The sequence below is a fragment of the Vigna unguiculata genome, chromosome 10 (genome assembly GCF_004118075.2).
Source record: "Vigna unguiculata cultivar IT97K-499-35 chromosome 10, ASM411807v1, whole genome shotgun sequence".
Taxonomy (NCBI): domain Eukaryota; kingdom Viridiplantae; phylum Streptophyta; class Magnoliopsida; order Fabales; family Fabaceae; genus Vigna; species Vigna unguiculata.
The window spans coordinates 7,611,494-7,683,582 of NC_040288.1; the positions used below are offsets into that span (position 1 = coordinate 7,611,494).

A 72,089-nucleotide genomic window follows, 5' to 3' on the forward strand; every position below is an offset into this window, starting at 1 on the left:
TAAAAATTTCCTATGATAAATAGACTTTTTCTCTTTAATTGATTTACCTTCATAATGTGTATCCAAAAACATTGACACTTTCATTTATCATCCAACTAAAACAAAACAATGAGTTAAAAAATCCACAAGTTCTTACACCAAAACTTAAATAGATGTATAGAATTTTAGACGATAGTCATTTTCGAAGTACTTCCTGTTTGAGCATCCGAAATTTAAGTGATGATAGTAGTTTGACAGCAGAGGGCATTGGAAGAGTGGTGCTAAGAGATCATGATGGCAGAGAAATCATGATTGAAGAGGTACTTTATGTACCTTGGTTGAAAACAAACCTCTTAAACTTAAGTCAGTTACTATAGAAAGGGTTTGCTATGACAATGGGGGATAATTATCTCAGTCTTTTAGATGAAAACAAGAAGCTGGTTATTCAAGCTTTTACCGGTTATTCAAGCTTTTACGGGTTGAAATGAGCAGTGACGGACATACGTGTATATCAGTGTATATCTAGGTGTGTAAGTGCAACTTTGATTTTGTTAAAATTATTATTAAATATATATAAAAAAAGTTATTCTATTTTTTTTAATTTTATATATTTGAATCCGTTGGCAACTGTTTAATGATAGATTTATGTGTAATTGAGAGTGTACAAATACACTATTTAACTTATTTTCATTGATTTAGAATCTTAGATCACCGTCATGAATGAGTACATTTAAGTATCAATGTTTTGTCACATCAGAGAACAAAAGAGAATGGTTGTGACATCTTCGATATGAACATCTAAATTTTAGTGATTTGTATCAACTTGGCCATGAAAATATGGTTTTGGAATTGTCTCGGGTAGAAATTCCAAATGAAGTGTGCAATGAGTGTGTTCGGTTCGTGCAAATGAAACGTAGGCTTATTATATTATTGAAAAGAAAAGCACAATGTGCAGCAGTTCAATAAAACAGTGAAATAGAATATCAGCACTCAATCTATTCTATCAACCATTTGCCTTCTTTAACTAATGCTCTACAATTCACCTGTACCAAAAGATATTCCAGCCCGTATTAGAATAGGTAAAAGAAGAATGATCAGGGTTTCAGGAAAGGAAAAGAATAGCAGAGAGACAAAGCAGAGGGGAGCAACACCTGGACTGCCTTCACACGTAATCCTTTAGCTGTATATTCTCTTTCCTTAGCCTAGTGCCTTTCCTGATTTTCCTCTCACCTGGATCAGCAGCCACGTGTCCACTCTTTCTAACAACATTTGGCACTAATTTCCCTTCTTTCTTGACACCTGTTACATTGCCCTTCTCATCGAGACAAACCTTGTCCTTAAGGTTGAACAGAGGATAAGAATCAACAATGTCTTGAAAATCTTCTCACATAGCATCCATGGCATCAGTGTGTTCCCATTGAATCAATACTTGTGAAACTTCCTTGTTAAGTCTTTTTATAATTCTGACGTCCCACACTTTAACAAGATTGAGGAGTGGACCCATCTCTGTTGATGTAAGAGGTAAGGGAACATAAGGCTGCGAAATCACTCCTTGAAATGGTTTAAGTAGTGCCACATGAAAAACCGGGTGAATCCTTGCTGATTCTGGTAGTTGCAACTTATATGCAACCGTGCCAATCTTCGCCAACACTGGAAAAGGTCCAAAATATCGCATTCCTAATTTTTGATGCTTCCTTAAGGTAACAGAATGTTGCCTATAAGGTTGAAGTTTCACCAAAACCAAATCTCCTTCTTTAAACTGCAAATCCCTCCTCTTTCTATCCGCCTGCATTTTCATATAGTGTTGAGGTTTCAATAAATTTGCTTTAAGTTGGGATAATAATTGATCTCTTTGCTTCAAAGAGTCTCGTAACTGACTAGGATTTCGACCATCTTCTATGTATGGACTTATGGATGGTAGAAGCCTGCCAAAAATAGCTTGGAATGGTGTCATTCCTAAACTTTGATGATGAGAAGAGTTATACCAAAACTGAGCCCAGGGAAGCATTGAAACCCACAACTTGGGTTGCTAAAAAACAAAGCAGCGTAAGTACATTTCCAGCGTTTTATTGAGGTTCTCAGTCTGGCCATCTAACTGTGGGTGGTAAGATGAGCTCATAGCTAAGGTTGTGACTTGAGCCTTGAATAATTGCTGCCAGAAGGAACTTATAAAAACTCTGTCTCGATCTGATACTATGGTCTTGGGAAACCCATGTATTTTGACAATGTTGTTAATGAAAACTTCTGCAACTAGTTTGCTGTTAAAATCAGCTTTCATAGGGATGAAATATCCAAATTTTGAGAGTCTATCCACCACCACCAATATTGTGGAAAACCCTTGTGATGCCGGTAATTGGACAATGAAATCCATGGCTATATCTTCCCAAATTTGTTGTGGAATTGGCAGTGGTTGAAGCAACCCCGCAGGGAGGACATGATCTACTTTAGCTTGTTGACAGATGGAACATTCTCTCACAAATTTGGTAATATCGCTTCGCATGCCCTTCCAAAAGAATTGGCTGCAATTCGAGCTACTGTTTTATTAATTCCAACATGTCCTCCAATTTTGGAAGCATGAAATTCTTGTATGATTTGCTTTAGCAGAGCTGCATCTTTAGGCAAAACAATTTTACCTTTGAAAATCAATAACCCATTATGAGCAATGTAGTCTGCGAAAAGTGGTTTCCCTTGCACACAACTTTGATAAATTTTCCTCATTTCAGAATCTGCTTGAGTCATATCAATCACTTGGTTCAGCCAAGCATGAATGGGTCCCAAAACAGCCATAAAAAAAAGTCCTGGATAACGCATCTGCTGGAATGTTTTCTTTCCCGGGCTTGTATTGAATAGTGAAATCATATCCTAAGAACTTAGGAAGCCATTGTTGTTGCTCTGAGGTTTGTAACCTCTGCTCCAATAATTCTTTTAAACTTTTTTGATCCGTTTTAATGATGAACTTATGGCCAAGAAGATAGTGTCTGAACTTAGCCATCGCTTCCGTAATGACATAAAATTCTCGAGCATAAGCAAATTGCTTCTGCATTCTACATAATAACTTCTTGGAAAAATAGGCAATAGGATGCATGTTCTGACTCAACACAACACCTATTCCACTGCTAGAGGCATCAGTTTCCAACACAAATGGTTCTTTAAAATTAGGCATTGTCAAAACTGGTGTAGAAGTCATAGCCTGTTTCAGGGTTTCAAAAGCATGAGTAGCAGATGGGCTCCATACAAAAGAATCCTTCTTTAACAAGTCAGTTAATGGAGCTACAATTGTGGCATAAGACTTAATAAAACGTCTGTAATACCCTGTAAGTCCCAAAAACCCTCTCATTTGTTTTAAATTGGTTGGAATAGGCCACCTTTGAATAGCCTCCAACTTCATTTCATCCATAGCTATGCCCGAGCCCAACAATATGTGTCCCAAGTAATCAATTTGTTGGAGACCAAAGCAACACTTAGAGAATCGTGCGAATAACTGATGTTGTTTCAAGATATTCAAAACCACTTCCAGGTGCTGTAAATGATCCTTCCATGTTACACTATAAACCAGTATGTCGTCAAAGAAGACTAATACAAATTTTCGCAACAACCCAGGAAAAATATCATTCATTAAGCACTGAAAGGTTGTAGGGGCATTGGTTAAGCCAAATGGCATAACCAACCACTCATAGTGACCGTGATGTGTACGAAAAGCTGTTTTATGTCTGTCATCTGGATTCAACAATATCTGATGATAACCGGCTCTGAGGTCCAACTTAGAGAAAAATTTAGCTCCAAATAATTCATCAATTAGCTCATCTACTGTCGGAATAGGAAAAGAATCCTTAATGGTGATGGCATTAAGGGCCCTGTAATCAGTGCAAACTCTCCAAGACCCATCCTTTTTCTTTACCAAAATAATTGGAGAAGAAAAAGGACTTTTGCTAGGTTGGATTATTCCTTCAGCAAGCATGTCATTCACTAATTTTTCGATTTCCTCCTTTTGACTGTGCGGATACCTATAAGGCTTGACTTTAACAGGTTGAGATCCTTCCAACAAGGGAATTGTGTGATCATGAGATCTTTGAGGAGGTAAACTGGTGGGTGTATCAAAGACAACGCTATAGGTGTGCAACAACAAAGCTAGTTCAAGCTCCATCTGTGTAGGTAAGTCTAACATGGACTTAGGTAAAGGAGTTTCATCCATTACTTGCATGCTATAAACCTCAGCAATTGAATTTGTTGTCATCATTCTTCTAATATGATGAAGTTGAGCTTGTTGAGGAACCAAGCTAGAATCCCCCTATAATGTGTGAAATTTTCCAGCCATTAAAAACTTCAATTGCAATGCATCATAATCTGCAATGTGTGGACCAATTGTGTTCAACCAGCTTGCTCCCAAAATAAGGTTTGCGCCTGATATGGGTAAGAGAAACACAGGTAGCTGAAATAGATTTCCTTGGGCTTGAACTCTCAATTGCTTAACCACTCCCTCCGCCTCCATGTAGTTACCATGACCCACCATAACTTTAAACATGGGGGCTGGTTCAATGGGAAACTTCAGAAATTTAGCCACTCTAGGCTGCAGAAAATTGTCTGAGCTGCCACCATCAATTAAAACTGTCACAGCCAATTTATCTATGTATGCTAAAAAACGTGTCGTACCAATTCCAATACCTCCTTTGAGAGCATTCAAGGATAAATGATGATCTATATTTTGTTCAGAATCTGAAACAATCTGCAACTGTACTTGGGACTTAGTAGAATCCTCACTTTCTTCTTCTAATTGTAAGAATAATAATTGTCTATTTGGGCATTTGTGAGTGAATGAAAATTTTTCATCACAAAAATAACACAACCCTTTCTCTCTGCGAAGCTGCATTTCTGCGAGACTAATGCGTTTCACATTTGTGTGCTTCAATGGTGGTGCAACAGGGGTTGGTAACAGACCCGGTAAGGAAGGTTTACTGGATATCTTGGAAATAACAACATTGGGTGTAACTGTATTTGCAGTGACAGTAGAATACCGATGAGTATAATTTGTATTAACAGATCTCGATGCAGGGTAATGTCGGTCCTCATATAATCTAGCCAAAGCCACTGCTCGGAGCAATGTAGGAGGCACCATAGCTACCACGTCATGCTTAATTTCAGTTTTCAATCCCCCAACAAAACAGTTCAACAAAGCTTCATCTGTTAATCCAATAGATCTATTGGCAAGAGCCATAAATTGTAGATAATACTCTGAAATAGAACCTGTTTGCGTCAATTTGAACAGGTCAGCCATAGGACAATCATAAGGAGATGGGCCAAATTGAGACTCCATTGCTCTAGTCAAATCTGACCAACTATTAATCGCTGCAATCCTATGCAACATTTGAAACCATGGAACAACCTCTTTGTCGAAGTGCATAGCAGCGATATCCACCCTAGCAGCGTCGGGAGTATTGTGATACATGAAAAAATTTTCTGCCTTGAAGATCCACTCCAAGATTGGTGTAGTTCCATCAAAGTGGGGGAAACCCAATGAAATCTCCTTAACTGGCGTTACTCCACTGGGAGTTGTGATCCCCGATATTCCCGAGACGAAGCTCGACGGACTTCCATGCGTCTTCGCCATATTTTGTAAGATCTGATTCAACAGTACCTGTATCTAATTCATACGTTCATTATGTTCGGAGAATTTAACATCCATCGTATTAGCGATACGACCTATCTCCTCGGAATGGGTTTTAACCGCTGCTTGAAGCTCTTTTAGGCGAGTGTTGTCTGCCATGGAAGCTAAATGAAAGCACCAATGAAACGTAGGCTGATTATATTATTGAAAAGAAAAGCACAATGTGCAGTAGTTCAATAAAACAATGAAATAGAATATCATCACTCAATCTATTCTATCAGCCATTTGCCTTCTTCAACTAATGCTCTGCAATTCACCTGTACCAAAAGATATTCCAGCCCGTATTAGAATAGATAAAAGAAGAATGATCAGGGTTTCAGGAAAGGAAAAGAATAGCAGAGAGACAAAGCAGAGGGGAGCAACACCTGGACTGCCTTCACACGTAATCCTTTAGCCGTATATTCTCTTTCCTTAGCCTAGTGCCTTTCCTGATTTTCCTCTCACCTGGATCAGCAGCCACGTGTCCACTCTTTCTAACAGCATTTGGCACTAATTTCCCTTCTTTCTTGACACCTGTTACAACAAACTAGGGGAAGGTTTAGTAAATTCCTACCCTAAAAAGGCAACAGAAATTAGGAGTGATACATTCAGATATTTGCGAATCTATAGAGATTGAAACTCCTAGAGGCAGCAGTTATTTTATTTCATTCATTGATGATTTGAAAAAGTGTGGATACACTTGTTCAAAAGAAAGAATGAGGTGTTATATGTCTTTAAGAAGAAGTTTAAATGCATGGTTGAAAAGCAAATGGGAAACCGATTAAAGTAGTAAGAACCGGTGGAGGTGAATATATATCAACAAAATTCAATAAATTCTGTGAGGATGAATGTTTATTTCATGATCGTTATGATAGAAAGTATTTTAATATCAATGATTCAATTTGGCAAAGGGAAAAGTTGTTAGGAAATAAGTTATTTTAGGGGTACGGGTTACTGTTAAGTAGTCATTACAGTAGTTATAAGGAAATACTAATCAGTTATCGTAAAAACATCAATTTATTCATTGACGTACAATATTCTCTTCCTTTCTATATTTATTAAAGTTTCTTTCGGAATTCTGGAGAGCATTTGTAATAGGTTAAAATACCTTTTTTATACCAATTTTTATCAAATTTTGTTAAATAAGTCCTAATTTTGGTTGTGTTCAAATACGTCCCGATTTTCGTCAATTTTGTTCAATTAGATCATTTTTTGCTAACACCGTTTAAATCATTAACAACCATGAACATTGACTGGCACGTGTCATTTCATGATTTTTTTTTTTATTTTATTTTTTTATTTTATTTTTAATTTTTTTAGATGTACACGTGTCAACCCAGTAGTGTGCCACGTGTCAAAGTCAATGTTTTATATTCAATTTGGTCCCTATATTTGTTATTTTTGTTCAATTTAGTCCCAATTTTGTTTAAAATTAACCAATTTTGTCCCTATCGAAGATGTGACCAAATTTAATATTTATATCAAAGTTATAACGATGTTACTTTTAATATATTATATAAAAATATTTAATAAAAAATGTGAATTTTATAATATAAAAATTAAATTTGATTTCAATTTGGAGAGGGACCAAATTGGTTCACGTTAATAAAAATTGGGACTAAATTGAACAATATAAAAATTGAATATAGAACACTGACTTTGACACGTGACATGTTGTTGGGTTGACACGTGGACATTTAAAAAGAATTCAAAAAAAATTCAAAAAAACCATGAAGTGACACGTGGCAGTTACTGTTCATGGTCGTTAGTGATTTAAACGGTGTTAGCAAAAAAAGACCCAATTGAACAAAATTGACGAAAATTGGGACCTATTTAAACACAAAACCAAAATTATGACTTATTTGACAAAACTTGACAAAAATTAGGACTAAAAATGTATTTTAACCTTTGTAATATAAGTAAGTGCTTCTACTTCTGGTTGTAGAATTGGGGAAATTCTGATGCAAAATAATCATCTCATCACTTAAATACACAACAATCCTAACACCTAATTTATCAGATATTTTAAATTTGTTTCTAGAATTTTTTTTATTAAACAAAGTAGGTTAAATCATTCCAGAGGTCTCCATTTTTGTAGCGAAATTTCAAGTAGGTCCCCCATTTTTATTTGACTCAATTGAGTCCTTATTTTGGAAAATTCGTCCGCAATCAGTTCCTTTCCGTTAGTTGTATAGTAACGTTGTTAATTATGTGTCACGTGTCAGCACGTGGTTATTTTTATTTTATTTTTTAATTTTTAATTTTTAAATTAAAATTGTCACGTGTCGATCTGACATTGTGCCACGTGACAATGGCAGTGTCACATGTCAGCATTGGATGTGAAAAATCTCAATGTAGTCCTTGTATTTGTTATTTTGTCTCAATTTGGTCCCAATTTTTTTTTCAAACTGAATCAATTTCATCCTTGTATCAAATTTATTTTTTATATAAATTTTACAATGGTATTTTTACTATAGTTGATATTTTTAACAAAATTAAGTTTATTTAAATGTATATTTTGCACTGATATTTATTTAAATTTTGTTTTAAATATTTATATATCTATAATTTATAGATAAAGGTTAGAGTTGCTTTAAAAATAAAAACTTTATAAATTCAAATATAAAAATTTAAAAAAATTTTATTACAATTCTAACATTTGTCTATAAATTATTGATATATAAATATTTGAAACAATATTTAAATAAAGTTTAATGAAAAATATACATTTAAGTAAACTTAATTTTGTTAAAAATATCAATTATAATAAAAATACCATTGTAAAATTTATATAAAATTTAAATTTGATACAAGGATGAAATTGACTTAGTTTTAAAAAAAATTAGGAACAAATTGAGACAAAATAAGAAATACAGGAACTACATTGAGACTTTTCACATCCAGTTGTGACATGTGGCACATCACATTGTCTCTGTCACGTGGCACAATGTCAGATTGACATGTGGCAATTAAAATTTTTTTAACAAAAAATTAAAAAAATATTTAAAAAATTTTAAAAAAATTTTAAAAATTTTAAAAAAAATAAAAAAAATCAAAAAAACCATGTGCTGACACGTGACATCTAGTTAACACTGTTACTGTACAACTCACGGAAAGAAACTGATTGGAACGAGTTTTCCAAAATAAGGACTCAATTGAGTTAAATAAAAATGGGGGGACCAACTTGAGATTTCGCTAAAAAATGGGGACCTCTGAAATGATTTAACCAACAAAGTAACATTAATTTGAAACAAAAAAGTAAGAAAAAATAAAATATTGAAAATTAATAAATGAAAGATGAAAAAATATCTTTGTATATTAAGATTTAAAAAATTTATAAAAATATATGAAGTCATTTTCATTACTTTAAACTTGCCTTGTTTTTTTTTTCTTTAAACTAGTCTTGGATTCGTACGATAGTTTAATGTTTGATCTAGTAAGGAGAATTGATTTATTATCATCATGTAATCAAAAGTATGTAGTTGTATTTGCTTATATCAGCAATATTTTTTATAATAACAATACTTTTGACCAGAACAATGTTTGTTTATGTGAAATTTTTATTCTATGTAACACGAATAAGTTTTAAATTTGTCACGATGTGTAATTGGTCATGTTTGATATACCATAAGTCATTGTCACACATATTTATGTACGATCATATGATCCGAAAAAAATAAAAACAATATGAATTGATGAAGTTCCTATACACTGAATCCTCCTTATTACAAATCCATAATAAAGAAAAACATTATAAAAACTTATTACAAAATGTTTAGAAATAAAACATAAAGTAATCCCGCATATTCTGCCCCACTCCGTCTCTAGGCGTCAAGGTCCTCACTTGGATTCACATCTCTCTTGCGTGACAAGTCACAAAATCATAGCCAAATACAAACAGAAAGGGTGAGCTGAGAAAGAAAAATAATAAAATCAATTAAATAATAAGAATTAACCCTCACCCAAATTATCTTAGCCAATTTTAGTTTATTGACTTCTTTATAACGTTCGACCCCAATCTCATAACCTATATGAGAAAGATCAATTCACAACTCGTAGTCCAACTCTTACCTGCCCGCTCGTACTCCAACTCTACGAACCTGCCTACTTGTAATTCAACATGCGTGAACACCTACTATGAACCTTCCCGGTCATAGTAGCCTCAAGTGTAAGCATGAAGCATACGAACATCCCCCCCTCGTATCCCCACATAAGAGTACAAAAGATACGGACCTCCCCGCCTGCATCAATCACGCATCTCTCATCTCCGTTACGAACCTCCCCGTTCGTAACTAATCCAACATATCCTTGACCAAGAAAAAAAGATCATCCATGTAAATCCATCTGCAACATATCTCTGCCCCTACACTATTGTCTGGCGCTGCCTAAGCGCTGCCAGGTGAAAATGTGCTCCAGACCGCCTAGCAGTAATAACCTGATGCTAAGCGCCACTCGCCCAAAGACCACTCTGTTTGTGGCTTAGTGCCTGCATCTTATTTTAATTTATAGAGTATTCAACTATCCAATTACGTAAATCTATCTTCATATAAAAAAGGTAACACTCTTGATTACCAATTATATTATTTTACTTTTCTTATATATATATATATATATATATATATATATATATATGTGTATATATATATATATATATATATATATACATATATTTAATATATTAATTGTTCCATTGTGAAGAACAATATAAGAAAAATAACAACTTAAATACCCAATTACATGTAGTCAATGCATAATAAAACATGCCTTTGTAACTTTTCTTGTGCAGCCACATAATGAATTTACTATAACAATAATCCTGAATATCAAAACCACACCTTTCATATTAGTCACCTAAATTGTATATTTATGAAACAAAAATATAACATTAAATACACACACACACAAACACACACACACACATACACACATACACACACAGACACACACACATTATTGTAATATAATCTATATCACACACACATATATTATTGTAATATAATCTATATCCCTTTATAAAAAATTTTGAATACTTAGTTTCAATCTTTTACGTAATATCACCACTTTCCAATTTTTTTTCACTTAATAACCCAAAAATAACCCAACTATAATTATAAAATCAACAACCCAATTCTTGAAACCATCCCAAAAAGACACTAAAGAAATGAGTGGTTGCACTCGAAAACCACATAATGTGATTTGTGCGAAAGAAAAAAGACTACCTAAAAAAAAGAAGAAGAAGAGAGTGGGACCTACGGCTAAATAAACTACTTTGCCTTTTACGTATGCAAATTACCACCAAAAGCTTAAAGTAGATAAAAGAATTGCTACGTGGGTCCCATGGTCATGCCATAACTTAAATAGCCTAAGAAACGGAACAATTAAAAGCCAAAGGCCAATCCTTAACCACTAACACTGCAGAGTAATATGAATGAGAAAAGAAAAAACAAAGTTTTCTCTCTTGGGCCCACATGAAATATTTTATGAATTTTCTAAAGGAAAGAGAACAAGTCCACCCTAAAGCAATATTTCATCAATTTTTAGAGAATTCAATATTTTGAATGAATGTCCAAAGCAAAAGAACCCATGCACCATATCACGACAGATTCACCTAAAACGTAAACCACCCCTCGTTCTCTTGAAATTTTACACGTTTTTACACCAATAACGAGAACGAGGAAGAACAAAACCCAACGCCACCTAAGGTTCTTATTGTCTAAAAGCCGAGAGGATGCTCTGCTATTTGAAAGTTAAGAACCTGCACCATACAGTCCATTGCAGTTTTGGATTTCTAACGCAACAGTGGGACAACCAATTTTAATGACACTCATGATCACAACAGAAAATTTGACAGAGGGATCCGATGATTCGAAACATTGCCCCTTGGCCAAACCTTCTTTCCTTGCACACAAATGAGTCCCAAAAGGACTACACAGAATAACAAAGAAAATCAAGTGCTATCACTCTTTGTTTTCTCACCCACTCTTCTCTCTCCCACAAATTCAGCCTAAAATAAATAATACAAATAATAAAAACGAAGTTAACTTAAATTCAAGGTTTAATGACCATTACTTTTGATTACTGTGCACCCCAACTGCTACCTCTCTGATTTCTCACGAGATTTCTAAGTTTCTAGATTTTTCCATCACTTAGAAAAAATATAAAAACATAAAAGGCCAACTTACTCTAACAAAGATTCAAACCCACAACCTTCCAACCCATCAAACACATGCACACCAACAAACCATCTCATTATTCCTATCAATTCAAACATTCATACAAGCTTAAACCACTACAGCAAAAATGACTTTAGGCAACACTAAATTTGTCCACGACTATAAAAGTGTTGCCTAATCATAGTATAGGCAACAATTTTACACGCATCGCTTAAAGTATTCCAATGGCAACGTTTTACAAAATGTGGATACTTTATGCCACATTTATTTCTATGTTGCCTTTAAAATGTGTGGGCTATACCATAAAACTGTTGTCTATAATAAATTTTAAAAAATAAATTTAATAATTTCGGAAGCCCCATTAATCAGTGTTTAAAAAAAATAAAAAGGCTATAATTTTTCCCTCCACTTTGCTAATTCTTAGTTTCCACTCACTCACTGTCCAAATTAAACCCTATTTCCATAAGGGCTTCCTCTTCTGGACTCCATCACCACTGATTGTGAAACCCTTCACACCGTCCATCGTCAATCACACACCGTCTCACGGCCATCGACTTACCACCGTGCTCGTCGCGCCGTCATCACTTCCGGTGGTCGTCGCGCTGTCATCACTTCCCGTGGTCGTCGCGCGATTCACCCTCGTTGTCGAGCCGTATCAGTTCACCTTCGTCGTCGCCCCGTCGTCAGTTCTCTTCGTCGCCGCGCCGTCATCGGTTCACTTTCATCGTCGCGCAGTCATCGGCGTGTCTATGCTCTCTGGTATGCTCCACTTTCAGATTTATTTTTCATTTCAGTTTCAATGAGTTGCTATTTGTTTGAAAATAGTCAAAGAGCTTTGTGATGGGGCTTCGTAGGGTGTCAGGTCCTTTGACGAGGATGTTTGGATATCTAACGCTGGAAACAGTAGATAGTATTAATATTTGTAGATCATTTTGATAAGCTAAGAACAAAGAGTTTCTATTCACCCTTGTTTTGAATGAAAGCCTGAACTCGGAACTGAAACAGTAGGTTCAAATTTATTACCTTTCTCTACAAGTCCAATTTGTTCTCTATTAATAATAATAACTTTTATTAAATTAACCTAATATGTTGGTAAATCATTTATTATTATAAAGTACCATTTTATTCTATGATCAAGAAATAAAAAAAGTTAATGATCTGAGATATAAAGACAGAAATTCCAGATAGAAATCATATCAGAGTCCGTAAAGTAACCTAGAAAAACATGCACCTCTAGTCCATCTGAACAAAGTGGTATTGGACTTTTATATTAGGGCATCATTGAATTCTTCTCTCACATTTTTCATGCTTTAATCATTAAAGTGAAACATCCAAGTCTGCATTAATCAAACATACTGTCAACTGATTTATAAACACTGTGAGATTGTGGCCTATCAAAATTCAAAGTACCTATAACTACAGCTACTGCAATCGTCTTGTGAAAGTTTATATTGTCATCAAAAGGGATTATTCGACTTAGAAACTATTCTCTTAGCTTCGTAAGTGTTCTTCTGCACATGGTTAGGACAATCAGAGCCATATTGAGCTTGAGAGTCTTAGCAGCTCCCTTTGCAAAGCGGACACAATAACCCATGACTTCATAGGCACCCTTTTGTCTGTATTGTTTGAACTTCCATATATAAAGCACCAAGTTTATGACCAACCATAGTGCCACAACCCATATTACTTTCAATTTATCTAAGGCAAATTCTGTGATTTTAGATACGTATTTGCTCATGGTGGTCCTATACTTGCTCGGTATCATAGCTTTACTCAACACTACAACCTTTTAAACAACGACAGCTAGAATGTGTTTCCATGGAGTAGTAGAGAGTGAAAAACAAAAAATATTACCAAAATGCTGAAAAATATTTAAGTTTCTTTGGTTCACCCTCTCCACACATGGATGTTAGTTACTTGTATTAGTTTCTTTGGTAGGATTTTACACGCGATGTATTAGTTACTTGTGTTAAATTAGGTGTCTTTTTCAGACAGTTTCAAGGTTTTTGCCATGGTTAAAATGAAATCATTTATTATATATATTGACTCAACCTTTATTATTTATATAAATATTTCTATAATGGTCATTGGATATATTCTCACAGGTGACATTGCTCTGATTTTGGTTGTCTTGCATCAATATTAGGCCATCTCCTTTTATCTAAAGCAAGAGGTTAGTTTTATTTTTGGCTGTCATATTAATAACAAGGGTCAAAAAGGAGACCCATTTCTAATAAATTATTACCTTCAATCATGTTTAAACTTTAGATTAATAAATCATCACCAGCCTCTGCCTTCAACACCTTATTTTTCTGCTGTGATGTTGATAATAATATGATGTTTATGGAGTGTTGTTGTTTTTGATTTGAATGTCTGGTCTCTGTTCCATTTCTATTTTTAATTATTTTCTGTCTCCCTAGCATTATTATAGCATGCTTTTGTCTCTGATATACTGTTTATAGACGTTCCTGTCATGTGTTTTCTTTATTTTTAATATCTCTCTTTAATGTTAGGATTCTTTGGTAAAGTAGTTATGTGGCTAACTGGTGATTTCCTTTTTTCTTTTTTGTTTTTTTTGAACTATGGCTTGGGTCTTGTGCTACCCTTTTAAGATGGCATTGATGCAATTAGAACGCTCCTTTTCGTTTCATATGAACTTGTTCAAACAGAGAAGCAACAAAGGATAAAAAGTAAAGAAAAACATCACATGCACTCGTTGAAACCAGCGTGCATCTTTGCACATGAACTACAACAACTTTCCAAACAAGCCTTACCATTTCCATTTTCAAGTCAGTAGCAGAGTAGCTTTCACATACCAAACCAAGGATTTTAAAATAACCAAAAACGATTCAGCTGAAAAGGGTCATACTTCAAAGTGACTCAGATCACTACTGATCTCAGTGTGTTTAGATAAACATTTAGCTAGTTTGAGCAAAGAGATACGTATTGAAATTAGTACCTCTGCAAGGTGTATTTAGCTACCACTTTTGTTTTGACAAGTTGGATTCTGCTGAGTCTGAATGCAACATTACAAGGGAAAGAAAAAGAAAAAACCTTGCTTGGCTACAAATTTTTTTATGCAGAGAAAGGTCAGTGTCTTACTACACGTGACTGTGTGTAGTGTGTACAATGACCTCAGATGAGTACATCAATGTATTTTCACTGCATTTCAGGTGAATTTCAAGTTTCAAGAGAAACTCATAAAAAAACATTAATTACTTCAAACACATTCTATTCTTGTACATATTTGTTACAACTTTTGTCTAGAAAGATAAGAAGAAAAGAAAATTTATGATTATTTATTCATTAGTATGAAGGAGAACTGATGTAGGTGCGGGTGGGTGGTTCCATGTAGTCATGTGAGTGAGTTAATTATATATATATATATATATATATATATATATATATATATATATATATATATATATATATATATATATATATATATATATATATATATATATATATAATGAAGCAAGTAATGCTAATGAGGAGTTAAAATGTAATAATGGAAGAAAAAATTGGTGCCATAGTCATGTCAAAATCAATTATCTTCCATGCCAAAACACTACATGTGTACTGTTATTCTTTTCCATTTATTTTTTTCTTGTCTTTATGAAATCACTGTTCACAGGTGTCATTTAGAAATCAGAACTCAGTTATTCAGTTGCTGCAAAACTTTATAGTGCTGTCAGACCTTATGTTTTGATGTTTTTAGTTATTCTCATTTGGCAAAAACTTTGATAACAACGATTAAATAAACATAATTTTTTTTTATGTTGTGTAATCTATTCTTGTGTACAAGTCTTAACAATTATCGTTGTGTAACTATTAGTTAATTAAACTATACAGGTATTAGTGATAATAATAATAACTAATAAGATGTTTAGTATAAAGTTATATTTTTTACCATTCTATCCTGCTCATAAATAACAGAACAAAAAAATTATGTTTCATTATAAAATAATTTATTAAAAAAATGATAATTTTATTCATTTTATTGCAAAAGTCTAAAAAGACACGTTGTATTAGTAGGAGATATTGATTGCTTTCATTTAATAAGCTTTGACGCATGACCCCAAAACCGATTTGTGTTTCTCTTGTTGAAATAATAGAAAGTTCTTCATTGCTGATAAGAATCACTGGTGTTTCTATAAACACCCTTTTGCTATGTTACACGCGATTTCCTCTTCTAAGTCATGAAGTAGTTATTTCTGTCTCATACATAAAAAAAAAACAGAAAAACTTTTATAATATCATAAACACAGAAATCATTTAACATTTTTATCTGTAAGTTACTGAAATTCTTTCCAGAAGTAGTTAATGTTTTTTTTTTATCATATACAATATAAGTAGTTTTTTTAGTCTAAAGAATAGAGGTTAATTTTCTTCAGACAAATTCAAATCTTGAAATGAAAATAAATAAACCTTAAATGATGCTCATTGAAAGATGGGTCAAAACAAAATGGCTAATTATTCTGATTTTCAATCTTGTGATTTACATCTTTTATTTTTAACTTTTTGTCATGGATTTGATGAATGGCGTTGACAATTAGGCCATTCTTCTCATTGTTTATTTTCTAGTCTTGGACATGTGTTGTCTTGCGTATTAGGTTAATGGTTTTGATATTACAGCTATCATACTTACAGAATTTGGTCCCACAGGCTCTGATTTTGATCCCAAATGGTTTTTTGTCTCATCCTCTTATTCTTATTTTTGTATTAATTACTTTTTTTTATTATATGTAGAAATGATATCTGTAAATTGTTTTTCTTTAATGATTTCTCTTTTTATTTTTTACACACAGCACCATTTTCATCCCACCATCCTCCGTCCTATCCTGTGGTAAGTTTTTTACTATATGTTTCTATTATTATTTTATTTAAATAAAAATGTGCAATAAATGATGAAATTTATGCCGATAAGAGACTTAAGAATTTGATGATGATAACAAGAATTCAATATACATAACAATTGATTCTTACATATGCAACATGAATTTAATTGCAGCTTTATCTCAATTGCAGCTTGTATCCAAGATGTTGCATAATGTTTGGCTTGTCTCTTTTTCACAGTAAAGTTCCTTAAATTGTATCCAAGATAATTCTTCTTTAGCTACAGGTGATGTTCTCATTCCTCCAATATTTTTGCAGTTTTAATGAATGTTTATGGGCTAGAAACGTTTTTGCTTAATTTTGTTTTAAGTCATAAGTGAACCATTGTTTAACTTTATTTTATAGATTATTTGCCACTTAATAAAACTATAATTTTAATTTGTGTAATACTATTTTCAATTATTAATTGCTTAATGAAACTATAATTTCTTATGTATTACATTAAAGGTGATGGATAAGGAGTGGACGAAATTTCCAAGGATTAGTAATGAGTATATAAAGGGTGTTGAATCATTTCTTGATTTTGCTTACACAAGAGGAAGACCTCAAGGACGTGAGATTTTATGCCCATGTGCTAAATGTAAAAATTGTATTTGATTGATGGAAATACAGAAATTGCTTAACATGTCATTCAACTTTGGCAAATTCCAACACAACAACACAAACCATGATTATAGTTTTATACTTGCATTGTCATTTATAATGAGACTTTGAGAATTTTGTTATATTACTTGTTACAATGAGATTCTCATTAGTTGAAGGCTTAATTTTTAATTCATATAGAGTGCTGGGAAAAAGGATGGAGAAGAAGTCAGTAGAGTTGAAATGTTTATAAAAACTCGCCAAGGTCGTCCTTGTAGGAAAGGAAAAGCAGTGGACATAGAAACATTGGATACTATTGTAAGTTTATTTTAATTTATGATATATGTTTGAGTACTTCATTTTTTTAATCATGAACTTTGATGTATATACATATATATATGTGTTTCAGTCTAAGCTTGAAGGATCTATGCAAAACTCATCAACTGAAAATGTGGAAAAAACTTTTGAATCAATGTTTGGAAAAGAAAAGCCTGGTCGGGTTCGTTGTTATGGAAGGACTGTGACCCCATCATTATTTAAAAGAAATCAAGAAATTGCTGCAATTAAAAAAGGATATGATATGAAAATAGATGGGATGGCAAAAAGGATTGAAGGTTTGGAAACAATGATGACACTCATACTTAAGCAACAAAACCCTGATTTGAATGAGGGTGATATAGAACATATGATGTCATTAGCTTTTGGGAAAGAAAATAGTGCCATTGCTCCACGTTCATCTGCTTCCACTCATGTTCCTTGTTTTGACCAGGTATAACAGCATGCTAACAATTTGCATTCAATGTTATAATTTGAGTACTTTGTGGTTAACCATGCTTTCGCATTCACAATATTTTGGTAAAATAAAACAATTAAAATCACGCTAATGGCACACACCAGACTCGAACCTAAGTCCTCTCAACATAACCATGTACTCTCAACCACTTAAGGCAGTTTTGCTCCTTACCTAGAACTTGTCAATAAATTCTCTTAGGGTACTTCCAACCCATAATTGTTCATAATTTATTAATTATTCTTCATTCCAATTTCTCGAGTCTTACAATTGTAGTTTCTCTTTTGTTGAAGTTGTTCATATATTTATGATATAGGAATGATTGGTTAATAAAAATAATAAGGTATAATTATTGATTTGTTCCCCTAATTTTGTAGTTTAGTTCAATTTGGTTCCCTTATTATTGATTGGTTCAATTTAGTACCCCAATTATTTAAAAAGGTTCAATTTGGTTTCAGTTAAGTTGAAGTTAACACCGTGTACGTACAGGACACGTGACAAGCCGTGAATTTTTTTTTAACTTTTAATTTTTTTTTTCTAAAAATTTATAATCTACTACTGGTCAGGTTACTGTCGTGCCACGTGACAGTTTATAGTCCTTTTAACCCAATTATGTTTACTTCTTTTTACGTCTTGAACGTGTTTCATGTTAGTATTAAAGTTGTTTACATCGTTTTAGAGATTCCCGATTCAATATCTATTGAGAAATGTGTTTGATACGTTAAAAAAAGTTAACGTAATTAGGTTAAAAGTACTATATTCATTCATTTTTAAAGTTTAGAGACCAAATGTATCAAAGTTTCGGACATATACAAATTCCAATTTTGGGTCAAAGTTTGGGGACTAAAAACATACTTAACCCTATATTTCAATACCATAATCCCATAATCAAACCTGCAAATAGGAAACAATTAATTCAAATAAGACAATACACCTGTAATTGAGCACCACACTATGACTTCTTTACAAATGGAGGCTTACAAGTTTGGTTGTTCTGAAAGGTTTCAATTTTTACTTAAAAGATTGGTTTTCTCTTTTTGGGGGAGAATTAACAATAACGAAAATAGGTGCTCCAAATTATGCGCCTTCAAATCATGGAAAATAGTAATGTAGTCTGTTAATTTGGGAAGGCAATGATGAAGGTGAAAGTCTAATTACAAAATGAGGAGAATACTTACAATATAATTATTTATCTCTTTTCTCTTACGACACTTGTGGATAAGGGAGTCAAGTACATAAAATTTCTTTGATTCCTGATAGAGAGCATAACACCACCAATGTTGATCATAAAGTACGGGTGCCAACAACTAAAAGAAATTCAAAGCAAAGATTAACCTAAAGCCAACATAATAGGTACCTACAACTATATAAAAAACCGATATCAATGCTAACAAATTCGACTGTTAAGACATCCTTTACACGTGCAAAGTATTGGTTATAATCCTATAAACACCAGACACGTCTATTAACCTTTTGCTTATCTGAATCTCTGATTACCCCAATCTAAAGAACATACATTATTTCCACCAATGTCCTTTAAACTATATAAATTATCCAATAAAAGACTTATCGTGTACATAGGACTCAAAATAACTTTGTTGATATTCCCTATCATGCTTTTTTCTTTGTACAAAAAATATGGACTTCAACCACATTGAACTCAGTACGAGGTATGCATGGATAATTCATGTAACTATAAAAACTTACCACATTATCAATCCATGCACAAGGACATAACCCACTTGTTTCAACACTCGTTAGGATCTATTCCTTTATTTCAACATATATGCATATGAAACGTTACAAATAAAGTATTATAACACTAATGAAACTCATAGCGAAATGAACGTCAACAATAAACTTCATACATCTTTTAACGACAGTCACAACCCTGTACAATTGAACCATATTTACACTCGCTGAAGTATTTTGAGCAGTACCTTTTTGTTCAATGAATGGCATAACGGTTAGGAGATCAGGATTGTGGTAAGATTTCTTAACGCCCTTTTGTTCAAAAGGGCAGCCTTCAGTTTCATGACTCTGGTGATGCTCAGAAGGACATTCATGTGCTTCAACATCAACTTCAAAGTCATCACAGGTGTTATGCTCACAAACACTACCATATGCTTCACCAATAGCATTAACTTCATCAATGCCCTTATGGTGAGAAGGGGACACTTGTGATTCAAACATTATCTGAGATTCATGATGGCCAATCTACTCGGAAGGACATGTTTTATAGGTGTTAAGGTCAAAATGAGAGGGTTTAAGCTCACCATTAAAATGAAATTCATGAAATACGTTGTTCTAACGTACTTAAGAGCTTGGCTTGGAGGATTATTGTAGGCTTTACATTTTATTGGGAATATTCGAGTCCTCTATCCAAGTTGTACTAGAAGAGTTTTCCCCATATTGTTTACCATTGTGGATGACCTCAGTAATCTTGAGAAACATAATTAGGGTGAGCTTGTTTATGAATACTTGGTTGGGAGAATATGCAATGCATCCATGTGCTTAATGCAGAAAGGAAACACGAGACACTTTCATGTTGTTGGTTGTATGTATTTGTTACAGGTGTTTGTCCATTAATCCTTTGAATTAAAATTTGATGTGTTTCAATTACAATTGATTATATTCAATACTTTGAGTATAGGAACACCGCCAAAAGGGTGATGTACACTTTGAGAGCGACCAAACGCAAAATAGTAATTTGTACCATCGATTTAAGACTCAAGTGATATGAATTTCGTTTGTCACTAACGCGAGGAGGAAGCGCCTTATGTAGAAGTTTTTCATGCACCTCTGTAGCCATCTTCCAATTGTATTTCTCAATGTATGAATAATGTGATACATTAGTGCCTCTGTGTTATGATGTTAATTGTGGATTAATTATTAAATTGTAAAAATCATCTTTCGTACACCATTTTCTGATTCCTTTAATTGCACTTGCTTATTGAGTTATGTTGTTTGAACAAAAGTAAGTAATTGATTCCAATTTGTTGAACTAGTTCAAAGTTGTCCATACTTGTGCAACAAATTGAAATTTTCAATATATAATGGTGAATTACACTGTCAAGAACACTCTTTAAACAAATTCCCAAACTAGCCCACTTTCTGGTTCTATGCATCCACAACATCACTTGAAATATTATATGCTCCCGTGTAATAGGTTACACGATCATTGTCAACCACAAGCAGATAGGGTGACCTCAAAGAATTAAACATGAATAAACATCATAACGTAAACCCACACCCCAACTTATTAACTTAACCTAACACCCATTCTTACGACCTTCTCCCTCATGCACTAGAAATCATGGCCTTCCACCATAAGGTTAACATATGTTGCCACGAGCTTACCACCCGTGGTCCAATCCCTACGAGCCTATGACTCGTACACCAACATGCATGGAAATGTCACGTTACGAATCACCATCCATAAGAAACCAGTGGAGCTAACCACTATGAACCATTGTATGTATTCTCACATAAGATGCCCAATATCACTAGCCAACCACTCGTCAATGACAATCAAGTGGAGCTAGCCAATACGAGCCACCACCCATATGCTCCCACAAGATTTCCAACATCATCGGCCTACCACACGTGATCACCACGTGTTTACCATACATTACAAGCCACCCCTAAATGAGCCTTAACATGTCTTATACCCAAAGCCATCATCCAAAGTCGTGTAAACCACACAAAACAATACACATAATAGCCATTGCCCATATGCTATTGCTTGGCGCAGCCTAAAAGACGCAAGGCAAAATGTCATTGTAAACTGCCTAAACCCACTACTTTGGAAGCTATCGCCTGGCGGTTCAATTCTCACCGCTAGGTGCTACGCGCCCCTAGGGACTTCCCTGGTTCCTCCTATCACCGGGCGGCTTCTCCTGTGCCGCTAGGCGCTATACCAGTAGCGTGACAGCTGCTGGTTTAGCACCCGCAAAGAAGGTTTTAACACCTCAAACACTCTAGGCACACATCCAAAATACACAAAAACTGGATAAAGTGAACATTCAAAGCTTGAGATCTATAGCGAAGATAGTAGGAACAATGATATGTGTGAGTGGAGCAGTGCCCATAACTTATTGAAGGGTCCAAAGCTTCTAAATGCAGAAAATGTAACATCCCTAGGGAATATTACTTAAAAATAAATAATAAAAGAAATAATTATATTAAAAGTCATCTCGATTAAAATCCCAACGCGAGAAAAATTTAAATTCATTAAAAGAGTGCGCCAAAACTCATAACTAAATCCATAAAATGTTACAAGTTCACAAAATTTGTATTTAAAGCATAAACTACACGTGAGTAAATCCTAGCTCTAATCCCACAGCTAGCCCTCACTCTATTGCCTGGACATCCTCAGCATCACTTGTGCCAACATCTGCTCCCGTGTAACGAATCACACGATCATCGTCATACACAAACACACAAACAAGAAAGGGTGAGCTGAGAAAATAAAATAAGAGATATACAATATGCAAAATAAAGCATACACCCATCTTATTCATTCTACATAATTCTTGGCCAAGACCTTAAACCCCAAGGCTTTGTAGCCTTCAAATCACACAACAGGTTAGCCTTGGACTCGGGAATACGATGCTCACACGAACCTGCCCGCTCGTGATCCTGCCTCTACGAACCTCCCCGCTCGTAGTCCTGCTTTACGAACCTTCCCGCTCGTAGTCCTACTCTACGGACCTGCCCGCCCGTAGTCCAACACATGTGATCCACCAGCCCCCGTACCTCCCCGCACGTGGCATCTCTCAACGTGAGCACGGAACATACGAACCTATCTCGCTCGTATCCCCACGTGAGAGTAACTGGATATGAACCTCCCCACTCATATCATCACATGTTATCCACCATCCATGAACCTACCCGCTCATGGCACAACATCTCCCGATCCAAGCAAAGCATCATTGTTAATTAAAACAACACACCAAGAAAACAAAGAACAACAGTATTTTCCGCCTGGCTCGGCCCACACGTCGCCAGGCGAAACTGTTCCAGACCGCCTGGCGGTACCAGCTCACCGCCAGGCGCCAGAGACCTCCCAGCGTCACTGTTTTACCGCTACTGCCTGGCAGAGCACGTCTTGCCGCCAGGCGCCCCCCAATTCAGCGCCCTCCCACGTTAAGCTTATCGCCTGGCGGTGACCAGTAGACCGCCAGGCGCCTTACCAGAACAGTACCTTACTGATTTGTGGCACCTTAGTTAGTCTAATTTACTGTATAACTCAATTTCATGAACAAATAGGGACTCCAATATTGACTGCTCTTTGTGGTTAATCCTTCCACTTTTACATGTAATCAAGTACCTATACTTTTAAAATGATTAATCCATCTAATCAACTTTATTCAAGTAACAAGAACATTATCATAACATAACGATTCCATCCACCCTATGAAAATAGCTAGCATTTCAATTCCTTAACACACTAAACTGACCAATGCTTCATTTTCCTGTTGGACACCAATAACTTGCAATTTCACTCTTCCCTTCGACTTACTATATGTATATGTGTATAATCCACCTCCTTTCCATCTAAATATCCTCCACTCAAGCTACTTTGCTTCCCTAACCCCTCGTTCCTAAATTCTCTTGTTTTCAATGTACCAACTACTCCATCACCAAATATTCCTCCCCCTCTCGCACTGTCCAAGCCACAGCATCCAACCCGGACTGCTACACGCCATCGCCTGGCGACCAGCATGGAGCTGCCAGGCGGCATACCAGACGCAAACCTCTTCACACATTCTTCTACATACTCCGCAATCTCAACTCTCTCCTCTTCTTCCACGATCACCACCACATATTCATTTACAACATTTTTAACACCCGTTCTTACCAATATTATTTTATTCGCATTCCATGTTTCCAATTACTTCTTAATTAGCCCCAAACAACGCAAGGTTTACATTCACTCCTAGGTTTCCACCCCAAACTACCCATACACAAAATTCCAATAGGATCACAAGCATTCCAACATATCAATTCAGAACAATAAACTATTACATATATATATATATATATATATATATATATATATATATATATATATATATATATATATATATATATGTATACAATCACTGCGCCTCAACAATTGGTTACATTCACCCAAAACAGCATCAAAACTCACCAAACAGAACTCGAACAGCGTCGCGCCGCCTGGCAGAAACTCATCGCCGCCAGGCGATTCAACCCAAAATAAGAATAGTCGCTCATCCCTGATGAGCCGCCTGGTGGTAGGGCCTGAACCGCCAGGCGGTTTCTGGGAAAAACCCAGAAACGCAATCAAACAGTGTAGAATCAAGTGGAAGGCAATCACGACACATACAACGTACATGTATTAAAATCATCAAAAACAACTCCCCTTACCTCTGATCCTCGCTCCAAACACGTATTGAATGTGACTTTTACTTCAAACTCACCCTTGTTCTTGCCTCACGCTTCCACAATGGTTTCCCACTCCAACTCTCCTCTGCAATTCGTGCTATTAGCCCAAAAGGCCGTGATTCCGTATGCACTCCTTTGTCTCAGACCCTTAATCCCTTAATTATCCTCTCTCACTCTGATTCCGTCCACTATTAATTTTTACTTAACCTTTAAAATGAAAATTACAATAAAAGGTGTGTGTTAATGTCTACTCAATATCCCTCAAAGTGTATTTTTCCAGCACACACGGCTGCCTTCCTGGCTACTAGGTTTTCCAAACCTTTTCACATTCATGCCAAAGGAAAATTTGGCAAAATAGAATTATTTAGTTCTCAACAAGGTTTGAACCCACACTCATACACATACCAACCCAAGGCCAAACCATCCAACCAATCCAGATTTCATGATAACTCCTACAATTCTAGGAATTTATCATCACCCCACGCATTCAACATATAAACACACAAAAACGCATAATTTAAATAACACCCAAGTGGCACACATAAGACTCGAATCCAAGTCCTCACATACAATAAAGCACTCTCAACCACTTGAGCTAGCACTTTTCCAAGTCATAGTTCCTCACATTAATTGCTTTAAATATTTCTATTACCCGTCATAATTAAATAATTAATTAAATAACTATTTAATTTTCTCGGGTCTTACAGAAAACATGCCATCAAAATCCATCATCATATTTATGTCCTCATTTAATGTTTATTTTTGGGTATTTAAGTGAATTTTAGTGCTTAAAGAGCGATTTACTTCACAGTTCTAATTATTAAACTATTTGAGCTTGTATGATAAAAATGTCTTAAAAAGTGATTTTTAGTTGCATAAATTATTTTTGGATATTCTGACATTTATTGATGCAGTTGAAGTTAAGATTAAGCGCTCATTTAAGGTGGAAAAATAAATTGATTGAAGTTACAAAACACCTTCAAATAAGGCTAAAATCAACAAGTTCTGGAAAAATCACTTTTTGATGAAGGATTGACCACTCAAAGAACCATGGAGACTCCCCTAAGGAGAATTACTAGAAGCATGACTAAATGGGAGGATCCTTCTTCTATGTCTCTTTCTTTATTTTCCATCTTAATTTCATGATTTCCCTAAGTTGACCTAGTTGACTTAATTTTGGTTGACTTGTTGACCTTTGACTATCGTTGACTCGTTGACCAAAATTAATTAAACTTAAGCCAATATGGTAATCCTTGTTTAAGTTGTTTTGTAGGTTAATTTTGTAGAGACAAGCATGATAGGTGGTGCATGATGATTGGAGGGCAAGGATGATGTGGAAGAGAGAGTAAAGCAAAAGCAAAAAACATAAAGCAAAAGTAGACATTGTACCTTTTGTCTCTTTTGTTCTTTATGCTTCTTTGCTTGCTTTGGAGGCCACTTTTGTCTCTTTCTCCACCCATGGCCGAGAATCCACATGGGGAGACACACCACCAAGCCATTTTGTGCCAAGCTTGAAGATGCTTCTAGAATTAGGGTTTCTATTACTTTTCTAGTTAGCCCTTTACAACTTTTGTATTTTGCTTAGAGACCCCTAAGACTATCTATTTAAGGAGAGCTCTACCATGTGTAAAAGAGTTGAATATTTTGAATCAAAACACTATTTATTGGAAGCCTAAAGCAATTAGTGCTAAAAAATAATAATTTTGAGCTCTTTATTTCTTGGAGTTCTAAAGCAAATGTTTTACCTACTTGGGCCTTAAGCTGGACCCGATTTTATAAGATTGATTTAGGCTTAAAGTCCAATTCATAATACATAAAAATGTGTTGTATATATAAACTTTTGCATTATCTTAAACCTTTATATTTTTGTGATAAAAGTTTGCTTTCATTGAGAGTCGAACTCAAGACCTCCCGCTTACTAAACAGGTGCTCTAACCAACTGAGCTATGAAAGCACATGTTCATTATTATTAAACAAACTAAAACATTTGAATGAGAGATTGGAAGCTAGATGCTACACTAACTCAATCTTACAAAATAAATTTATTAGGTGATGTTTATATCTATTTATATACTATAAATTGACCTTAATTCTAATTGATGTGAGATTTTCAACACACATCTCTCATATCGAGGTATATAGTTCATTTACTAGATGTTTGTGAGTGATAGAGACCCAATAGATAATGGGTGAAACAATAGATTCAACAAATTTCATTAGAAAAAAAATTTGATATCATATTAAGAAGTGAAATATAAGCTTCACTCAACTATGTAAAACCTACTCGTACGGTGAAAATTACACCCGCTTATCTCTAGTGTATATGGAATTTCCAGCAACATAGTGTAATTTATAACGAACACATGAGAATTAAAATTAAGAGTAAAAATTTCAATAAATGAAAGTGTCATATATCTTTGCATTTTTAAAAACAAGGAACTTAATTAAATTGTAAAAGGATTGTATTTTTGAAAAGAAGAACTTGCTTGAAGTTTTATCAATTAAAGGAACCTAATCGGACAAATAAATAATAAAAAAATAGATTAATTAAACCTAAGTTAAAATAAAACAAGAATAGGTTAGTGGTGTTTTTACTTCCTAAAATATGGATTGCACTCCTTTTTAAAATGAATTTGTTTTACTTCTCAAGTTTAGTTATGAATGGTTATAACTTCTTGCTTTTTATTTGTTAAAATATATTACTTTTCCTTTATATATTCTAACTAATTCATATATGTATATTCTAAGTAATTGATGCACTATTTCTTTTTCTCTTTCTCTTTAAGCTTGACTAGCTCAATAGCAAGGATCATTGGGTTGTATATTGTACTTTTGGAAAAAGGTGAAGAAGTTGTGAATATTAAAAGAGATCCAGAATCAATGGTTAATCCCACAAAGAAAGTCAAAATATCCATAAGTCCAATACAAGCCCAACTTATACTATCATCCTCATATATTAATCCTATAATTTCTCCACTTAAAACATGTAAATCATTTAACTTTGACAAGAAAGGACCAATGCTAATAATAATTGTCAAACATCAACATCACACTACTGTAGTACGTATTTTTATATTCCAACATGGCCCACTTTGTAACTCACCCAAAATATATATATATATATATATATATATATATATATATATATATATATATATATATATATATATATATATATATATATATATATATATATACACACACACATGATGGAGCTTGGTCAAGAAATGTGAGCTCCAAGTGCAGCGGAAATGATGGATGAAGCATGGAAGAGTGGGAGGCAAGTTTGTAGGCTCTTACTTGTAATGAATAGGTGAAAGAGTAAGTGATTTAGAATTGGCTCTAACTTAGGAAGGGGGCTAGAGGCAAAGAGAGTAAGCTCTCTAAAAGATGACTCCCAAGTGACAATAGTGAGGAGTGTTCTCAACTCATTAGCTTTTATTGCACAAAAATTCAAGAGTGTTACAAATGAGTGAATTTTTTGCTTTTATATGAAGTCATTTACATATGAGAAAGGAGAGTCATTGGATGGAGTGGGCCTTGATCTTGGTCGTTGGTGAAAGCTTGGAGAAGAAGGCAATGTCACGCCCCTTGGATCTTGGCTTGAAGAGCAAGAAGTGTTCTTGGCCTTTGGATGTGATGACCAACCTTAGTTAAACCATGAAGCAAAGGAGCATCAAGGAGCATCCTTGCCTTGCCTTGTCTTTGGTAGTCTCGGCCATGCATGAAGAGAAATGGGTCGAGCCCAATTTGAAACCCCATCCTATATTCCTTTCGTGTCTTATGTATTATTGGAAAGCAAGGCTTAAGCATTGGCCCAAAATAAATTATATTCTACTGCAATTACATGTAATCCTTCATATCTTGGTGATTTCCTTAGCCCATGTGAATAATGTGTGGAAGCTTTGGTCTTGATAGTCGTTTAGAGGAATACCCATTAGAATCTTTCTCATCATAGATCTTGTTGTTAGGCCTCTCAATAGGCTTCCACTGGATGTTGAGCTTGAAAGATCATGTATACTTGGTGGGATCCCATCAAAATATATATATATATATATATATATATATATATATATATATATATATATATATATATATATATACACATGATATATATATTTGTATATCTATATCTATTTTATATATATATATATATATATATATTTATAGGAAATATGTGAACTATTTGGAAATAATGATAATTTGTGCTGGAAATACTAATTTAGTTTTTTTGTATACTGTTAAATTGTAATACCAACTTTATGTGCTAACGAGTGGGTTCATAAGTGTTAATTTGTATCGGTTGGTTTTCACTTATGTTAATCTTGGTAGGAGGCTTTAAATATTGTGAAGTTCCTTCAAACCTAGTATTTGGGACTTCATTCTTCTCCTTGTAGAAATATAGTGAACTCATTTCAATCCATGGCTATGTTTCTCTTAATCCTATCTATTACTGCAAAGCAATGACTTAAGTTACTTTTAATGCAAGTGAAATGTTTTGAATATTAGTTGAGTCGTAATTCAGTTTCTTTATAACTAGCACTTTAAAGACTCAGCTTCATGTCATCAATATTATTTATAATATAGGAATTATTTGAACTTATTGGAAGTAGTCATAATTTGTGCAGGAAATATTATTTTTTTCTTACATAATGTTAATTTGTTTTGTCTACTTTATATGCTAACTTGTGGGTTCATAAGTGTTAAGCTATATCAATTGGTTTTCACTTATATTCATCTTGATAGGAGCCCTTAAATATGTGAAATTCCTTCAGACCTAGTATTGGGGACTTCATGCTTCTCCTTGTAGGAATATAGTGAACTCATTTCAACTCATGTCCATGTTTCTCTTCATACCATTTGTAACTGCAAAAGAATGACTTAAGTATTGCTAACTCAAGTTAAATGTTTTGGACAAAAGCTTTGCCATGCTTTAGTTTCTTTATAAGTAGCACTTTGAAGACTCATGTCATGAATGTTATTTATAATTTATGAACTATGTGAACTTATTGGAATTAGTCATAATTTGTGCGGGAAATACTAATTTTGTCTTATATAATGTTAATTTGTAGTGTCTACTTTATATGCTAACTCATGGGTTTGTAAGTGTTAAGTTGTACCAATTGGTTTTCACTGATGTTCATCTTGGTAGGAACCCTTAAATATTGTGAAGTTCCTTTGGACCTAGTATTGGGGACTTCATACTTCTCCTTGTAGTAATTTAGTGAACTCATTTCAACCCATGGCTATGTTTCTTTTCATCCCATCTGTTACTGCAAAGCGATGACTTAAGTACTACTAACCCAAGTAAAATGTTTTGAACAAAAGCTTTACCCAGCTTCAGTTTCTTTATAAGTAGCACTTTGAAGACTCCACTTCATGTCATGAACATTATTTATAATTTAGGAATTATGTGAACTTATCAAAACTAGTCATAATTTATGCAAGAAATACTAATTTTGTCTTTTGTCTTATATACTGTTAATTTGCAATGTCTACTTTATTCGCTAACCTGTGGCTTCATAAGTACTAATCTATATCAATATGTTTTCATTGATATACATATTGGTATGAGGCCTTAAATATTGTGAAGTTCTTTCAAACCTAGCAATATTGGGGACTTCTTGCTCATCCTTAAAGGAATATAGTAAATTCATTTCAACTCATGTCTATGTTTTAACTAAAATAATAAAGGATAAAATTTCACCTTTTTTAAAAATCATTGGAAACTTTTGGCACTTAATTTGAAATTATTTCAAGTATCAATAATTAAAAAAAAATTGTTTTACCAAGATGGACCTAGGTTTTATTTTGTAATCTTATGTTGGATTGTTGAAGATATTAACATTGCTACGTAATATTAGCAAACCTATACATAAATATATACTAACCTGGTTGAAATTGTTGATTTGGATAATGTTAACATAAATATAAGAACTTTGTAATCAAAATTGGTATACAAATTAAGTACATGAATGATGGGAGCTGCTCACACAGCTACTGAGAAGGATGGGAGCTGCTCACAGAGCTGAGAAAGGTGGGAAGGGTGGGAGCTGCTCACAGAGCTGAGAAAGGTGGGAAGGGTGGGAGCTGCTCACACAGCTGCTGAGAAGGGTGGGAGCTAGAAGGGTGGGAGCTGCTCACACAGCTGCTGAGAAGGGTGGGAGCTGCTCACACAGCTACTGAGAAGGGTGGGAGCTGCTCACACAGCTACTGAGAAGGGTGGGAGCTGCTCACACAGCTACTGAGAAGGGTGGGAGCTGCTCACACAGCTACTAAGAAGGGTGGGAGCTGCTCACACAGCTACTGAGAAGGGTGGGAGCTGCTCACACAACTACTGAGAAGGGTGGGAGCTGCTCACACAGCTACTGAGAAAGGTGGGAGCTGCTCACACAGCTACTGAGAAAGGTGGGAGCTGCTCACACAGCTGAGAAAGGTGAGAGCTGCTCACATAGCTGAGAAAGGTGGGAGCTGCTCACATAGCTGAGAAAGGTGGGAGCTGCTCACATAGCTGAGCTGAGAAAGGTGGGAGCTGCTCACATAGCTGAGCTGAGAAAGGTGGGAGCTGCTCACATAGCTGAGCTGAGAAAGGTGGGAGCTGCTCACCTAGCTGAGCTGAGAAAGGTGGGAGCTGCTCACCTAGCTGAGCTGAGAAAGGTGGGAGCTGCTCACATAGCTGAGTTGAGAAAGGTGGGAGTTGCTCACATAGCTGAGCTGAGAAAAGGTGGGAGCTGCTCACATAACTGAGAAAGGCGGTAGCTGCAGAAGTGGTAACCTTAACATTAGCATAGAATTCTTTCACCAAGGTTACGCTAAACGTGTTAGGGTAGCTACCGTACAAAGAGGCAATTCAATGTTAGCATTGGAATGAGAGATTCAATCAAAAAGAATTAATTGCATATAAAGACTAAGCTAGAAATACAAGCACTAAGGTCCGACAACCCAAAAAGCAACCCAGATGACCTTGAGAAAAAGAAGCAAAAATAGGAGTCACCGCCTGGCCCCTTCAAAAGTGTCACGAAACAAAATAGAAACAAAATAGAGTAGCCATGGATGTTGGTAATTAAGCACAGAAAAACAGGGAAACAACCATAATGGCAGCCTAAGCACAACAAACATGAACTTGTAAACAGAACACCAACAACAATAACGAGAATCAAAGCAAAGGAAACTTAATCTAATAAATCAATAATGGAGTAACCGAACAACATCAAAGACGCGAGAATGAAAATATCACAAGAAAGCAGTTTTACTGAGTGGAATGCAAGAGTGGGTGCTGCAAGAAGTGATATCGGAGGGTTCGTGATAGGTACTGGTTCGTGGTGTGTGCAGAGCAACATCTGGCGAGAGTGTGGCAGCAGTGTGAGTGTGTGTGAGGAGAGCACGAACCGATAATTAAATTTAAAATAACCAATAATGTAGAAAATATGGTCAAATCTAACTATTTAATGAAAAAATCACAAATTTCACCTACATCCTTCTCAACTAAGGATATTACACTACTCACAAATGGTTTCCCTCTACTTACTTCCTTATGCTTTCAATTTATTGACTTCCTTCTTAAGCTTTTCTAGTTATTGATGACTGTCGTTTACGTTTGCTAGCTATTTCACCAAACACCAATGCACTATCCTACGCTATGGACCTTGGATCCAAAACCTAAATCAAATTGAAATCAAGATTTCTAAACTCATTCAATTAATGTGGTAGAACAGCGACTCACATAACACCAAACAAATTAGCTACATCCAAAATCAAAATAAGTAATCGCATTTACGTAATCGGACCACAAACGTAGGAGAACCATATGAGAAATCAAATAAAAGTTAACCCTAAACGACGACAAGGTCAAGCTGTACGGATATTTCAGAAGTCGCAACAAATTTAGAATAATAAGTACATATACAAGTGAACTTTTCCTTTTCAAGGAAAACATGATTCTCAAGTACACAAACTAAACAAAAAAAGCATTTAAACATTTTGTTATATAACAAATACTAAAATAAGATCGGTACCTGTCGGTTCTAATCAAGGAAATCACAGTAAAGACAAGAAGGAAGCATATTAAAGCCATTCTTTCAGAGGCTTCCATAAGATCGAATCTTAAAAAAAAAAAACTCACCGAAAGAAATTAGGTTAAAAAAAAAAAAGATATTGAAATTATAGATGAAGACCGAAGAGATAACTGATAGTCTCAAGCGGCTACGTTACAAAGTGAGAAAGTTTGGGTTCTAACTTTTCGGTAAGTGTGAGAAGTGAAGGCATGTGATGAATTTAAAGAGAGGAAAGATAGTGTGTGTAGAACATTCTTTTGCGTAAAATTAATTTAAAGTGTATATGTAAATAATATTATAGACAACAGATAACTAAATATTAAGTTTTTTTTTTTAATTTTAAACATATTTAGTTAAAATTATTATTAAAACAAATTGTATCATTAAATTTTAAATTTTCATAAATTTTGTATAATTTTAAGAGAAATTTAATAAATTTACTTTTATTTTATTAAGTATTAAAAAATATTATTTAAACTTTTATCATGAATTAAAATAACATATACATTTATTAATTCTGTAGCATCATAATATTCAAAATTTAAATAATAAAACAATGTAAAATCTTAACTATTTTTTTTTGTTTTCGACTTGATTATTGATTTTTATTTTATTATTTAACTTAAAAAATTAAACACTAATATTTTTAGGAAAGTAATTAAAATTTTATAGATTTGTTTTTATTCTTTTTTTCTAAATTGATAATAATATTATGTTTAAGGTAAAAGGCACTATTAAATATTTTATATAATAAATTTTTAATTAAAAATTAATTCAATAATAAATTTAACTTAATAAATGTTTTTTTATTTTTTTTTTATAATCGCTAAACTGATTCTCATTCATAATAAAATAACAAAATAGGCTTAAATATCTTTTGGTCCTAATTTTTGTGAGTTTTGTTTAGTTTAGTCCTTATTTTTTCGAAGTGTTCAAAATGGTACTAATTTTTATAATTTGTGGTCAATTTGGTCTTTTTTGCAGACGTTGTTTAAATCTTTAACGGAAGGTTAACAGTAACTGTCACGTGTCAATCTGTGATTTTTTATTTTTTTATTTTTTTTAAATTTAAAAAAAAATTTAAAAATATTGTCCATGTGTCAACTCAGCATTGTGACATGTGACAGTATCGCGTGGCTTATATTCAATTTGGTCCCAATTTTCGTTAATTTTGTTCAATTTATTCCCAGTTTTTGTTAATTTTGTTCAAATTAGTTCCAATTTTGCTCCTCTCCAAATTGACAAAATTTAATTTCTGTATAAATGTTGTACTGAATCATTTAAAAAATAATGAAGAATTTTTCTTCTAATTTTTAAAACAATGAAGAATTTGTCCTCTAATTTTAAACTAACTTTAACCCTATCTTTTACATGTACCAAAAATCAAACATATATAATAATTTTCCTCCAAAAATATAGTTAGGTTAGGTATAAAAATAATGAAATAAATATTTAAAATAAATGTGAATTTTAATAAAAATAAATTTTTCAATATAACATTTATATAAAAAATAAATTTGGTCATTTTGGATAGAGACAAAATTATGATTGAGTTAAACAAAAATAATGAAAATTGTGACTAAATTGAACAAAATTAATAAAAACTGGGACCAAATTGAATATAAGTCACAAGATTCTGTCATGTGTCATAATGTTGACTTGACACGTAGACAACATTTTTAAAATTAAAAAATAAAATAAAATAAAAAAATCACGGAGTGACACATGACAGTTACTATTCACCTTCCGTTAACGATTTAAACGGTGTCTGAAAAAGGACCAAATTGATCATAAATTACAAAAATTAGGACCATTTTGAACATTTCGAAAAAATAGGACCAAACAACACAAAGCTCACGAAAATTGGGACCAAAAGGTATTTAAGCAAAAAAATATCTTGATTTACGTGTAATTAAAATGTGTATCTAAGTCATGATTTTTGTTTAATGTCTGTTTGTTTTTCTTTTAATTTATTATTTTCTTCATCATACTAGATTCTTTGTGTTTGTTTTTTTGTTTTATTTGTACAAGAATTATAAAAGATCACATTCAAACCAAATCAACACTTTGAGTTCCACATTTTTGTTGAGTTCTCAGTGAAACGATTCTTACATGAAACTTGTAACGGTTTTTTAGCTTCCACTGCAACCATGTTCTCCGTTGATTTTGATGGAAGGTTTTGTTGCTGCTCTCTCAAGTGCTATGCTCTTTCATCACCACCGTGGCTAGATACGTAACTCTGAAAAGGAAATGGTTAAAAGGAAGATTACTGCAAAAATATTGTGTATTCACGCACTCAGTTTTTCTACATCAAAAGGTACAATATATATGCATATAAAGGATGACCTAAAAGGATAAAGATGATGAAAAAACATTACAAAGTTGTCCTATATAAATCTCACTACATGTTAGTATGATTTTCTGTTATGCAACACATGTGTTCTCTATTTTTTCATTTTCATTTTTCATTTCTGTTATGGCCCAATTGTGTGAGATTTTGGACCTTTCCTTCATTAGCCTCCCATAAGCTAGAGGTAGGAAAAGTTCAACCATCTCTAGTTTCGACATATTAGACCTAGAACTAGAGCTTTAGTGAAGATGTCAGTTAGTTGATGGAAGGAGGAAACTGGTAGCAATTTCATTAAGCCCGCTTGAGATTTTTCACGAACTAGATGACAATCAATATCCAAATGCTTGGTGCATTCATGAAGCACCAGATTAGCAACAATGTGAAGGGCTCTTTGATTGTCACAAAATAGCACGACAGGCTTGGAACAAGTGACTTTAAGATCACGAAGTAAATAAGACAACCATTGAAGTTCACAGGTGGTGGATACAAGAGCACGGTACTCGACCTCAAAAGAAGAGAGAGACACGATATTTTGTTTCTTTGCCTTCCATGAGATTGAAGAATTTCAAAGAAAGAAACACTAACCAGTAATCGAGACAAGAATCAATACAAGTTGCCCAATCAACATCACTAAAGCCACATATTTGGAGAGGAGAATCTCTGCAAAAAATAAGTCCATTACCCGGGCAACTTTGGAGATAACATAGAACCAGCGTGGAGGCTTTTTAATGTGGTTTAGTGGGATGAGGAATAAATTGACTAAGTTGTTGTGTGACATAAACAATATGTCGACGAGTACTTGTGAGATATAATAATCGTCCAATCAATCGTGGATAAGATAAAAGGGTTTGTCAACAATGGTCTAGAGTCATGATGGAGACGATGAGAACTATCCATTGACGTGGAAGAAGATTTGCAACCAATCATACCAGTATCAGTGAGTAAATCAATACAATATTTGTGTTAACATAAAGAAACATCCTACCCGACAGGAACATAGTACATTGTCATGAGTTATAACATTGTACCCGACAAAAAAATGATTTATTTTTATAAAATAAGTACAACCAAACGAACACTAGATAATTGTGCCACAACAAGATTAAATGGCTAAAACTATTGTATCATAATTTATCCAATCATAAGTCTTATCCTAGTTCATCCATCCTAGTTCTTGAACATAATACAAGCAACTAAAAGATTTACAAAAATTGTCAATGCATGGATTTTGTGATATATTAAATGAAAGAAAGAATAAAAATTAAGCTACTAAATCCTAGGAACCACACAAACAAATTGCGAAATTCCACTAGAAAAGGAAATTACCAGGACCCTAAACATCAACTTCATACAATAACCAAGCCCAACTTAAGATTAAAACACTTGGTTTAGCTCTGCTAAAAACTAAACTATTCAATTTTATTTCATTTTCTAGACTTGAATTACCATCAATTACCAAATCCACAAACTCCATAGTCATTTTGTTCAAGAATGGACTTTAACATCTAAAGCCCGATACACCCCACAATCTTCCAAGATACACTCACACTCTGCCTCTATAGGATGAATACCACAATCTCATGCTCTTTAACGCAATTCTAATACAAAACTCATAAAGGGATTTGACCCGTGAAGAAAATAAATATAACTAATAAAATATTAATCAGAAAGTAAGATTTATAACACCATAATAAACCCTAATATCGAAACAAGTCTTGGACCACCTGTTTCAAAAGTATAATATACTATGGTGGAAAGCCTCACAAAGAATGCCTTATTCAAATATGAATAACAATATAATTGCAATTAAGTGCAGATTCTGCTTTGAATAGTTTTAGATTTTGACCAAGACACTATCAACAAAAATGATTAGCTTCACTCACAATATTTTAGTGACGAAGACAACATAAATAACTCATTCCTAATTCATATTTGAAATTTCTCATTTTACTACTATACTAAAACAAAACAATTACAATTACACCAGAGAGAAAAAAATAGATATGACCATGATTTTGAAAGGGAAAGGGACAACCCTTAAATTGAAGCAATTGTTAACCTTCGAAGTAGTCGTGAACCTTCAAAGCAGTCGTCGTGAACCCGCAACACATACACCATGCGTACTAAATCCTCTAAGCAACTACTATCAAACGGACCGGAAATATGGAAAACGCACCTGAAAATAAACATAGCCTTGTGAGTTAAACGAATGGGAGATTTAGGGTGTGAGAAATTGGAAAAATGAGAAGTGCAAATGAAACAATTTACCAAATATCGAAGAGCAAAATCGGTTTGAGACGAAGAGATGCGAACGCGAAATGTTTTTCCCATTCAGAGATGAAGATTTGAAGTTTTTAGGGTTTTAGGTTTTATGAGCATGTGAAAAATAATAAGGCATAGGATGGTGTAAATGTGCATGAACGTGAAACATTCCGGAGGTTTATTAAAAAACCATTTGGAACTTCTCTGGAGTTTAGAAAACCCCATGTATGTCTTGGTCTTAACAGGGTTATTATAACCCTCCTTAAAAAATCCCAGTTAAAATACATTTTTTTTGTAGTGCTAGTGCTTAGAATAATATAAACACAATAGATCAGATTAATACTAAATTTAATGAATGTTCTGCTTGAGGAAGGAAAAATACTAAAATTGACTGTTGAAGTTTCACGCAGCTTAAGTAAGCTCAATAAAAAACCTTCAATAGTCAGACAATATGGTTTTGTTCATGCTAATTTCTTCCACATCACTAAAAACCTCCCAGGTGGAATAAAATGTTTTCTTCAAGATTGGAAAAATTTCAATCACTCCTATATAATGTTGGATTAGTAAGGATGACTGAAACTGTAAAACATTTAAGAATAGTATTAGTAACTAAATAATAAGAACACAGGGAAAATTAACTGAATAAATAAATTCTGAATAGCTGATGCGCCGAAAATAAGGTTGAATATACATGGAAGGTTGGAAGGTATATAATTATAAATTATAAATATGTAGTAAAAGATGAGGAAACAAAAATCTTCTTAACCGTACTAAAAAATGTATATCAACATCACAACCTTAATGATGTAGCAAATATGCTTCCCAACCTAACCTACATTTACAAATCGAGACACGCACATGTATGCAGGTAACTTTTTCCATTAAAAAAATTAGAATAAGAAGACAGAAAAAAAAAAAGAAAAATCATATAGTAACAAAAAAATATAACTTTTTTCACAACCTTACATTTAAATATATATTTTTTTATTTTCTTAGAAGCGATGTTGGTTGTGACTCTGACAGTTTCCTTATTAATCATTTCATTGTAGAAGAGTTTATGAGAGTAAGTGAGTTCAAATCTTGATTAGAACAAAATTATAATGTTTTATTTTAGTTTTAATGACATTTTGGGTAGGTGAAGAGCTGGTAGGATCAATGAATCTAGACGCTAAGGTGTTTTATTGGGTTTAATTAGACATTAAGAGTTGAACTAATTAATTAAATTTATTTATTTTTTAATTTTTTCTTATAATTAACATAATTAAAAGAATAGGGGAAGGAGAACTAGTTAAAGAGATTGGTGAAAAGAAGAAGAGAGGGTGAAAGATGCACATTTTTAGAAACTTTTTGAACATAAAAAAACTTTATAGGAAGAAGATTAGAGCAAGAAGGGGTCATCTACAATTTTATTAGCATTGGAATTCCGAGTAAGGGTACTAACCTTATCTTTACAATTATTTTTGGTACAATTTGCCTGATTGCTTAGTTTTATTTGTGGAGTTTCAGGAACAAAATTGTGTGAATGGTGTGACCATAGTTTTGAACATATTCATTGGTTTAAGAGAAGCCAAGCGTTCAATTTTTTTTAACCCATGAAGAGTTTTGTAGAATATGTATCCTCTTGTGGGTTGAATACGAAATGGTTGATTTTTTTTGTCTCATATATTCCATGCGATTGTTACATATGGTATTTTACGAACCAAAATTTGGAGAAATTAATTAAAAAGAAAAAAAAGGTACATATTAATAATTTGGCATTGCTACATATGCGGTGAAAAATTCTTTTGTTCTTTATTTAAAGAGTTATAGGCTGATTTATAAAGTGGTGTGGTTGTTTTGGTAAAAGTACTGTGATGTGTTTTAAAAAAATCATATTAAGAATGGATTTATACTAGAATTGTTTTAAGGATTTAAAGTGGAAGAAGTATTATTACCGTAATATTATATGTGTGGTGGAAATGTATATATGTGTGGAGATGAATCTAGATTGTTGGAAACAAGCTTAGTTAGATGATACGGGAATTTACAGATTTTGTTGACTTGTTTATTTTTTTTTTAGGTTTAGGTATTATTATATACATTACGTATAGCCACGTTAAAAAGTTACTAACTTTGTATTTAATAAGTTTTGGTTCTGAAAATTTATTAAATTTATTATTAATTTTGCTACTAAAATTTATTGAATCCAACATTATAAATTAAATTGTATAGGGATGATTATATATATTATATTCTATTGAGATTAAATTATATTCGGGAAATTGGAATTTGTTTTGAAATTATAAAATATACACGTGGTGAGTTGTGCGGTTATATATATATATATATATATATATATATATATATATATATATATATATATATATATATATATATATATATATATATATATATATATATATATATATTCTCATGTATATTTAATCTCAGTATAATATATATTTATGTGCCTTTTGCATGTCATTGTCTAAGCTTGTCACATTTTTTTTTTCTTTCAGCTAACACCATCAAATATGGGTTCAATCTTAATTAAGTATCACAAGAATTAGCAGTCAAACACAACACATAAAGTTCACAACCAAAATGCGATATATTCACTTCCTGTGGACCAAAATCTTTTGGAAACATTTGCTCTTATACCAAATGTAACATCTCTATTTTTTCTTTTGGATATCATGAAAAGTTATACAATGAGCACTTTTAGCGAAATCGATCACCGATAAAATGAACTTAATTAACAACTTGAATTTAATTTATTAAATATCATAATTCAAAACATCGCTTGTCAAATACTTTTCAAATGTCAACATTGAAAATAAATTACATCGTCTTTAATACGTAATTTAACAACTTAATAAAAAAAGGAACATAAATCCCAAGTTAACCCCTTTCTCTTGTCAGTCTATTCCATGCCAAAATCATTTGCAATATCACATGCTCCCTATAACACGCGTCATACGATCATCGCACACGCAATAACCACACAACACAAACAATATGGCTAAGCTAATCATAAACAATGATATATAAACATAATTAAACAAACAACATTACAAGTAATACTCATCATCACATGCAAGTAAAATACTTAAGCCTAGAAATCACAATCACACTCCCGACATGCAAAAATATAATGATTATAATTTCAAAGAAAATATCCAAACTATAACTCCACTGACATGCAAATATACACACAAATAATTGATCTCAATTGAAAACGTAAGACCGCCACCTATGACACTAGTTCACAAAATCCTTAAACCTCAATGTACCCCATTAAACATGCACCACTTAACACATTAAACATGTAACATTAATAGTTAAGTAACCCAAACAAAATAAGAGATGAGATAGAAAAAATAACTACCCGTGATGGTAGAGAAAGACCAAAAGAAATGCACTGCAAGGCTGCACCCAAAAGTATAAATAAAGAAAACTAATACATATGTGTTTACGTGAATTTGGCCCTAAGTCATAAAGAATGAAACCATTGTTGAACGTGGACCCATGGTTTCCTTCCATTACCTTACATCTAGCTTAACAAAATAAAAGTTAACTTAATGATAAAGAAGAAAGAACCAAAAAGTTTAACAAGAACAAAAAAATGAATTTGCATATGGGCCCACCTCCAAACATGATAGAGACTACATGCATTCACTACCCCATGCATTCACGCAGACCCTGGAACACCCTAATCTCTCGGTCTCACCATCCCATCACTTGTATAATGTACCAACAACACATGAAAGAAAAAGCAAAGAAACCACTAAATAAAAAACGTGAAAATGAAAGGACCAAGAACACACACCACTCTTGCAACCAATAAATTTTCACTATAACAAAAAATAAACCCTTCCAAGCCTGCTAAGGATTTCTAAAAGGACGACCACCATAAAGTCAATGTATGGAACATGAAAAGATAAAGATGGGGACACACTATGCGGACATTAAATAACCTCTGCACCATTTTTCTTAATATGCTAGTTATTTAAAAGAAAACAAACTTCTTTTCTTTACATAAACGGAATAGTAATCAACCATGTTAGGCCAGCGAAAACAAGGAAAACCCTCTCATGCATTCACCTAAACTACTACAACATGAATGAAACAACAAACAAGTTCCTGTGCTGGCTAAAGGTAACTCACGAACCCGCAAAACACTTCACAACACTGCATGTCTTCCACCAATGTATCTCACTACAACATGTACAAAAACCCATTGCATCATGATAAAACTCTTACCCTTGACAACCCAAGCTGCAACCAAACAACCCTTGTGCGCACAAAAATACATCACGCTGCCATTACTTCCACCTGAACCACTACGGAAACCCACCAATTTGTGTAACCCATGGCCAAAACATGATAGGAGAGAAGAAAATGCAAGCAAAAAGAGTGGCACCATGCACACATAGAAATCACCCAACTCATAAAGCTTCATGAAATATTGGAACAAGAACAGTACCACATAATACATGGCAACAATGGCAAGGTAAACAACCAAAAAAAGAACAAAAATAGCAAACAAGTTTAAGAATAACACACAAAAATTTTCGCAGGTTCTCTAAAAGCGTGTAACATCCCTAAGGAATATTACTAATATTTAATAAATAAAATTCGAAATAAAATAAATACCGCATTTAATATAAACTATTTCCCAAAAGCACGGGAAATTTAAAATTTTAATATATAAGTCATAAAACCAGGAGTCCATAATTTATAAAACTAAAACAATAATCACATGGCTCCCAAAGGTTTACATATTTATCTCAAAAACCGAAATAATAACACATAAACAAAATTCCCGGCTATCCCTCGCTTCGAGTCTAGGCATCTCCTGGCCCACCTGTCAAATCATCTGCTCCCGGATAACGAGTTATCCGATCATCGCCACACACACATAGAAAGGGTGAGCTATGCACAATAAATATATAAATAGATACATGAAATAAATATGCCACCCATCCCAAAATAACATAATTAAGTATCTCATTATCAAATTACCCAACCATGACCTCATACTCCTTCATGAGTCATATGCATGAACTAGGTCTTGGGACTCCACTATGCTCCCACGAAACTAACTCATTCGTGGTCCAACCCTATGAGCCTATCCCGCTCATAATCCTGCCCTACAGACTCCTCGTCTGTAGTAAATCATCCAAGCCTCATAACTTGGACCCTGGCACGCACGCAATCACCATACTATGGACTCCTCGCCCAATAGTAGCCGACGGGAACATAACAGTTCCTTGCCCATCGTGTGTCCGACACATGTAATCATCATACTAAGGACTCTTCGCCCATTAGTAGCCGACGGGAACTCAACCAGTTCCATGCCCATCATGTGTCCAACCATCAAGCACATCCCAGACCCCTATTGGACTTAGTCCTTCAAGCCCAAACATAAAAGTAAGTGAACTTAGTCCTTCAAGTCCACTAATCAACGGACAACCAATTTCACAACAACCAAAATTGCCTGACGCCGCATAGACACCGCTAGGCGAAAACTAGCAGTACACTGCCCAGCGGCCAACACCCTACCGCCAGGCGCTAGAGGCCAAACAGAGGCCACTCAGCTTCGTCACCGCCTGGCGGACACAACCCTACCGCCAGGCTCCTCTTACAAACAGTGGCCACTACCACTGATTTAGAACTCTACCGCCTGGCGGCTCGCCCCGCGCCGCAAGGCGCCATACCAGTAGCGCACTGCTATTGGTTTTTGGCACTGTTTACAGATCTTAAGGCCTCCAACTTCCAATACCAATTTCACACATTAATCCTAGTAATTAATACATATCATCATGCCAAAACACACCAAGTACAATCAATTCATGTCCAACACAAAATTTATCATATTCCCATACTTCCCCAAAACCCGTCATGATCATGCAACACTCGGTCATAGTGATATCATCAATGGTAGCATTTTTCATACACTTATAACATCATACATTTGAGCTAACATATATAAGTTCATATATTCATCATGTCTTAGCAAGCACTACCAAAAACATACTCATCAATCACACATCTATATATTTATATATATACATTCACCAATCAAGGTCATACCAGCACTTGAGAACACTTAATCACCCATTAGTAATCATACTATTAGAGAATTCAAATAACCAATCATGCGTCACGTATATCTCTAGCTACTGTCCTCCAAATCAAATCTCCACCGTTCACAATGAAGAAATACATGTTATGGATCTCCTTTCAAAATTTCACCCAAATTGGACTGTTAACGAACCCGAAAATGCAGTTTTACGAAAACTGCGCAAACTAGAAAAAGTGGTGGCGCCTAGCGCCCAGAAGTGGAAGGTGGCGCCTGGCGGGACTGTACTACCGCCGGGCGGTCCCTGTTGCGGGAAAAGTACGAAAAACAGCATTTTTCGTGAACCAGATCACCCCTCACATCTCTCATATGGCACCTGGCGGCCAGCCCCGTGCCGCTAGGCGGTGCATACTGTTCTGAGTAGTTTTTCCCCGATTTTCAGCACCAGCACAACTCTTCTCTCTAACAATTCCTCCAATACAATTTCGCCCACACTTCCCATTATTTAACAATCCAATTATACTACTCTTTCCATTTGATAATAACAAATTACCCAAATTCAATTGCCGCTATTTGATTCCCTAAGCAACAATCCTAGAGCCTCCTTACACTGTTTCATCCAATTTCATGGTCAATTACACTACAAATCAGTGAAGTCCAACACTAGATCGTCTCCTAAGACCCAACCCTTGCTTTCCCACCAATAAACTCTTGTAAAAACTCAGAGAAAAACACAAATCGAGCCACAAACTCGCGTTGCCTAGCGACCAAGGAGGTGCCGCTAGGCAGTTCCGTTGCAAGAACCCAAATATGAGCCAAAAGTGTATGTGCCGCCTGGCGGCTATGAACAGCCCGCCAGGCGGTTTCTGGAAAATTTCCAGAAATGCAGATTTCAATGCAAACAGAAAATGGCCTATCATATACATGCTATAAATCATACAATTACGCATAACACATAAATAGAACGTGGTTCAGCTCCCCTAACCTAGATTTCTTAGCTTATTTTTGGACTTGTTGTGAGTTCCCTCTTGATCACCAACGATGTTCCTTTGACTCTATCTCAATGCAACTTCTTGCTTCCCTCACTTCTCACCTTACACTCTCCATTTCGTATACCTAAGGCTATGTAACAATAACAGTCCCATTAAACTTGAGTTTAATTGCCATTCATTGGCAATTCTATAATGGTTTTCCAGCCCCCTTGGCTGCTAGAATTTCCTTGCCCTTTCACCTTCATGCCAAAGGAAATTTTTGCAAAAAGAAAGTTTAATTTGGGTTCACCAAGGTTCGAACTTATACCATGCCAAATGTCAAATTAATGCATAACCATTCAACCAATTCATATTTCATGATAATTTATATAATTCTATAATTATATTATCACTCATCATGATCTCGCACATATTTAAAATAATAATAAACCAAACAACACATAATTAGCATACATAAGACTCGAACTCATGTCCTCTCACACAAACCAAGTACTCTTAACCACTTAAGCTAGTACTTTTCCACATCATAGCAATCCGCATTAAATGCCTTAAAGACTCCTACTACCCGCATGTATTAAATAATTATTTAATTAATTATTTAAATTTCTCGGGTCTTACAAAGCGTCTCCTTGCCTCTATCTTCACTCTCAACGTTTTCTCTTAATTCCTTGTATCCTCGCCGTTTTCTCACCTTCTTTTAATTCCTTTTATGCAATCCCTTAACCCATTAACCTAGAAGGTTTTATATCCTCTCATAAAATCCTAACTTTTAACCTAAAACATATCCCGTCTAAAAATAAATTCTCTTTTTTCTTTTTTTTTCCTTTTGGTTACCAAGATTTGGAAAATAAAATAAATCAACATCTTTGTTAATTGGGAAAGAGTGATTGACAAAGAATTAAAACATATTTACATATTACACCAATCCAAATAATCATGAAAGGGATAGAGAAAATTAAAAGATTTATGTGGGTCCCACCAAAAAGAGGAGAGAGAAAAATAAAAGATAACTACATTTCCCAAGTTTAGCTAAGGATGAAACCTATGCACCTTTACATTCAACACCTATACTCCAACCAGTGATTCATATGTATTTTTATTAAATAATGCACACCATTTAGTTAAAAATACTTATATTCCATATTTTATATTTCAATAAAATAATTAAGTTAAATAAAATAATGTTCTTAATCAAGGCATTAATTTCTTTATGGTTTTCTCTTTATTCTAAATTTCTCGAGTCTTACACTCCCCTTTTTTGTTTGTGTTTGGCGATGATCGTGTAATTCATTACACGGGAGCAAATAATGTTTCAAGAGGATCTGGTGTCACTTAGAGTCGGAGAGGGGCTAACTTGGGAAGTTTTTATGGACTATATTTTACTATTTTTGTAACATTAATTTTGATTAGTTTTGAGCATGTAAACATAGAGTTGGATTTATGGTTTTGAATTTTGTTGCTTTTAATAAAGTTTAAATTTTCACACGGTTTTGAGAAATAGGTTTTATTCAATGCGACTTTATTATTTATATTATTTCTATTTTATTTAAATTAGTAATATTCGGCTAGGATGTTACAAGTTCAGCATTGATATACTACGAATAATTGTTTCCATCATGCATGATGATAGAACGTGATATCAGTAGTTGCATAAGGGATACTATAATGGGTGATTATAGTGAAGACAATGATTGTAGTGGTTATAGGCAAGATGATTGCAAGGTTTGCTATGATAATTTATAAGGATTATTTATTCTAAACAAACTGAATTTATAAGTTTTGTTGATAATTATTTGTAGAGTTTTAGACATTGTTGTCGGACCAAGTACATTACTTTGTTAAATAAGAAGTTAAGTGTGGAACAAAGGTCTCTTCTTCAAGGAACACCATTTGAATGGTTCACCATGTTGAAAGGAAGTCTAAAAATATCTAGGACACTTCTTAGTTCGTTAATTAGTTTGTGGGTTGAAAGGAAAGAGGTTTAATAAGAAATGAAGTGGTACGTTTAACTTTATTGGGTGTTTGTTTGGGACTGGGTTTAAGGATTAATGGTGAGACTATTCAGTTAGACGAGGTTCGTGTAGACAGCGAGTGTAAGAAAATATTTAATAACCAAATTGTTGATGTTAACATGGTATATGATTTCCTACTAAGACATAGTCAAGAGCTTAGCTTGGAGGATTATTGTAGGCTTTATATTTTATTGGGAATATCCGAGTTCCTCTATCCAAGTCGTACTATAAGAGTTTTCCCCATATTGTTTACCATTGTGGATGATCTATGTAGTCTTGGGAAACATAATTAGGGTGAGCTTGTTTATGAATACTTGGTTGGGAGCATATGCAATGCATCCATGTGCTTAATGCAGAAAGGAAACACAATACAATTTCATATTGTTGGTTGTGTGTATTTGTTACAGGTGTTTGTCCATCAATCCTTTGAATTAAAATTTGATGTGTTTCAATTACAATTGATTGTATTCAATACTTTGAGTAGGAACACCGTTAAAAGGTTGATGTACACTTTGAGAGCGACCAAACACAAAATAACAATTTGTACCACCAATTAAGAGTCAAGTGATATGAATTTCGTTTGTCACTAACGCGAGGAGGAAACGCCTTATTTAGAAGTTTTTCATGCACCTCGAGCCATCTTCCAATTGTATTTCTCTATGTATGAATAGTGTGATACATTACTGCCTCTGTGTTATGATGTTAATTGTGGGTTAATTATTAAATTGTAAAACTCATCTTTCGTACACCATTTTCTGATTCCTTTAATTGCACTTTCTTATTGAGTTATGTCTTTGAACAAAAGTTAATTGATTCCAATTTGTTGAACTGATTCGAAGTTGTCCATACTTGTGCAACAAAGTGAATTTTTCAATATATAGTGGTGAATTACACTATCAAGAACACTCTTTAAACAAATTCCCAAAATAGCCCACTCTATGGCTCTATGCATCCAAAACATCACTTGAAATATCATCTGCTCCCGTGTAATATGTTACACGATCATCGCCAACATAAGCAAATATGGTGACCTCAAAGAATTAAACATGAATAAACATCATAACGTAAACCCACCCCCCAACTGATTAACTTAACCTAACACCCTTTCTTACGACCTTCTCCTTCATGCATTAGAAATCATGGCCTTCCACCATAAGGTTAACATATGTTGCCACGAGCCTACCACCCATGGTCCAACCCCTACGAGCCTGCAACTCATAGACCAACATGCATGGAAATGTTATGTTACGAACCACCATCCATAACAAACCAATGGAGCTAACCACTACGAACCACTGTTTGTATTCTCACATAGGATTCCCAATATCACTAGCCTACCACTCGTCAATGACAATCAAGTGGAGCTAGCCAATACGAGCCACCACCCATATGCTCCCACAAGATTTCCAACATCATCGGCCTACCACCCGTGATCACCACGTGTTTACAATACATTACGAGTCACCCTTAAATGGGCCTTAGCATGTCTCATACCCAAAGTCATCATCCAAAGTCGTGTAAACCACGCAAAACAATCCAAATAATAGGCATTTCCCCTACGCTATTGCTTAGCGTAACCTAAGTGCTGCTAGGCAAAATGTCGTTGTAGACCGCTTAAACCTACTACTTTGGAAGCTATCGCCTGACGGTTCAATTCTCACCGCTAGGTGCTACATGCCCCAAGGACTTCCCTAGTTCCTCCCATCGCTTGGCGGCTTCTCCTGTGCCGTTAGGCGCTATACTAGTAGCGTGACAACTGCTGGTTTAGCACACGCAAAGAAGGTTTTAACACCTCAAACACTCTAGGCACACATCAAAAATACACAAAAAACTAGATAAAGTGAACATTCGAAGCTTGAGATCTATAACGAAAATAGTAGGAACAATGATATGTGTGAGTGGAGCAGTGTCCATAACTTTGTTGAAGGGTCCAAAGCTTCTAAATGTAGAAAACTTGCCATCAAAATCCATCATCATATTTATGTCCTCATTTAAGATTAAACGCTCATTTAAGGTGGAAAAATATATTTATTGAAGTTACAAAACACCTTCAAATAAGGCTAAAATCAACAAGTTCTAGAAAAATCACTTTTTGATGAAGGATTGACCACTCAAAGAACCATGAAGACTCCCCCAAGGAGAATTACTAGAAGCATGACTAAAAGGGAGGATCCTTCTTCTATGTATCTTTCTTTATTTTCCATCTTAATTTCATGATTTCCCTAATTTGACTTAATTTTGGTTGACTTGTTGACCTTTGACTATGGTTGACTCATTAATCAAAATTAATTAAACTTAAGTCAACATGCTAATCCTTGTTTAAGTTGTTTTGTAGGTTAATTTTGTAGAGAGAAGCATGATAGGTGGCACATGATGATTGGAGGGCAAGGATGTTGTGGAAGAGAGAGTAAAGCAAAAGTAGACATTGTACCTTTTGTCTCTTTTGTTCTTTATGCTCCTTTGCTTGATTTGGAGGCCACTTTTGTCTCTTTCTCCACCCATGACCGAGAATCCACATGGGGAGACACACCACCAAGCCATTTTGTGCCAAGCTTGAAGATGCTTCTAGAATTAGGGTTTCTATTACTTTTCTAGTTAGCCCTTTACAACTTTTATATTTTTCTTAGAGACCCCTAAGACTATCTATTTAAGGGGAGCTCTACCAAGTGTAAAAGGGTTGAATATTTTGAATTAAAACACTATTGTTTTCAACCACATTTCCGTGAGCTAGCCCTCCTCCCAAGGAGTGGAAAAACTCTTGCCTTATCTTGCTGATGCAAGTGGCGACACCATACAATCATCTCTAGAGCTTGGTTTGGCTTTGCACCCTCTATGAGTGGCGTGCTCCATTTCCATAACCACTACTCTCTTCTCTTCCATTTTACTTTGTTCTTCTTCTTTCATTTCATTTTCGTTTGGTGTTTCTATTATTATTGTCGTTTTTAAGCACTCCAATCCATCTCTTTCTCCTATTGAACTCTTGGAAAGGAACCTTCACATCTAGATCGCTTGCTATCTTAATGTCCAGTGGGGATTTCCTTGAGTTTTCTTCACCATATTCAATAATCTTAAAAGGAAACAAGATATCTTTCATCACTTTTGCACCCTATACATTACTTATACACTCCTCTCTTTCCAAATGGGTTGCACAAAACCTACTTCTACACATGTGCCTTTGTTTATTTTCACCCCATTTTCCACTCATAAACTAGATGCACTCAGATGTTGTCTTGTGGCAATTCTCAACTTTTAAATTTGTCTAATTAAAACATTCCACGTGACATCTATCCTATCACACTAAGCTGAACCAATGGAAGGCTGCCACGTTATCGTCTTCAACCCTAGCCTCTTCTCCCATCAGAAACCCTGGGCAGCCATGGAAACCACCATGTACCTCGTTGTCATCCTTCCATCTTCTCGCTAGCCACCACCGCCCTCAGAATTACGCTACCACCATCTGTGCACTCCAAATCATATATGGAAAACGTGAGCCATCCTTCACACACCACCATTGCAGAGACAACGTTCTAGCCACACAAAACACCACTGCCAGCACGTAGCACCACCTCGCGATGCCCTGCACAACCCACCTTCGCACACATGCACAACGGGAAACAACGTGTCGTCTCCTCGCGAATCCACCATTACAACAGCCATGGAAACTACATCTCCACGAACCAGCGCACTTGCGTTCACACCACCTACAGAAAACACATCAGTAGGTCACGAGCAACCATGACGCCGGAGAAGAGAGGACCATCGCGTCGTACGCTGTTAGCCACAATCGATGATGGAGGCAGCAAACCCTAATTCTAGATATATATATATATATATATATATATATATATATATATATATAGAGAGAGAGAGAGAGAGAGAGAGAGAGAGAGAGAGAGAGAGAAGGTGTGTGTGCCACGTTGCAACCTCTCAATGGACACTGAAATGGTCAAATGTAGTCCAATAATCATCTTTGGGCAAATTTTGGGCAAAATTGGTCTAATAGTCCAACTGCAAGGGCTGAATGGGAAATTGGACAGAAATTAAGTTGCTAAATAATTAAGTAAAGATTTTTAATTAATTATCTTTGATATATCTCAAATTATCAATAGAGAAAATCTTCCAAATATTTTAGAAACTGATAAAATCTATTAATTATTTGAGAGATATTATATCAAAAGATAAAAGATTTTAGCAACCGAAAATATAAGATTTAAAGTCCAATCAAAGCCTATATAAAGAGACCGAAGGGAGTAGAAGAAGACAAGGTTGGCACTTCGGAATTTAGGAACCCTTTAGAGGGGCCTAATTTCATTCTCCATCTCTACTCTCTCTTCTTCTATTTTCTATTTTACTTTTGAATTCCATGGAGGGTTAAGCTTCAAGGGTTAGTTCCACTATACTTTATTAATTGGATTCTGAGGTTTGAATAAATTTGTTTGTTCTTTTGATTCTTGTTGTCGTTTATTTTCATCTATGACTTTTGGTTCTTAATATAGGAAAAGTAATGATTTTTACATTGAAGTAAGTTAGCACGGTGTTAAGTCTACATAACATAACAATCATGAGTCCTAGGGTTTTTAAATTTTAATTGAGAAGTTACTTTGATTAGTTTTAGAAACTTTCAAATGATTGAATGAGTTGTTGATAATAATTGAGAAGTTACTTTGATTAGAGGTGAAAACTTAGATTAGAATTAATGAAGAAGTTACTCTGGTTAATTAGATTTTTACTAGACATAAGAGGTAAAAGAATGGACACGATTAAGATTAGTAATATTTAATTGAGAAGTTACTTTGGTTAAATTTACTATGATTAATATACAAAGTTCTTGCTTTTGATTGAGAAGTTACTTTGGTTAAAAGTAAGGACACCAACAAATTAATTGAGAAGTTACATTGATTAATTTGAAGTCTTAAATAAGAAATCAATAACAATAATCTTTAGGAAACCAATGATGAATCCTATTTTGAAAAAGCAATGGAATCGACCTACTTTTCTTTACTATTATTTTTATCTTATTTTATCTTTTTATCTTTATCTTTTGTATTTTTTATTTTATTTTATTTGACTAACTCTTTTGTATAGTTTTTATAAGAACTGATTTGTTAAAAATCAATTCCATGTTCGTTGGGAGATGACTTTGGGTTACTTTACCCTTTCTATTGTGTTGACTACTATCTTAGCAATACTAACATTGCTATAGTTTAGTAGTATTAATTTGATCGCGTCAACGACAACGTATCACCATCATCATGGCCTCGTCAGCAATTGATACTTGGTTCCTGGGTTGTCTCGTTCTCATTGGATGTTGCTGCTCTTGGTCAACCTGGCTCATTTTGATGGTACTTTTTTTACTATAACATTTCAAGTTTGATACAAGTTCAAGATCCCCATAATTAGAGATAAAATAAATTTAAAGTACAAAAATATTACAAATCCCATCTTACATGTTGGTTTAGATTTAAATTTCACTCTTAAGATGATATTAGAATCATCCAAAAAATATTTTAGCGAGATTTGTTATATTTTAATCCTGTTATGTCACGTGCTATCAGAACGCTATTAAACCACCTATAAATATGTAATCTTAAACAAGGTTTAGGATTTAGAGTTAGGAGGCCTAAAACAAACTTAAGAATGATATATTTTTTTAGGCCTAAAGCATATTTAATACTAAAATTGTTTTGAGGTTTTTTTATTGGAAGCCAAAAGCAATTAGTACTAAAAAAATAATTTTGAGCTCTTTATTTCTTGAAGTTATAAAGCAAAGGTTTTACCTACTTGGGCCTTGAGCTGGACCTGATCTACATTCAAGATGTATGTGTCATGATGTATCAGAGATCATTTTTTTGACTAGAGATAAGACAAATTTATCATATATAAATTGTACAAATCCTACCTTAAAACCGATTTTATAAGATTGATTTAGGCTTAAAGTCCAATTCATAATACATAAAAATGCGTTATATATATAAACTTTTGGATTATCTTAAACCTTCATATTTTTAATCAATCAATGTTAGAGAAGATTTGAGTGGTATATTGTAATTTTTTCATGCAACATAACTTTGTATGATCTTATCTTTAGGTTCCTGCCTCCAAAAGCGACCTAGATCCCTTGTCCTTTTCAGCTTGGATGTGTTTTATAGCAACACTACAATCAGCGTTTGCATGTAGGGAGTTATGGGATCTGTAGTATCATTCTTTCTCCAAGCATGGTGCATCTTAATCATAAGTCTTATTTTCAGTGCAATGTTCAATCCCCTTATGGCAGTGATTGTCACCATATTGGCTCCTTTACTACCACATGAGGAAGTGAAAAAAGTTTGCTTTCATTGAGAGTTGAACTCAAGACCTCCCGCTTACTAAACGGGTGCTCTAACCAACTGAGCTATGAAAGCACATGTTCATTATTATTAAACAAACTAAAACATTTCAATGAGAGATTGGAAGCTAGATGCTACACTAACTCAATCTTACAAAATAAATTTATAAGGTGATGTTTACATCTATTTATATATTATAAATTGACCTTAATTCTAATTGATGTGAGATTTTCAACACACATCTCTCATATCGAGGTATATAGTTCATTTACTAGATGTTTGTGAGTGATAGAGATCCGATAGATAGTGGGTGAAACAATAGATACAACAAATTTCATTAGAACAAAATTTGATATCATATTAAAAAGTAAAATATAAGCTTAACTCAACTATGTAAAACCTACTCGTATGGTGAAAATTACACCCGTTTATCTCTAGTGTATATGGAATTTCCAGCAACATAGTGTAATTTATAACCAACATATCGAGAATTAAATTTAAGAGTAAAAATTCAATAAATGAAAGTGTCACATATCTTTGCATTTTAAAAAACAAGGGACTTAATTAAACTGTAAAAGGATTGTATTTTTGAAAAGAAGAACTTGCTTGAAGTTTTATCAATTAAAGGAACCTAATCGGACAAATAAATAATAATAAAAAAATAGATTAATTAAACCTAAGTTAAAATAAAACAAGAATAGGTTAGTGGTGTTTTTACTTCCTAAAACATGGATTTCAATCATTTTTAAAATGAATTTGTTTTACTTCTCAAGTTTTGTTATGAAAAGTTATAACTTCTCACTTTTTATTTGTTAAAATATATTACTTTTCCTTTATATATTCTAACTATTCATATATGTATATTCTAAGTAATTGATGCACTATTTCTTTTTCTCTTTAAGCTTGACTAGCTCAATAGCAAGGATCATTGGGTTATATATTGTGCTTTTGGAAAAAGGTGAAGAAGTTGTGAATATTAAAAGAGATCTAGAATCAATGGTTAATTCCATAAAGAAAGTCAAAATATCCAGAAGTCCAATACAAGCCCAACTTATACTATCATTCACATATATCAATCCTATAATTTCTCCACTTAAAACATGTCAATCATTTAAATTTGATAAAAAAGGACCAATGCTAATAATAATTGTCAAACATCAACATCCCACTATTGTAGTACTTCCAACATGGCTCACTTTCTAACTCACCCAAAAAAAAAAAAAAAAAAAAAAAATATATATATATATATATATATATATATATATATATATATATATAAATAGATATAGGTATATATATATATATAGATATATCAGTTGTGCAGGAAATACTAATTTAGTCTTATATACTGTTAACTGGTAATACCAACTTTATGTGCTAACGAGTGGGTTCATAAGTGTTAATCTGTATCGGTTGATTTTCACTTATGTTAATCTTGGTAGGAGCCTTTAAATATTGTGAAGTTCTTTCAGACCTAGTATTGGGGGCTTCATGCTTCTCCTTGTAGGAATATAGTGAACTCATTTCAATCCATGGCTATGTTTCTCTTAATCCCATCCATTACTACAAAGCAATGACTTAAGTTACTGCTAATGCAAGCTGTACCGTACCTAGCCAAACTCAGCCAAGTAAACAATGTGCATATCGAAACCGCCTAGTACCCAGGCTAGGCCGAGTTAGCACCTCACATCACCAACATAAGCCATCTAGTCAAGTAGCCGGTCGAGACCGACTACTCCAATAAACTTAAGCCAACATCGATGCCCCCGCATTCAATAGGTCTCAAGGGCCTGGGTTGGGGCCCAGGCCCATTCATGGCCCAAACTAGAGCCCAAGTCAAGACCCAGCCCATGAAATGGTCAAACGTCATTAATGTCCTATAAATACACGTGGACCTCATCATTTAAAGGTACGCATTCATTAATCACTGATTTGACTCTCTGAGAGCTTTGACTTACTTGAGCTTCGGAGATTCTTCTGCAGGTAACCCCTCTTGGGTTCAAGTCGACATGTATCAACCGGGAAGAGGCCAACTGAAGAGATAGCGGACTACATGGTAAGGTGACGCTTGTGCCTAACCTCTTGTTTGTTCTCTGCAGGAACAATTGGCGCCCACCGTGGGGCACGAGACGAACACCTTTAGTACCCGTTTTTCTCTGAAGATGGTTTCCACCCGCAGCAGAGCTGGAGCTAACAAGCAAGCGGACGCTGGTCCCTCTAGACCTCCCAGCATCGCCCCTGACTTGGCCGCCATCCTAGACGGCCAAGCAAAGATGCAACAAGAACTCGCAGACCTGAAGAAGCGCAGTGCTGAGGAAATGGAAGCGCTAAAACAAGAGAACTCTCGCCTCAGGAGAAGGATCGAGGCAGACGCCAACCTGAAAGGAAAAGCTAAAGAAACCTCTGAAGCTGTGAAGTCTCCGGCCTTCCAGGCTACAGAAGAAGAAAGTGAATACAATCCCACCCCCCACACCTTCACCACCACCCAACAGACACCCCTTACCTCCACCCATCCCCATCACTTTCCATCCGGTCAACCAGGGCTCACCGCACCCTCAACCCCCGCCCCCACCATTCCAACCACCCACGCCCCCTACAACATACCCACCGCTCTCCATACCACATATATTCCACCCTACAACCCACAATATCTTCCCCCACCCCACATCCCTCCTCACAACATCACCTCCACCTTTCCTGCTATGATCAACCACCCACCCCCACCCCACATCCCTCCCCCTCACTAGCCCAGACGCCGCCACCCATTCACGGATTTTATCGCTAACACCCCTCTCCCAGCCCAGTGGGAACCGTTCAACCTGGATCGCTATACCGGCAAAACCGACCCTGACGAACACTTGAAAGTCTACATCACCCACGTTGCCCTGTACACCTCCCAAGACGCAGTCTTTTGCAAAGCTTTCCCCACTACCCTCAAAGGCCCTGCCCTAGAATGGTTTACCACCCTCCCGCCCTATTCAATTGATAGCTTCGACATCCTTTCACACATGTTTTCCACACATTTCGCTGGAAGCCGCCCACATCAAACCACCACCATATCCCTACTGGGTATCAGACAGGAACCCAATGAACCACTCAGAACATTCATCGATCGCTTCAGTAAAGCCGCACTTCGTACACCACACCTCAACCAGGAAATGATACTTCAATGTATGACCCTCACCCTACAACCCGGCCCCTTCGCCAACAACGTCTACCTCCACCCACCCACCTCCATGCACGAACTCAAGCTGCGCGCAGCTGACTACGTCCGCATGGAAGAAATGCAAACTCTTCACACCAAATTCTGTAACGACTACGCCGCCAACACCTCCAACCCCACCCCCAACCCCACCCCACAGCCTCACCCGCGTCCTGACACCCGCCCACGCGAACCCCGCCAACCTCGCTTCACCAGATACGCTCCCCTCACAGTAGCCCGCTCCCGCATCCTAGATGAGGCCCTCCAAGCTGACCTCCTCCCCCCACCACGAAAGACAACCACACCTCCTAACGCCGACATGACCAAGTATTGTCGGTACCATCGCAACCACGGTCATACTACGGAAGAATGCAAAGCGCTCCAGGATAAAATCGAAGAACTAGTCCGTGCTGGCCACTTTCGCCGCTTCATCCGTAGGGATGACCATTCCTCCTCCTCCCGATCCTGCCACCCTCCACGGCATGACCACAAACGCCAACCAAGCAACACCCATCACAATAACCACTCCACCCAACCCAACAACCAACAACCAGAGCCCGCCCACACCAACATTACCCCTACCGACCCCCCTTACGAGGCACCATTAACACCATTTCTGGTGGCTTTACAAGTGGAGGCGCCACCTCGTCCGCCAGAAAGAAACACCTCCACCATATACAATCCATCAACCATATCACTCATTCCCACCACAGACGTCGTATGCCCCCCATCGTATTCACAGATGACGACTTCCACGGCCTCGACCACCAGCAGGACGACCCCATGGTCATCACCATCGAGATCGAAAACTATGCCGTTAAAAAAGTACTTGTAGATCAAGGCAACTCAGTTGACATCCTCTACTGGGCCACCTACCAAAAATTACAACTTCCTGACACCGCAATGATACCATATGATGAGCCCATATACGGCTTTTCCGGCGAACAAGTATCCACCCGAGGCTACATAGACCTCCATACCGTCTTTCGGGAAGGAACCCAAACCAAAACCATCCCAATCCGCTTCCTTATAGTCGATGCGCCAACATCCTACAACATACTCCTGGGCCGTCCTTCCCTCAATACCCTTGGTGCAGTCGTCTCTACCCCTCACTTGGCTATGAAATTCCTAGCCCCATCCGGCGACATCCTGACCATCCACTGTGACCAACGCCTAACACGCGAGTGCTACATGGCAAGCTTAAGACCACAGCTCCCAATCCAACAAACAAACCACATCGAACGACCATCTAATTCCCGCATAGCCCTATCCGGCGAGGACCTTGACCCCAGAATAGGCCGGGATGCCCGCCTCGAACCAGTCGAGGACACTACTCCCCTGGAACTCCCCAATGGCCATTCCATCAACTTAGGCACCGGTTTAAACTCTGATGAGCGTGCCACAATCACACCCATCCTCATCAATAACACAGATCTTTTCGCCTGGTCAGTCGTCGACCTCCCTGGAGTAGACCCCCAGGTGGCATCCCACAAGCTCTCGATATATAAAGAAGCCCGCTACGTATCCCAGAAAAAGCGCAAACTTGGGGAAGAACGCAGACAAGCAGCCAAAGTAGAGGCCGACAAGTTACTGAACGCAGGGTTTATAGAAGAAGCACAATACACCACTTGGCTTTCTAACGTTGTCTTGGTAAAGAAAGCCAATGGCAAATGGCGGATGTGCGTGGACTACACAGACCTGAATAAGGCATGCCCTCGCGACACCTACCCCTTACCGAACATCGATCGACTCGTAGACGGCGCGGCAGGAAACAAGGTTCTTAGCTTTTTAGATGCATATTCAGGTTATAACCAAATCCCCATGGCCACAGCAGATATGCACAAGACCGCCTTCATCACAGACGACGCCAACTACTTCTATAGAGTCATGCCCTTTGGCCTCAAAAACGCTGGGGCAACTTACCAGCGACTAATGGACAAAGTCTTCAGCCATCCGACAGGACACTGTGTCGAAGTCTACGTCGATGACATGGTCATCAAGTCCCCAAGCCATCATTAACACGCTAAAGACTTGGAGGCAGTATTCTCCGCCCTGCGCCAGTACAATCTCCGCCTAAATCCCGATAAATGTGTATTCGGCGTCGACCGGGGTAAATTCCTTGGTTTCATGTTAACCCAACGCGGCATAGAGGTTAACTCCGAAAAATGCAGGGCCATCATCGAAATGCGCAGCCCCACTACCGTCAAAGAAGTCCAACGGCTAATCGGCTGCCTCACGGCCATTTCTCACTTCCTGCCAAAACTAGCGGAACAAACTCAACCCATAATCCAGCTCCTAAAGAAATCCATCCGGTTCACGTGGACTGATGATTGTGAATAGATCTTCTAGAAGCTCAAAACATCCCTAACCTCACCCCCCATCCTCCACAAACCAGACATCAGCCAACCCCTGCTGGTATACATCACGGCCACCGATCACACCGTCAGCGCAGCCCTTGTCCAAGAAGCAGAAGGCACGCAACATCCTGTGTATTTCGTGAGCAGAACACTACAAGATCCTGAAACCAGGTACCAAATGGTCGAAAAACTAGCCCTATCCTTGGTGCACGCCGCACGCCGTCTACGCCCGTATTTCCAAAACCACACCATAACCGTCAAGACCGATTACCCAATCCAGAAAATACTACAAAAGCCGGATCTAGCTGGACGCATGTCATCATGGGCCGTGGAGCTGTCAGAATTCAACATTCGCTATGAACCCCACGGCCCCATCAAAGCCCAGTGTCTCTTAGACTTCGTCAATGACCTACAACAAACACCTGTTGAGGACCAGTGGACGCTTCATGTAGATGGCTCCTCGAACCCAAGGGGTGCCGGCGCTGGCATCGTGTTGGAAGGCCCCAACGACATCCTCATCGAAAAATCTCTTCACTTTGCTTTCAAAATGTCGAATAACCAAGCCGAATACGAAGCTATCCTCGCCGGCCTATCCCTAGCCCGTGAAGTCGGCGTCAAGAAGTTAACATGCAAAACCGACTCCAAGCTCACTGTAGGTCATCTAAACGACGAATTCCAAATTAAAGACCCCATCCTTCAACAATACTACCATCTAGTCCGCGCAATTATTCAATCCGCCTTTGAACAGGTCCACGTCGAACACATCCCCAGAACCGACAACGTCAGGGCCGACATCCTTTCCAAACTAGCCAGCACCAAACTCAAAAACCGTAATCGATCCCTACTACAGCAAACACTATCTACACCTTCCATCACACACACTTGCCAAACAGTAATCCATACCCCATCAAACAGCATCACCCCCACCCAAACCCCAAACTGGACCACCCCTTACATTCAGTACCTCAAAACCGGCAACCCCCCCTCGACGCGGACAAAACTTGGCTGGCCAAGGCCGCCAAGTACACTATGGTAGGCGATGACCTCTACAAACGTGGATACGGCCAACCCCTACTTAAGTGTGTCACTCCGGAGCAAGCCCAGTATATCATCAAAGAACTACACGAAGGAATTTATGGTTATCATTCAGGGGCACGCACCATGGCCACAAGAGTTCTCAAAGCCGGATACTTCTGGCCCACGATAGAAGCAGACTGCCAGGATCATGTCAAGAAATGCAAGCCATGCCAGAAGAACGACAACCTGATCCATCAGGAACAAGAACAACTACACCACATACTGTCCCCCTGGCCATTCACTAAGTGGGGAATGGATATCCTCGGACCCTTCACACCCGGCAAGGGGCATGTCAAATTCCTAATCGTAGCCGTTGACTACTTTACCAAATGGATCGAAGCCAAGCCATTGACCACCATCACGGCCCAGCAAGTCCAGCAGTTTGTGTGGAAGGACGTTATATGCAGATATGGTGTACCACATACCATCATAACAGACAATGGCCGACAATTTATCGACAAGGAGTTAGCCAAATTCTACATTGGCTTAGGCATCAAACACATCACAAGCTCCGTAGAACATCCACAGACCAATGGGCAAGCGGAAGCGGCAAACAAAGTTATTCTCGTAGAGCTACGTAAAAGGTTGGATACCGCCAGAGGCCGATGGCCTGAAGAGTTAATCGAAGTGCTATAGGCTTACAGATGCACCCCTCAATCATCAACAAACGAATCCCCATTCAGCTTAGTCTATGGTGCAGACGCCATGATACCGGTAGAAATTGGCGAACCATCCCTGCGCCGAGAACTATACGACCCAACTCACAACCACCAAAACATGGCCTTACATCTCGACCTCCTTCCAGAACTCAGAGAAAAAGCCCAAATACGCAATCTAGCCGCCAAACAGCGAGCTGCCAGGAAATATAATGCAAACCTACACCCACGATCATTTGTCGTCGGAGACCTAGTATGGAGAATGGCCAGTAGTGCTAGAAAGAAGGATGGCAAGTTCTCCGCCAATTGGGACGGCCCATACCGCATACGAGAAGACGCAGGAGGAGGGGCTTATCGCCTAGAACAATTATCTGGGGAAGAGATTCCCAACACATGGAATGTATCCCACCTCAAGTTCTATTTCAGCTGAATATGTAATCAATACTTGTAACCATGGGTGTACTCTTTTTCCTCACTTGGTCTTTTTTCCCTAAGGAGGGTTTTGGCCAAGGAGGTTTTAACGAGGCACCCCTATTTGAATAAATAAAAAGAATGGTTCCCTACTTTATGACTTTATGACTCTAATCTTGATTCATTCGTTTAAGTTCCCCACCCTTACGCCAAGTAAGCGGCCTGGGTCGAACACCCTCTAATCTTGGTTCATTCGTTTAAGTTCCCCACCCTTACCCCAAGTAAGCGGCCTGGGTCGAACACCCTCTAATCTTGGTTCGTTCGTTTAAGTTCCCCACCCTTACGCCAAGTAAGCGGCCTGGGTCGAACACCCTCTAATCTTGGTTCATTCGTTTAAGTTCCCCACCCTTACGCCAAGTAAGTGGCCTGGGTCGAACACCCTTAATCTTGGTTCATTTGTTTAAGTTCCCCACCCTTACGCCAAGTAAGCGGCCTGGGTCGAACACCCTCTAATCTTGGTTCATTCGTTTAAGTTCCCCACCCTTACGCCAAGTAAGCGGCCTGGGTCGAACACCCTCTAATCTTGGTTCATTCGTTTAAGTTCCCCACCCTTACCCCAAGTAAGCGACCTGGGTCGAACACCCTCTAATCTTGGTTCATTCGTTTAAGTTCCCCACCCTTACCCCAAGTAAGCGGCCTGGGTCGAACACCCTCTAATCTTGGTTCATTCGTTTAAGTTCCCCACCCTTATCCCAAGTAAGCGGCCTGGGTCGAACACCCTCTAATCTTGGTTCGTTCGTTTAAGTTCCCCACCCTTACCCCAAGTAAGCGGCATGGGTCGAACACCCTCTAATCTTGGTTCATTTGTTTAAGTTCCCCACCCTTACCCCAAGTAAGCGGCCTGGGTCGAACACCCTCTAATCTTGGTTCATTCGTTTAAGTTCCCCACCCTTACCCCAAGTAAGCGGCCTGGGTCGAACACCCTCTAATCTCGGTTCATTCGTTTAAGTTCAAATAAAACGGTCAAAATCCAACACCCTTTCACAATTATACCATACCGCTAACGCAACACAATTATATAAGTTATCAACATCTAATAACAAACATAGCATACACAAGGCATTCATCATATTCAGGACAAAGTAAAATAGTGTACGGATTATTACAAACGAAGTTCAAGTTTCCAGAAAAAATGAATTGAGTACATTCCCTTGTTCTCCTCATCCCCCGCAGCAGCTTCCACATCCTTCTCCTCCTCTGCCGCTTTCTCCTCCACATCCCCATCATCCCCCTCATCCTCCCTCACCAACTTCCCACCAACTACATCCTTATCCACGTCAAATCTCGAATCCAAGGCATCCACATCCGGATAGAAGAAGGCCGCCTGCCGCAACCCCTTCTCGAAACCATTAATATGCTCTTGGATAACGCTATTCTTCAAATCGTCCAGTTCCCCAACAGCCCCATCATACTTGTCCTTCAAATCCTCGTAGTCTTCTTCCAACTCCCCTATACGCTTGTTTAATTTTTCCTCAGAGTCCAAGCAACGCACTCTCCATGATGCCAGCCTTTTCCTTTCCGCTTCCCAGCCTTCTTTCTCCTTTTCCAAAGCCGCCTTCTCCTCCTCAAGCTTATCTACTTTACCCTGCAACTCCCCCACCTCCTTTACTTCCCTTCTGTAAAGAGACCCCACACGTCGACTCAGGACTAAAGCCTTGTTTCCGAACTCTACCATTGTTCTCACGATGTGATCCACCTCCATGTTATCAATAGAGTTAACAACAGTTTCCGGAAGGTCGATCGAGATATCCTTCCTAACGGATATCTCTGGCAACTCGATCAACCCGGCCTCAGGCAACTTTTCTCCACTAGCCGACCCCGCCCTGCTAGCCGTCCCAAGAAGAGTTGCCCTTATCTTCTTCACGTCTTTGCCCTTCTCGGGTCGAGGCGGAAGCTCAGCTTTCCTTTTCGTCCCGCCGTGTACATGCACCTCCACAACCGACTCCTGCAAGTTGGGAACGTCAGCTTTCCCAGCCGCCTTGGCCTTAGCGGCCATCTCCTTCCTCAGTGACTGAAAGAGCGCCAAATTCTTCTTACCAGACTGCGCCATATGCCCTGCAATAACATATCACGACTCGGATCAAAACAACTTAGCATCATTAACACAGCGTAAGTAATAAATAGATACCTTCAATATCTATTATCGGATGCACCGAATTATAAACCCTAACTAGGCCCTTAGTGGGCAACTTATCCACAAATTTCAACAACATCCCCACCACCTCCTTGTCACTAGCTGACAACTCCTCCACTCCCATGTCTTTATAACGAGAAGGATTGTTGGTCCAGCTAAAGGGAAACTTGGTACTCCCATCCGCATTCAAAAAATGAGATTTACCGCCTTCCTTCAGAACGACCTTGAAGTACCCGTCTTTGAAATGCTTGAAAGACTGGGAGAAAGCATCCAGCCTGCTGATGCTAGGGCGACTGATTAGAGAAAGCCAAGTAGCCGGCCTTCGGGGTCTGGTGTCATAAAAATACAAGAAGGCATAGGGAGTAGCCTCCAGATACAAAGACTCGCACAGAATGCGGAAGGCCTGCAAGTAAGCCCAACTATTAGGATGTAGCTGGGTAGGTGCCACATTCAACACCCGCAGCACACCCATAGTGAAGTCGTCTAGGGGTAGTCGCACATGAAGGTGAGAAAAGTGGCACATGTACATGTAGAAGAATTTCTCGGTAGCCCCCTCCTGCCCGTGGCATACCCGGTCGACAGCACTCACCCTCTCCAGCGAAACAATGTCTCCGCTGACACCCCTGGACATAACGGGTGTGCAGTTTAGCCAAGAGTTTAACAAACGGGACCACCTAAATAAGGACGATTGCTCACGAACATCAGCAGCAACCCATCCATAGCCGCCTTTGGCCGGCCAGTTACTCTCCTCCAACTCTTCAGGAGGATCCTCTCGAACCTCCCTCACCACCTCCATCGGCACCCCGCTCATAACAACTCCAGAATCTGTACCCTCTCCGCCAAGTCGTCCATCCTTACTTCTATCTGACTCAGTACTTTCACTACTACTAGACGAAGACACGCTACTACTACTGGACATACCTGATTTCGTTTTTTACGGGAAGATGTCGGTCGAAATAGAGGACTAGTCGGACACTTTTACGCGCACAAGGTCTTTAAATTCAGAATTCACAAATGAAACAGGTAACCCCTTATCTGTTTGCAAACACACATTTATAGCCTGCGATTCCAAACGACGAACCTCTTCCCGCCAAAACCATACCACAGACCAATCAACACCATCATTGTGAAAGATCCCACTTCAAAATGACGGCGCCAAAACTTTTTCAATGTAACCAACTGACACCCTTTCACCTACCTTCTGACAGATGCAAATTCTAAGCCTTAACACTGTTCACCACACTTAAAGGCTGGGGGACTGGTGTATCACACCTAGCCGGTTCTGCTAGCTTATCAACCCATATCGGACAAGGCTGGGGGACTGGTGTACCGTACCTAGCCAAACTCAGCCAAGTAAACAATGTGCATATCGAAACCGCCTAGTACCCAGGCTAGGCCGAGTTAGCACCTCACATCACCAACATAAGCCATCTAGTCAAGTAGCGGGTCGAGACCGACTACTCCAATAAACTTAAGCCAACATCGATGCCCCCGCATTCAATAGGTCGCAAGGGCCTGGGTTGGGGCCCAGGCCCATTCATGGCCCAAACTAGAGCCAAGTCAAGACCCAACCCATGAAATGGTCAAACGTCATTAATGTCCTATAAATACACGTGGACCCCATCATTTAAAGGTACGCATTCATTAATCACTGATTTGACTCTCTGAGAGCTTTGACTTACTTGAGCTTCGGAGATTCTTCTGCAGGTAACCCCTCCTGGGTTCAAGTCGACATGTATCAACCGGGAAGAGGCCAACTGAAGAGATAGCGGACTACATGGTAAGGTGACGCTTGTGCCTAACCTCTTGTTTGTTCTCTGGAGGAACACAAGCGAAATGTTTTGAATATTAGTTGATTCGTAATTCAGTTTCTTTATAACTGGCACTTTAAAGGCTCCGCTTCATGTCATCAATATTATTTATAATATAGGAATTGTTTGAACATATTCGAAGTAATCATAATTTGTGCAGGAAATATTATTTTTTTCTTACATAATGTTAATTTGTAGTGTCTACTTTATGTGTTAATCTGTGGGTTCATAAGTGTTAGGCTATATCAGTTGGTTTTCACTGATATTCGTCTTGATAAGAGCCTTTAAATATTGTGAAATTCCTTCAGACCTAGTATTGGGGACTTCATGCTTCTCCTTGTAGTAATATAGTGAACTCATTTCAACTCATGTCTATATTTCTCTTTATCCCATCTGTAACTACAAAGCAATGACTTAAGTATTGCTAACTCAAGTTAAATGTTTTGAACAAAAGCTTTGCCCTGCTTTAGTTTCTTTATAAGTAGCACTTTGAGACTCATGTCATGAATATTATTTATAATTTAGGAATTATGTGAACTTATTGGAACTAGTCATAATTTGTGCAGGAAATACTAATTTTGTCTTATATAATGTTAGTTTGCAGTGTCTACTTTATGTGCTAACTCATGGGTTCGTAAGTGTTAAGTTGTATTGTAACATCCCTAAGGAATATTACTTAAATTAAATAATAAAAGAAATAAATTATGTCAAAAGACGCATTAATAAATTATCCCAACGCGGAAAAATTTAAATTTATGAAAAACACGCGCCAAAACTTATAACATAATAATTAAGTGTTGCAAGTTCCCAATATTCAGGTTCATAAATAAAAACATAATGAAATACATGTGAACAAAATCCTAGCTCTAATCCCAAGCTAGCCCTCACTCCGTCGCCTGGACATCCTCAGCACCACCTGTGTTAACATCTGCTCCCGTGTAACGAATCACACGATCATCGCCATACACAAACACACAAACAAGAAAGGGTGAGCTGAGAAAATAAAATAACAGGAATATAAAACATAAGATAAATTATATTCCCATCTTATTCATTCTACATAGTTCTTGGCCAAGACCTTAACCCCAAGGCTTTAAAGCCTTCAAATCACACAAATGGTTAGCCTTGGACTCGGGAACATGATGCTCACACGAACCTACCCGCTCGTGGTCCTGCCTCTACGAACCTCCCCGCTCGTAGTCTTGCTCTACGGACCTGCCCGCCCGTAGTCCAACACATGTGATCCACCAGCCCTGTACCTCCCCGCACGTGGCATCTCTCAACGCGAGCACGGAACATACGAACCTACCTCGCTCGTATCCCCACGTGAGAGTAACTGGATATGAACCTCCCCGCTCAAATCATCACATGTTATCCACCCTCGATGAACCTACCCGCTCATGGCACAACATCTCCCGATCCAAGAAAAGCATCATCGTTAATTAAAAACAACACACCAAGAAAGCAAAGAACAACATCATTTCCGCCTGGCTCGGCCCACACGCCGCCAGGCGAAACTGTTCCAGACCGCCAGGCGCCAGAGCCCCTTCCAGCGCCACTGTCTGACCGCTACCGCCTGGCGGAACACGTCTTGCCGCCAGGCGCCACGCAACACAAGAACCTCCACAGTTTTTCTACCGCCTGGCGGTTATTAGCAGACCGCCAGGCGCCATATCATAGACACTCTTCTACTGATTTGGCACACGACTCAGTTGATTCTACAACCCAGATTCGCTCTATGGTATCTATCCCATGTTTTACCAATATCAGCTAGATACCTTAACTTTACAATGATCAGTCCATCAGATTCAAGTTTCCTCAATTAATAAGAACACTATCATAAAATAGCAACTACATCCACCCTATGAAAACAACTAGCCTCATTACCTGAAATCACACCCCTAAATATACCACATACTTTTGTTAACTCCACAGTCACGTACTTCTCTCTTACCTAATTCATATGCTTCTTCCCTCTTTTTGTCTTCTTTCATCCTCCCTTCTTTCTCAACTATCATACCAAAACCTAGAATTTCCTAATCCCAACTCTTGCTCACATTTTCACCTATTCGATCTGAAATCCATCCTACATTTCCTTTATACTACTCTCATGTTTTATTCTCCGTCAGACGCACTCCAAATTTCTCAACACCACTCTAATAAAACATTGTCGCCTGGTGGCCAATTATCTACTGCCAGGCAGTGCATCAGATCATGGGTACCATACCCAGATTTCTGCACCCGCGCTCAACACCAAAATTTCAGAATTTGATTCCGCTTTCACTTCTAACAACGCGCCATCAGTTTTACATAATTTATTAAACCTACTCTCAATCATATCACTCCTTGTATCCCATTAGATTTCCAGACACATCATTATATACTTAAATCAATAACCATCGAATTCCTTCCTTTCACTCACGATTCCTCTCTTCTCTACCCCAATGACAATTTAACTCGTGCCAACACCAGGAACACCAGGGTCTTTTATAACCTCGCAGTTATAGCAATTAATGGCAATCAACACAAAACAACTTACGCCACAATTCAATCAAACAGTGTCAGTATAGCATACATCGCTTGGCGGCTCGATCTCACCGCCAGGCAGTTCATAGCAGAAACAACATTTTTAGGTCAAACTGATGTGCCGCCTGGCGGCACCTTCATACCCACCAGGCGGTTTCTGGGCGAAAACCCAGAATTTTCGTGAAAACAACGTCAGACAGAGAAGAAATTCATACATTTACACATGGCAGTACAAAATCAATTAATCACAAATATAAAAACAATAAGCAACTCCCCTAACCTCTGATCTTTGCTCCAAACACGGATTGCACGTGACTTTTAATTCAAAATCACCCTTGTTCTTGCCTCACGCTTCCACAATGGTTTCCCACTCCAATTCTCCTCTGCAATTCGTGCCAATAGTCCAAAAGTCTGTGATTCAGTATACACCCCACTCTCTCAGACCCTTAATCCTTTAATTATCCTCTCTCACTCTAATTTATTCTACCCTTAATTTCACTTAACCTTTAAAACGAAAATTACAATAAAAAACGTGTGTTAATGTCTACTCAATATCCCTCACAGTGTATTCTCTAGCACTCACGGTTGCCTTCTTGGCTACTAGGTTTTCCAAACCTTTTCACATTCATGCCAAAGGAAAAATTGGCAAAAAGAAATTATTTGGTTCTCAACAAGGTTTGAACCCACACTCATGCACATACCAAACCAAGGCCAAACCATTCAACCAATCCAGATTTCATGATAACTCCTACAATTCTAGGAATTTATCATCACCCCACGCATTCAATATATAAACACACAAAACGCATAATTTAAATAACACCCAAGTGGCACATATAGGACTCAAACCTAAGTCTTCACATACAATTAAAGTACTCCCAACCACTTGAGCTATTACTTTTCCATGTCATAGTTCCTCACATTAATTGTTTTAAATGTTTCTATTACCCGCCATAATTATATAATTATTTAATAACTATTTAACTTTCTCGGGTCTTACATTACCCCCACCTTTAAAGATTTTCGTCCTCGAAAATAAGACTTACCAGGAAATAAGTGCAGATAGGATTGCCTCATGCGATCCTCCATCTCCCAGGTCATCTCCTGAGTAGTCTCATCCCATAGCACCCTCACGGTCCGGATTTCCTTCCCCCGCAGTTGTTTCACTTGTGAGTCTAGAATTCGCACCGGTCCAGTGTTCACTGTCAAATCCTCCCGAATTTGAATATCATCCGACTCCAGGACGTGAGATGGATCTGCAATGTATTTCCTCAACTGAGAAACATGAAACACATTATGCAGATTCGCCAGCGATCTCATAAGCTGCAGCATCAATTCTCCTTAAGATCTGATAAGGCCCAACAAACCTCGGAGTTAACTTCCTTGATTTGATGGCCCTCCCAATGCCTGCCGTCGGGGTCACTCTGAGGAATACATGATCCCCAGCTTCAAATTCTAATGGTCGCCTCCTCTTATCGGCATATGACTTCTGCCTACTCTGCGTGGCCCTCATTCTCTCCTAAATCCCTCTAACCTTCTCAGAAGTCTGTTGTAGAAACTCAGGACCCAACACCAACGCTTCCCCATCCTGGTTCCAATACAATGGTGTCTTACACTACCGCCCATACAACGCCTCATATGGAGCCATACCAATGCTGGTGTGATAACTGTTGTTGTAGGTGAACTCCACTAATGGAAGCATCTCACTCCAACTACCCATATGATCCAGCACACAAGCCCTTAAAAGATCTTCCAATGACTGGATGGTACGCTCCGACTGCCCATCGGTCTGTGGATGGTATGCAGAACTCATCCTCAATTGAGTCCCCAGTACTTCCTGTAGAGACTGCAAAAAGCGAGATGTGAAATCTCGGGTCTCTGTCTGACACTATACTAGCAGGCACGCCATGCAATCTGACCACTTCCCGCACATATAACTCGGCCAATATGTCCAACGACCACTTCTGATTAATAGCAAGAAAATGTGCACATTTTGTCAACCTGTCCACTATTACCCAGATTGAGTCATGCCCTTTCGCAGACCTCGGCAAATGAGTTACGAAGTCCATGGCAATACTATCCCATTTTCACTAAGGGATATCCAACGGCTCAAGAGTACCCCCTGGTCGCTGGTGTTCAATCTTGGCTTTTTGACATACCAAGCACGATGCCACGAAGTCAGCAATGTCAGTCTTCATCCCATTCCACCAGAAGGACTGTTTCAGATCCTGATACATCTTAGTCATACCTGGGTGTATGCTAAGACGGCTTTTATGGCCCTCCTCCATGATCTGTTTCCTCAGCCTCCAATTTCTAGGCACACAGACCCTATCTCTGAATCGTAGGATACCATCTGACCCGATCCTGTAATCCTTCCCTTTCTTAGTCCCTATCCAACTCACAAATTGTTGCAACTCGGTATCATTTTTCTGTTGATCACGGATGGTTCCCAACACGTCACTAGTCAATGTAAGAACATTGCATCTGATGGAATCCTCACTCAGCTGTATACCCAGGTTCATATCCCTGAGTTTCTCAATCAACTCCAGCTCCTTCACCATCATGGTTGAGATATGCATCCTTTTCCGACTCAAGGCGTCCGCAACCATATTAGCTTTACCAGGGTGGTAAAGCAACTCAAAATCGTAATCCTTGAGATACTCCATCCAGCGCCGCTGTCTCATATTTAGCTCCTTCTGATCGAACAGATATTTCAGGCTTTTATGATCACTGAAAACTTGAAATTGGGAGCCATACAAGTAGTGCCTTCATGTCTTAAGGGTAAACACTACAACAGCCAACTCCAAATCGTGGGTAGGGTAGTTTTTCTCGTGCACCTTTAACTGTCTAGAGGCATAGGCTACCGGCCTCTTCTCCTGCATTAGTACAGAACCCAAACCCTGGTAGGATGCATCGCAGTATACCTCAAACATCTTACTAGTATTTGGAATAATTAAAATCGGAGCTGTAGTCAACCTCCTTTTCATCTCCTCGAAGCATTCCTCACATTAGTCAGTCCATGAGAAGGGTTGATCCTTTCTAGTGAGTTGAGTTAATGGACTCACCATTTTAGGAAACCCTTCCACAAACCTTCTGTAGTACCCAGCCAACCTCAGGAAGCTTCTAACTTTTGTTACTGTCCGAGGTCGTTCCCATTTCAACTCCGTCTCAACCTTACTCGGGTCCACTGCTATACCATGCGAAGAAATCACATGCCCCAGAAATTGTACCTCGTCCAACCAAAATTCACATTTGGACAGTTTACCGTACAATTGATGTTCCCTCAACACCTTCAGCACAATTCTCAGATGACCCGCATGCTCCTCCTTAGTTCGAGAGTAGATGAGAATATCATCTATAAACACCACCACGAATTTGTCCAGATATGGTCTGAAAATGCGATTCATATAATCCATGAAGACAGTTGGAGCATTGGTCACTCCAAAGGGCATCATGACATATTCATAATGTCCATATCTCGATCTGAAGGCTGTCTTCTGGACATCCTTTGGCTTGACTAAGATCTGATGATAGCCAGACCTTAAGTCAATCTTGGAGAATACTCCTGCCCCTCTGAGCTGATCAAGCAAATCATCAATTCTCGGCAATGGGTATTTGTTCTTTATCATCAACTTGTTCAACTGCCGATAATCGACACACAGCCGAGAACTACCGTTTTTCTTCTTCACTAATAACACCGGGGCTCCCCACGGTGAGGCACTAGGTCAGATGAATTTCTTCTCTAACAGGTCTTCTATCTTATTCTTCAACTCTGCTAGTTCAGCTGGTGCCATTCTGTACGGCGCTGCCGACACTAGACCCGCTCCAGGAATTAGATCAATTGAGAAATCTATATCCTGGCTAGGTGGTAACTCAGGTATCTCGTCTGGAAATACGTCAGCGTATTCATCCACCACTGGTATCTTACTAATCTGCTCCTCTGTACTCATCTTCTTCTCCTAGGCCACTATCACAAAACAAGTAGACCCCTTCTTCATCTCTTTCACTGCCTCTCCAGACGTCACCAACTCTATCCCCTCTGTTTCTGGGAACACAATCCAGTGTCGTCCACAATCAAGTACCACATGGTTGATAGACAGCCAGTCCATTCCCAGTATGACCTCCAATCCCTCCAAGGGCAAGCAAACTAGATTCACCTTGAAGCGTCTGCTCTCTACCTCCATCAAGCATCCAACACATGCTAAATTTGTTGAAACTTGTCTAGATGCCGGTGTCGAGACTATCAACTCGCATCCAAGGTCACGAGTAGACAACCCCAATCTCTCCACACAATCATTGGATATGAAGGAGTGCGAAGCTCCTGAATCAAACAACACTAACACACTGTTACCAAAATGCAAACAACGGTCCAGAATCAAATTACCTGACCGAGTGGCCTCTGTGCTGGTCATGGCAAAAACCTGGCCTGCTGCTCTCGGCCTGTCAAATGAGGATGGCTGAGGTCGTGATGCTGGAGCAGTGTCCTGGCGAAGTGTCCTGGCTGATCACCTGCGAAGCACTTGCGAATGCTCATACCGCTGCCTCCACTGCTGGCGGGTCTAGTGTAATCCCTCCGTAAGTGTTCTCTTCCATAGTTATAACATCTCAGCTTCGGTGAGGATGAAGCTGGTCTACTATAGGGCTTCTTCTGTTGCCTGCCCTCAGCATTATTCTTCTTTGTGTGGTTGACCCGGCTGGGTCCCATCTCCAGCTGCTCGACGCTCTTGGCTTGCTCAACCAAGATCGGGAACTCTCGCACCCTCAACGGTACGATAAAACGCCTCAGCTCATGTTTGAGGCCGCCCTCAAACTTCCTACAGTGCCACTACTCCGTCACCGTCTGGGAATAAAACCTCGAGAGGTACTCAAACCTCTCCACATACACCTGCACTAATAGGTTCCCCTACTGTAGGGTGAGAAACTCTACCTCACGCTCGTGTTTAGCATTGTCAGGGAAATACTTCTCTAGGAACCTCGTCCTGAAGCTGGCCCAAGTCACCTCTTCATCTCTGTTTAGCATCTGTTGCTGCATGCTCATCCACCAATACTCGGCCTCGGTCTCTAACAGGAAGGTGGCGAAATTGAGCTTCTGAGCCTCCGTGCACTCTGTCACCCTGAATATCTTCTCGCATTCACGGAGCCATGCGTCAGCCTCATCTAGCGTCGCATTCATTGATGTTTATCTTGGTAGGAGCCCTTAAATATTATGAAGTTCCTTTAGACCTAGTATTGGGGACTTCATGCTTCTCCTTGTAGTAATATAGTGAACTCATTTCAACCCATGACTATGTTTCTTTTCATCCCATCTATTACTACAATT

At 37.4% G+C, this 72,089-nt stretch overlaps 2 protein-coding genes, 2 long non-coding RNA genes and 2 other non-coding genes across 11 annotated transcripts in view; 2 read left to right on the forward strand and 4 right to left on the reverse strand.

Annotated features, from left to right (window-relative positions):
* Window positions 1-61, forward strand: part of LOC114165058 (2-oxoisovalerate dehydrogenase subunit beta 1, mitochondrial) — a 6,030-nt gene extending 5,969 nt beyond the window's left edge. For all 3 annotated transcript variants that reach the window (XM_028049708.1, XM_028049707.1, XM_028049706.1), the window contains exon 14: window positions 1-61. This exon is cut by the window's left edge and continues 214 nt beyond it. The gene's annotated coding sequence lies outside the window, so the exon portion shown is untranslated.
* Window positions 62-12,194: 12,133 nt separating this feature from the next.
* On the forward strand, window positions 12,195-25,429 carry LOC114167309. 4 transcript variants are annotated; one of them, XR_003600172.1, is made up of 7 exons: window positions 12,195-12,552; window positions 13,899-13,966; window positions 16,602-16,639; window positions 16,822-16,915; window positions 17,137-17,242; window positions 17,473-17,589; window positions 17,681-18,316. It is a non-coding gene; the product is annotated as an uncharacterized LOC114167309 (long non-coding RNA). The 4 variants fall into 4 exon arrangements; XR_003600171.1 differs by lacking the exon at window positions 17,137-17,242 and adding an exon at window positions 25,390-25,429 and having other exon boundaries at window positions 12,199-12,552; window positions 17,681-18,040; XR_003600170.1 differs by lacking the exon at window positions 17,137-17,242 and adding an exon at window positions 20,715-20,872 and having other exon boundaries at window positions 12,199-12,552; window positions 17,681-18,040.
* Window positions 25,430-26,355: 926 nt separating this feature from the next.
* TRNAT-AGU lies at window positions 26,356-26,429 on the reverse strand. The gene has a single exon. It is a non-coding gene; the product is annotated as a tRNA-Thr (tRNA).
* Window positions 26,430-34,687: 8,258 nt separating this feature from the next.
* Window positions 34,688-37,373, reverse strand: LOC114166589. The gene is made up of 3 exons (XR_003599964.1): window positions 37,148-37,373; window positions 36,939-37,055; window positions 34,688-34,768 (listed from the first exon to the last, which is right to left on the reverse strand). It is a non-coding gene; the product is annotated as an uncharacterized LOC114166589 (long non-coding RNA).
* Window positions 37,374-52,536: 15,163 nt separating this feature from the next.
* On the reverse strand, window positions 52,537-52,610 carry TRNAT-AGU. The gene has a single exon. It is a non-coding gene; the product is annotated as a tRNA-Thr (tRNA).
* An 18,118-nt stretch (window positions 52,611-70,728) lies between these two features.
* LOC114165169 lies at window positions 70,729-71,181 on the reverse strand. Its single transcript, XM_028049830.1, has one exon. It carries the CDS (start codon window positions 71,179-71,181, stop codon window positions 70,729-70,731), a length of 453 nt encoding a protein of 150 aa, XP_027905631.1.
* Window positions 71,182-72,089: the final 908 nt, after the last annotated feature.

Bases quoted from the DNA above. Each gene is read 5' to 3' on its own strand.
- LOC114165169 (XM_028049830.1), bottom strand. From the start codon at position 71,181: ATGACCAGCACAGAGGCCACTCGGTCAGGTAATTTGATTCTGGACCGT.